Below are 72,089 nucleotides of genomic sequence, written 5' to 3'. Positions count from 1 at the left end.
ATTTATTGTATCATTTCCCTCATAGGGCTGTCGTATCATGACTTAAAATACATATGACTTTATTAATTTTGACTTTATGCATATCCCAATACTAAGTATATTTTTCAATATGGTTCATTTTCTCATATCCCTCATAGTGTTGTCATATCATCACTTAAAATATATACGAAGTTATTGATTTCGACTTTATTTATACCCCAGTACTAACCAATACTTTTCAAAAGGCTTTATTGTGTCATTTACCTCATTGGGTTGTCGTATCATCGCTTAAAATATACATGACTTATTAATTTCGACTCTATGCATACCCCAATACTAAGTAATATTTTCAAAAGGCTTTACTGTATCATTTCCATCATAGGGCTATCATATCATTGCTTAAAATGATACTATACCCTAATGCTAAGCATATCCTAATGCTAAGCAATCCTTTTGAAAAAGAATTTATTGTATCATTTTTCCTCATAGGGCTGTCGTATCATCGCTTAAAATGTATACGACTTTACTAATTTTGACTTTATGTATATCCCAATACTATGCAATACTTTTCAATTATGTATTATTTTTTAAATTTGTTTTATTTAACTTTTTTCATTTTTAAATTTATTTTTTATTTTTGTTAATTTTTTCTTCATTTTTCACTTTTTTTCTATTTTTTGGGGGGTGGGGCAAAAGTTGGGGGAGGAGTATTGAGATCCCTTGGAGGTGGGACATGAATGCCAAAGTTCCTTCTAAATAGAAAAAATTCCGTAGCAATTGATTCATTTGGGGACATAAGTTCAGCGGTTTATCATACCCGAGCGCACCATAAGACCAGTTTTATGAAATCCAAATAAAAAACTTATTAATATAATTAAATCGTCAAAACACATATTCTAACTTTCTTTGTTAATCATGTCCAGACAGGTATATGAAAATGAAATGCCGAATGGATTTTGCTAATGATGTACTTCTTGTAATATGGTCATGTAAATAGGTCAATGACCCAAATCTTGCGCTAATACAGTTATGCTAATAATTTACGTCTGGGATTATTGCCCCTACCTTAGGAACTTAGGCTGTATACTCTGGACGTTTTATTCCATCACTAATCCGATGCATCCAGTTTATATTGAAGGAGGAGTAAAATTAAAAAAAATAATTAATTAAAGAAAAGCGTAAGGATAATTGATACAATATTCTCAATGAAGAATAAGCTTATTTTTGGACAAATTATTTGGCAGTTTAAAAATTATGCAATTTTTTATTCTTTACACACGGGCCGTGCATGCGGGCTGTTAAAAATTTCTATCTGCTATCTGCTATAAATGGCAAAAGTTATAAAATTGAAACTCAAGGGGCTTGTTCAAAGGGATGTCGGAAAGTGGTTGAGGAAAAAAGGGCAACAGGACCTTTTTTAGACCCTCGGCCAATGGTGAACATTCATCGAAATTTTAAAAAAGACAGTTTTTCAAGATAGTCAACAAATTTGATAACTATATCTCCGTGATTCCATGACCCCCACAATCCTTAGGACAAAGATTGTAAATTATATAATTTTTTGATTGTTTTCCACAGATAATTTTTCACTGGGAAAGGGGTGAGGTGCTAGAACTTGGATGCGTCCGAAAAGGGTAAGGCAGTCAATCGGAAACTTTTGTGAATGTTGAAGAGATTCTTAAAGTTAATCAAATGATAGTATATGCCCCGGGTCATCCAAATGGCCTATGCAATTTCTTAAGAACAACTAATAGTTGATTTGGAACTTTCAGGGACCCTACTACTGCTACAACTACAAAGACTGCGACCACTTTCGATCGCGACCACTCGTAACTACGACCGTAATTGCCGGTGACTGCGACTCCTTCTAATTGCAACTATTTTCATGAAGTTTTGAAGGACAAATTTAACAATATTAAAACACTTTACCTTTATGTCTGTTGTTCCTTCTGTTGTCCAATCAAACACTCCGATGTTCTTTCAGAATGATTATATAATTCGGACCATTTTTCTTTTCTAAGATATTTTACCGTCCAAGGACGTCGCATACAGTCTGTCTATCTACCGAATCGAACGGTTTTTATAGTGATCGCAAATTCTGTCGGTCTGTCTGTCCCGGTTTTGCTACTTTAGGCACTTCCAGGTAAGCTAGGACGATGAAATTTGGCAGGCGTATGAGGACCCAAACCAATTTAAATGAGAAATTGTTATTACACCGATTCGACCATCTGGGTGGAGTGGGGGGACGGTTAATCGGAAAAATTAGAAAAAATTAGGTATTTTTAACTTACGAACGGGCGGATCTTAATAAAATTTGATTTTTGGAAGAATATCGTGTCTCGGAGCTCTTATTTTGAATCCTGACCGGATCCCATGACATTGTGGGGAGTTTGGGGGGGGTCTAAAATCTTGGAAAATGCTTAGAATGGAGGGGTCGGGATGAAACTTGGTGAGAAAAATAGTCACAAGTCCTAGATACGTTATTGACATAATTGGAACGGATCCTCTCTTTTTGGGGGAGTTCGAGGGGCGGGGGAAGGTTTTTCTGAAAAATTAGAAAAAAGAGGTATTTTTAACTTACGAAGGAGTGATCACGTCTTAATGAAATTTGATTTTTGGAAGGATATCGTGCCTCGGAGCTCTTATTTTAAGTCCTGACCGGATCCGATGACATTGGGGGGAATTGGGGGCGGGAAACTAAATCTTGGAAAACGCTTAGAGTGGATGTATCGGGATGAAACTTGGTGGGAAAAATAAGCTCAAATCATAGATATGTGATTGAAATAACTGGAATGGATCTGCTCTCTTTGAGGGAATTGGGGGCGGAAGGGTTAGTTCTAAAAAATTAGAAAAAATGAGGTATTTTTAACATACGAAAGAGTGATCGGATCTTAATGAAATTTCATATTTAGAAGGACCTTCTAACTCAGATATCTTATTTTAAATCCCGACCGGATCTAGTGCCATTGGGGGGGGACTGAGAATCTTGGAAAACGCTTAAAGCGGAGAGTTCAGGATGAAACTTGGTGGGAAGAATAAGCACAAGTCCAAGATATGTGACGGAAATAATCAGACCGGATCTGCTCTCCTTGGTGGAGTTGGGGGGGGGGGTAATTCGGAATAATTAGAAAAATGAGATATTTCTAATATACGAACGGGTGATATTTAGAAGGGTCCTGTGCTTTAGAACTCTCATTTTAAATCCCAACCAGATCTGATGACATTGGGGGGGAGCTGGAGGGGGTTACCGGAAGTATTGGAAACCGGAAATCTTGGAAAACCCTTAGAGTCGAGGGATCAGGATGAAACTTGATGGAAAAAATAAACACAAGTTATGATACGTGATTGACATAGTTGGAGCGGATCCGTTTTCTGGTGGTTGTTTTTTTGGAAAAATTAGAAAAATTGAGGTATCTTAACTTAAGAACGGGTGACCGGATCTTAATGAAATTTCATATTTAAGAGGAAGTCATGTCTAAGAGCTCTTATTTCAAATCCCGACCAGATCTGTTGATATTGGAGGGGGTTGGAGGGGGAAAACGGAAATCATGGAAAATGCTTATAAATGTTGTAGATACGTGATTGACGTAACTGGACTGGTCCGCTCTCTTTGGGCGAGTTAGGGGTTTGGGGTTCAGTGCTTTGATGAGTTTGGTGCTTCTGGACGTGCTTGGACGATGAAAATCGGTAGGTGTGTCAGGGAGCTGCACAAATTGCCTTGATAAAATCATTTTCCCCGGACTCGACCATCTGGGGGGCTGAAGGGAGAGGAAAAAAAAAAAAAATTGAAATTCACCTAAGAGTGGGTGATCGGATCTTGATGAACTTTGATATTTAGAAGGACCTCGTGACTCAGAGCTCTTATTTTAAATCCCGACCGGCATTAAGTCTCCGATTTTTCTTTTAAAGCAATCTATTGATTCTTAGAATTTTGTTAGAGCTCCTACCATATGAGCTCTTGGCGTTTGGCTCTTCCGACCTCGTCACAAGTGCCATATGAGCTCTTAGCTCTTGTTTAAAGTCCGGCAAGACAAGATATATCTTATTTTTCGAATCGCATGATTTTTTTTAGTAGTGCATGTTAGACAAACATGAGATGACATGAGATGGCCTGTTAGACAAAAAACCGTAATGATTTCCCTCTGAAGCTGGACCAGGATGGGGTTATTTTTGTCCATTAGGTCGATCGAAAGGAGTTCCCCAGGTGTCAATAGGAGACTACTAAATCCTCTCTAGTTTTCGCATTCGTCTTTATCTTAAAAATTTTAACGAGGATGCTCCTTGTTCATTCATTGAAAAGTCATTATGGCATTCATTAGGACTGTTCAAATGTCAAGAGGGGCCCTTACAGAGGTTTTCTTTAACACGGCAATTATTTCTTACCGTAGACGGTGGATTAACGCTGATATTAAAGATATAGGAGGGAGGCATCTATGATAGTATGTGGGTTAGCTGCAGAGCCACTCGTAGGGTTGGTGGTGCCTAGGTAAAAATTAATTAGAGCGCTCCCTTCCCGACTCAAATCAAACATTTCGTGGTAACAAACTGTAGTAAGGAGCGACCCGGCTTAATAGTAGCCGAAAATCAAAAAAGAATCACATCAAAAGAATCATATTTTAATGTTGATTTTAAATATATAAGTTTCGTCAAGTTTAGTCTAACCCATCAAAAGTTACGAGCCTCAGAAAATGTGCCCTATTTTAAAAAATAGGAGGAAACATCCCTTAAAAGTCACATCATCAGATTCAGCGTATCAGAGGACCCTACAGTAGAAGTTTCAAGCTCCTATCTACAAAAATGTGGATTTGTATTATTGCCACAAGACAGATCACGGATGCGTGTTTGTTTGTTTGTTTTCTGTTTTCTTTTTCCCAGGGGTGATCGTATCGACCCAGTGGTACTAGAATGTCGTGAGAGGGTGAGAGGGCTCATTCTAACTTAAATTAAAAGTTCTAGTGGCCTTTTAAGTGACAAAAAATTGGAGGGCACCTAGGTCCCCTCCTACGCTCATTTTTCCCCAAAGTCCCCGGATCAAAATTCTGAGATAGCGAAATATTTTCAGCCTAGTCAAAAGACCTAATAGCTATGTCTTTGGGTATGACTTACTCCCCCACAGTCCCCGTGGAAGGGGCTGACAGCTACAAACTTTGACCAGTGTTTACATATAGTAATTGTGATTGGGAAGTGTACAGATGCTGTCATGGGATTTTTTTGGTTGGAGGGGGAGGGCTTGAGGGGAGGGGTTTATGCTGGAGGAAATTTCCATGGAGGAATTTTTCATTTGGGAAGAAAATTCCCATTAGGGGTGCGCAGGATTTTTTAGCATTTTTCTATAAAAAAAAATGAGAAAATAAATATGAAAAAGTTTTTCAACTGAAAGTAAGGAGCAGCATTGAAACTTAAAACGAACAGAAATTATTACGTATATTAGGGGTTCACCTCTTACTAATATACTCGCTCTTTACGCTAATTTCATTTTATTTATTTCAACTGTTTATTCTACGGCCATTGTGATTCAAGTGTCATTCTTTAGGAATTGGGACAAAATTTAGGCTTTAGTGTAAAGAGCGAGGTATTGACGTGGGGGCGAACCCTCTCATATACGTAATAAAAACATGCGAATATAGAAGTTCGTTACGTAAGTTAATTCGTAAGTTACGTATATTTTAAGTAATAAAAACGTTCGTAAAAAAATAAAAGTTCTAGTTACCTTTTTGAAGTAACCAAAAAAGTGGAGGTTAACTAGGCCTACTCCCCTGCTCCTTATTTTCTCAAAATAGTCCGATCAAAACTATGAGAAAGCCATTTAGCTAAAAAAAATAAATTAATGTGCGAATTTCGTTTAAATTATTCATGTGCGGAGAGCCAAAATCAAAATGCATTAATTCAAAAACGTCTAGAAATTAAACAAAAAAACAAGTTTTTTTAACTGAAAGTAATTAGCGACATTAAAACTTGAAACGAACAGAAATTACTCCGTATATGAAAGGGGCTATTCCCTCCTCAACACCCCGCTCTATACGCTAGAGTTTTTTACTGTTTTAAAAAGTAGAGTTGAGAGAAAGAGTCAAACTTTAGTGTAAAGTTTGTGGCGTTGAGGAGGCAATTTTCTTTATTCGTTTTAGACGTCCTACCTGGTGAACACTGATCGAAATTTTGAAAAATCCATTTTGTTCTTAACAGTCAAAAATATATATCCTTAGTCCCTTGCTCTCAGCAAACGCTGGGGCGAGAATTATAAAATATGTAATTCTTCGATTGGTTCCATGTAGTATTTGTCATTAAGAAATGGGGGGGGAGGGCTAGATCCTTGGCGTTGGAAAAAAGAATTAGGGTATTAGGGCGAAACTTTATAACGTTCTTACTATTTTTAGGTAAATGACTAATTTTGATCGAATGATGTATTTAGGGAAAGGACAGCAAAAATTAGCCTGGGAGAGGAAGTGTTTGCCGTAACTTTGAATCTTAAAAAAAGCACTAAAACTTTCAATTTTCAGCTGAATGGGCACCCTCCAAAGTATTTGCGACAATTCCTTTCACGCTGAAAGAAATTAATAAATGGAGCTCTATCGCTCTTTATTTATATCGCCTTTCAGAAGCTTTATTGCAAACCGCCAACAACTTCATAATTTTAACACAAACTTTAAAGAGGAGTAATTGAATTGTGATACTTTGCAAACCGCCAACAACTTCATAATTTTAACACAAACTTTAAAGAGGAGTAATTGAATTGTGATACTTTGCAAACCGCCAACAACTTCATAATTTCAACACAAACTTTAAAGAGGGGTAATTGAATTGTGATATTGTGCAAACCGCCAACAACTTCTTATTTTTAACACAAACTTTAAAGAGGGGTAATTGAATTGTGATACTATGCAAACCGCCAACAACTTCATAATTTCAACACAAACTTTAAAGAGGGGTAATTGAATTGTGATACTGTGCAAACCGCCAACAACTTCATAATTTCAACACAAACTTTAAAGAGGGGTAATTGAATTATGATGCTGTGCAAACCGCCAACAACTTCATAATTTCAACACAAAGTTTAAATAGGGGTAATTGAATTGTGATACTAGGATTTATTCCGGCACACAAAACTGTGAGTGGAGAAAGAAAAATAGATAATTGTGTTCCCCATCCTCCTTTGCCTGTGTTCATCGTTTTTAAGAAGTATCTCCGTTCATACAAAACATGTTGCTTCTTATATCTCCGTTCTTATTACATCTCCGTTCATGAGCTAATTTTGCAAAAATCATCGGTAGTAAAAAATTGCAAATGGAAGTCTAACTTCTGTCAAATACTTGCCCCGTGAAAGGAATTGAGTTAAGAATTCTTACATTCAGGATTCGGAATTACCCCTTGTCCCGTAAAATACCTCTCTCTTAAAAAGTATTCCAACAGGAAATAATCCCCCTACGGAAAATGTCCCTCGTGGAAAATAACCCCTTCCCCCCCGTGGCTCCAATCACTTTCGATTTATGAAAAAAGGACTAGAACTTTCAACTTCTGACCGAATGAGCCACCTCCGAAATTTTTGCAATCAGGAGGTGGAGGTGGGAATGAGTGAGGGGCAGTCGTCCTCTTATTCAGAATTATGCTAATTTTGGGGTTTAATTTAATCTTTACTTTCATAATAACAGCTTAGACCAGACAAATTTCTAGAAATCTAGAGGGATTAAATATCAATTTCATATTTTTGATGCGTGTTTTTTTTGTACCCCCCGAAAAAATGAATCCCCCATACAAAAGTCCTAGATACCACTATGGGGATTATATATAATTTCTAACACCATCCCTCCATCGTCTCCCCCATAGAACTGATTCTGGATGTATTTGAAGGCTCAGCGTGATTTGGGATGTTTTGGCATTAAAATGCACCCTTTGCAGCATCTCCCCCCCCTCCTTGACTACAAAAAAAAAATCAGAAAAGTCCAGGTAGAAATTAATTTATGATCCCCAGACCGTATCTAGGACTTCAGCTTCTTGTTTTTTTTCTGGAGAGGGGGTACAATAAAGCTTTAAAAACATCAAAAAGGTGAAATTGATGTTTAATCGCTCTTAGTCTCTTTGAACAATTGGCCTACGCTGTTATTACGAAAGTACAAGAGTAACATTAAGCCCAAATATGAGCAGCATGTATTATGTGTAGGAAGGCGATTGCCCCCTCCTTATCCCACCTCCACCTCATGCTTGCAGAGATATCTGAGGGTTCTCATTCGATCAGAAATAGGGGGTTCTAACTCTCTTTGTAAGTCAAAAGTGATTGGAGATCAGCCAGCCGCGGAGGGTGGATTTTCTCGGAAGGGGTGTATTTCCCACGGGAATATTTTCTGAGAGGGTATTTTGAAGGGGAGGAGGTACATGTCTAGAAGTCTTACATTTACATAAGCTTCCCTCTTCTTGTAATGAAAAATTCTTACATATGAAAGATATATACTGTAAGTAGGGTCTTGTAATCTCTTCCCAACGTTCAATGAAATAAAATATGAATTATTTATATATAAAATATTTAATATTTATTTCATATAGATTGAATATATTTTGAAGCTTCCGTTTTACTATAAACCAAATGAAAAGTGAAAGGATCAACATTTGCAGTCCTCCTGATATGCAATGTAACATCTCTTAGTTTTTAATTCTATACAGTTTATTGATTTTTATGGCGAAAACATTTATTTTCCAATGCACATATCCAAGGTCATATACAAAAAAATAACTACAAGATGAAGTCTAATATTTGTAAAATATTTGCACTGTAAAAAAAAAAATTGAGCTAAAAATCCTTACAATCCCTTAAACGGCATCCATACAATCCATGAATTAAGGTGCTAAAATCTCACCTTTACCTACTTTCGATAAATATTTATTTATTTATCGTATATTTATATATATATATATATATATATATATATATATATATATATATATATATATATATATATATATATATATATATATATATATTGCAGGGAGTTAATGAAAAGCGAAAGGATTGTAATTTCCAGGCCTATTGATGGGTAATATGATTTGTGGGCCTTTTAAATTTTGTACATTATTTTGATTCTGACAAAAAGATGCTTTTTATTTACATTCTCCGTCTCTGTTCATTTTTAGCTGTAATTGTTGATAAGGGTATCAAGATAATGGAATTACAAATAGAGATTGTAAAAATAGAATGGAATGCAAACTATGTGTGCGTCCAATCCTACTGTGCTCGTTGTCACTTAGGTCTGGAAAAGTTCCCATGGAAAACCCTATTAAGCTTTACCTAAAGACCTACTTTACAGATTTTCGACCAGTCCTACAGTATTTCTTTCCAACTCTCCATTAAATTAACAATAAAAAACTATACATTAGAACATATACGGCAAAAATTGGTTGGTTCTGGTTGTTTTCTTTTTGATATTGTTTTTGTTTGTTTGTAACATTTCTATGAGTTGATCAATTTTGGTGGTGGGGTGGGGGGAGGGATTCAAACCCAGCAATTTCGTCACCCTGGATACGGTCATTCTTATTACGGATTGTATAAGACGGAATGGAAAAAGTACAATCTGGAGATGACACTAGACAATGTGTTTAGTGGATGCCCACCAGATTTTTTATTTGGGTTGCTAACCAGAAACCCACTTCCTGATAAAATTGCAATAAAGCGGATGAAATTGCGATAAAGTCGCTTTGAAATTGATTAAGCTATGGAAAAATTGAATTAGAATTAATACTTTTTTACTGAACTTGAATTAAAATCTTGGTGCTTCGTGTTATAGTTTCTATGGACTTTTTTTACGACCGGCTAAGCATATGGGGGGGGGGGGGGTCTTAATCCACCCGTAAGAGGAAGTATATAAATTGTTTTTAGGGCTTTTCCCTCCTGGAAACTTTATGGTGATGCCCATACCTTGTCTAATCCGTTTCTTTTCAAAAGCTAAGCATTAGAAATCATAATTATAAAGTAAATTCATTGTTTTTTTATAGTGATTATAGAAAATATTTGTACTATCATATATAAGCTCTCTGTGGGTCAGGATCAGGATCGCCGTCAAGAAATGCTAAGTATTCGGTCGAACCCAGAAAATGAATTAACTATTGATAAGTTTTAAAAAACGCAGAGAATATTTCGTTTATTTTTCTTAAACTGTATTTGTATTGAATAGGTTGATCCTATTCGATAAATTTTTATTTTTTCTTACCTCCATTTACCATTTTTATTAGTGCAATATGTTTAGTCTTTTCTCGCTTGCACAAAGTTTTTTTTAACGTGTATATGTAATTGGTTTTTTTGTGTTTTTCTTTGTGTTTATCTGTTTGTTTGTGGGCTTTTGCTGTTTCTTTCTATGCTCTTTTATCAGTATTTTAATGTTTTTAAAGAATAAAACGAAAATTCTTATTAAATTTAAGTATAGAATTTGAAGCAAAATGTGTCATTGCACATTGAAAAACTACCTTGTTCTTCAGACTCACCTAGCCCTGATTGTTTTATAATCAACCGAACCGCTTTTAAAGCAAAAGATTATGCCTACTCTAAGAAGAGTTCAGGTTAGATTCATAAAAAATTTAACCTTGAATAGAAATACGAATCTTAAAAAATTCCGTCAGCCTTTTTTTAATGTTTCTAGTTTTACTTCAAGTGGCACTGTTTACATTGCTGCTGATTTTAATCTCTGTAAAACCCATGATAAAGCAAAAAATTCCTTCTCTTATCAAAGTCTCATTAATGATTAGCTGAACTGTTAAATATCTGAATTAAAGTTAAAGAAGCTTAGTTTTGATAAATTTAATTTAAGATTGTTTTGAAAATTTCTAGTTTTCCTGTTCGCTGCACAGTTGCTGCACTTGGGGTTTTGATCTCGGTGAAACCCATGTTAAAACAGCGAAGTTTCTTCTCTCATCAGTGTTCAATAAGTAGTTTACTTAGCTGTTTATTGGTTTAATTTAGCTTAAACAAACTTAATGTTGCTAAATTCAACTTCAGCTTATTTTGAGGATTTCTAGCTTCGCTACTCGCTGCACAATTTGCTGCGCTTTGGGTTTTGATTTCTATGAAACCCACATTAAAACATTGAAATTTCTTCTCTCATCAGTTTTCCATAAATAATTTGCTTCATTGTTTGTTTGATCAATTTAACTTCAACAAGCTTAATCAAACATTGCACATCAAACCCTGCACAGCTTGCTGCGCTTGGGGGTTGGATTTCCATGGAACTTAAATTATAACACCGAAGTTCCTTCCCTCATCAATTTTCAAAAAATAATTTACTTTGTTGTTTGTGGATTTGATTTAGCTTAAACAAGCTTAATCAAACTTCAGCTTATTTTGAGGATTTCCAGCTTTACGACGCCCTACACAGCTTGCTGCGCTTGGGGGTTGGATTTCTATGGAACTTACATTATAGCACTGAAGTTCCTTCTCTCATCAGTTTAAAAAAATAATTTACTTTGTTATTTGTTGGTTTAATTTAGATTAAACAAGCTTAATGTTTCTAAATTAAACTTAAGCTTATTTTGAGGATTTCTAGCTTTGCGACTTCCCGCACAGATTGCTGCGCTTGGGGTTTTGATCTTTGTGAAACTCACATTATAACACCAAAGTTTCTTCTCTCATCAGTTTTCAATACATAATTTACTTAATTGTTTATTGGTTTAATTTATCTTAAAGAATCTTGATGTTACTAAATTAAACTTAAGCTTATTTTGAGTAATTCTGGCTTTACGGCTTACTGCACAGTTTGTTGCTGCGCTTCGGGTTTTGATTTCTATGAAACCCATGTTAAAACATCGAAACTTGTTGTCTCATCAGTTTTCCATAAATGATTAGCTAAATTGTTAATTAGTTTCATTAACAAGGTCAGTTTTAATAACATAAATCAAGTTTTTTTTTATAAAGTTTTATAGTTGTAATGCACGCTGCACTGTTTGCGGCACCTGTGGCTTTGATTTCTGTTGAACTTGAGCTAAAATACCGAAATTTCCCATCTTATAAGTTTTCCGTAAATAATTGCTCATATCTTATTAATTCGTTTAATTTGAGTAGGATTTCTTCAGCAAAGGTAATGAATACCAAATTTATATTTATTGTCCCCCCCCCCAAAAAAAAAGGAATGGTTGGAAGCTATGTTAGGTAATATCGTAACAGTCCGGAAATCTTGGGGCTGAATCACTAGTTTAAAATCAATAGGCATACTAAAAACAAAGATTGTAGATGTCACTTATTTCTAATGTCTCAATTTGGACACTATATCACTAATTTTATTTTCCCAGACCTGCTTTATGACACACCAATAGATACTGATATGACTAAGCTTCCATCACCAGAGGAGCTTAAGCACAAAATTATTATCAAAGCCAAGAAAACTGACACTGTAATCAGGACTTCAACTGTGGTAGTTCAACAATCGGAAGATTCTGATTCGGAATCAGAGGGGGAGCTGATTGGAACACTAAATGGAGCTGTCGTCAAAGAAAAGAAGAAAAAAGAAAAGGTACAAATATAGGCAGTTTGTTTAATAGTTCGAGACATTTCCGTTAAATGGATCTTTCTAAGGTTATTCCCTTTTTGACTTTGTTGTTGTCTAGTAAATCCAGGCGTCATTTTAGAACTGATTTTTGTAGCATAAGCTAGTGTGAACGAACATCTCTTAGAATTCCACAAAACTTTACTGGATGCATCTGTTGAGCCATTGCTAGAAGGGATTGACAGATTTCCTTGTTGGAATATTCTCCCCGGGGAAGGGAGCCGAAATCAGTGTCTAGTGGCGTGCAAAGTATCATTACAAGTAAGATCTACTAAGAATGCCTTACTTTAGGTACCTGGCAAGAGTATCGCGTATATCAGTCTTAGAGAAGTGGGAAACATTTTAAACGCCTATATTTAACGTGTCTTATAGAAGAAGTTGAATGTTATAGCAATATTTTACCTTTTCATGGTGCAATTGAGTTGATATTGAAAAAAAATTTTCGCAATGGAAACACGCGATTTTGGACCAATGACCCATTTAACCCTCCTCCCTTTCACTACCACGTGCAGCGACTTTGAATCTGTTTGGTTGGAGGACCGAAATGGTCCCGTGACGATCTTGCCTGAAATATATAGTAGTAATATTAGTTTAAAATGGCTTATACGTGCTACTCCTTTATTCCTTTAATGACGAAGAAGTTTAACGGCAACCCCTCAGGGTAAGATACAAGTGCATATTACGTAATAGGGAATGTTTACTTTTGCTTGCTATGTTTGCTTGTTACGTAATAGGCTTTGAGTGCTTAAAAAAATCTTCAGGTGTCTGCCAAATCAGAATTTCTTTGGTTGTTACGTAATGGGCTTTGGGTTTTACTTAATAGTTTCTATGGTTGTTTAAAAACCTACAAGGGCCAGGAAAAACCCTTTAGAAACAGGGACCCTAGCATCCAATTTCACTGGGGGGGTCTAAACATCCGATTCCAACGGGGGTCCCTTACAATTAATTATAATAGGGCCCTAGCAACCAATTCTATTGGGGGCCCTAGAATCCAACCCCTACGAGTCCCCTAATGTAACCACCGGGGCTTCACCATCCAATTTTACTAGGGTGCCTTAACATCCAATGCTATCGGGGGCTCCTAGTATGACATTTCATCGGGCCCCTAACCTAACCACCGGAGCCCTAGCATCCAATTTCACTGGCCCCCTATCCTAATCTAACCACTGGGGCACTAGTATTCAACTCAGCCGGGGGATTCCCTAGCAACCAATTTCACCGACAAGACCTTTTTCAAGACGTTTCAAGATTTCTTTGGTTGTTATATAATAGGGCAATGGTTACATATCTTAAGGATGACGCATTCACACATGAATTGTTTCTTCAGGGCCCGTGGGCAACCCCTGCTTATAACTGAGTTAACTGAGGAGGACACACACGTGGGTGTTACGAAATGACGATGTACACGTGGGATGTTACTTGATATTTAAAGAGATTTTATTTTGTTTTATAATGTTTTTTTCTCAAGGAACATTTATTAACTAAAGATTTGTTTGTTCATATTAGGACTCGAAAGGGATTCCCCCTCAAATGAGTGGAACGCAAACCAGTTGGACTATGATAGTATTTCTGATATTTTGATTGGGCTAATATATTCTACGAGATAGCTCATTGCATGCTCTAAAAATCCCCTTTTTGTCATGCTAGAATCATTAAATGAATTGCATGATCCCATATGGAAAAAACAAAAAGTGAAAAAAGCTTATAAATAAAGGATTAATATAAACAAAAGAACCATGAATTAAAGGAAGGCGGGGATCATACCAACCAATTCCAGAGGGGAGGCTTGTTACTAGAGGTAGTTTTAAACCACATTAAGATATTTTTTAGGGCTTTCAATAAAAATACCTTTTTTTTACTGAGCGCGTTAGGTCTCACTCCTCCTCAGCCGAAAAAATTATTTTTAACACCTCTCAGCTTAACTTGAAGCTCTAGAAAATGTTAGTCCAAATAATTCATGCCACCATGGCAATATGTGGCTGGCCCGTACCATCCCAATGATATGTGTTATCATTCCTAAGGCATTTTTCAAATATTTTCTTTGTAAAATTATATTTAAAGTCCATTGATTTGTATTTTCACTAACCACCACCCAACATGATGCCCTCCATGGCAATTTACGTCACATTGGCAATATGTAGCTGGCCCGTGGCATCTTTGCGATACGCATTATCATTCTTAATGCTTTTAAAAAAAAATAATCTTGAAAAAAATTATGATTTAAATGCAATGGTTCATGTTTTGCAAGCCAACACCCCTACGTGATATACTGTCGCAATTCTCACTACCATGCCAAACGATTATTGACTATTAGATACCCTCTAGCACCCCTTCTTAATTCTTAAAACACATCCGGATATGTTTTTGTTAAAAATCATGCATTAAATCCAATGGTTCACGTTTTTGTAAGCCATCCTAAACATGATGCAGCACCTCAGTTCACACCACCATGCCCCGCTATAATTGCCCCACTGGCACCCTCTAATACCCCTTAAGACATTTTCAGATATGTTCTTGTTAAACATCATGCTTTAAGTCAATTGATTCACCTTTTTTGCAAGCCATCCTTCCGTGATACACCGTGTCAATTCAATCCACCTTATCACGCTATTACCCTCTGGCACCTTCTAGCACCCCTCATCATTCCTAAGACATTTTCCAGATATTTTCTTGTTAAAAATGATGTTTTAACAATTGTTCCTTCCAATCATATTCCTTCTAATGTACAAAAGATACTGATCGAGAAGGTAGAATAAACTAGCTATCCACAATGGATAGCCATAGATTACCACGGAGCCTGCCGCATAAAAAAAGAAAAAATCCTGGAATTTCTGGAACTTGGAGTGGATTGTTTAATCGGAACCGTGGAATCAGGGGGGGTGGGAATGGAACTGACGCAATCGGAGCCAGATTTGGGGTCGGAGCGGCCATAGTGGGAACTGGAATCTCTGGAGAGAGAGAGAGAGAGAGAGAGAAAGAGAGAGAGAGAGATAATGCGAGAGCGAGAGAGAGAGAGAGGGAGAGAGAGAGAGTTTGTGTCTTTATCTTTTTAATTATGCCTTTCATTATGGTCAATATATCTTGGACTACACCATTTTCTTTTTTTTTGATGTTGGAATTGTAGCCACAGCCAAATTATTGGAAAAGTATATTCCTACTACTTATTTTCGAAAAACTTCTTCTGTTACTTCTTGTATATATCAGAAAAGCCCAAGCTTCAATACAGATGAAGCCGCATTCCAATAATGTCTCATTACGAGATCCAACATGAAAACAAAGTATCAAAACATCAGTTACTAAGGAATTTTTGTTTTCTTGAGAATGTTTTAGAAAAATTAAACGGCTCTTGGTAACGAACTTTAAGCAAGGAGCGATGAGGCTCAATAACAACTCAAACTCTAAGAAAGAGAGTCTTGATAACAATAGATGGATAAAAAAAATATAAATTGATGTTTATTCAAAATAATCCATCAAGTTTGATGTTACTAATTAAAGTTATGAGCCTGAGAAAACTTACCTAATTTTTGTAAAAGGGGAGAACCACCCCCAAAAAGTCAAGTTATCTTAACGAAACTCACATCCACCGATTCAGCACATCAGAGAACCCTACTGTAAAGGTTTCACTCACCTCTGTACAAAAATGTAGAATTTTGCAACTTTTTTTCAGGAGAAAGATCAAGGATGCGTGTTTATTTGTTTTTTTTTTCGATTGGTGGTCGTATCGAACTAGTCATCCAACGAGATCGGGAGAGGGCTCATTTGATCGGAAACTAAAAATTTTAATGCCCCTTTCGGGTAGCCAAAGTATTGGAGGGCAGCTAGTACCCTCCCATGCCCCTTTTCCCCCAAAATTGTCCGATCAAAATTTAAGATAGTTCCTTTTGTTCAGCATAGTCGAGAATTATAATAACAGTCCATGGGGAAAGGACTGCAAGCTATGAAGTTATTCCATTATTTACATATAGTATTGGCTATTAGGAAGTATACAAACATTTTTTGGGGGAGCAGGGTGGTTCTCGGGAGGGAGAGGGGGTGCTAATGAGAAAGTCTTTCCTTGGAGGAATTTTTCATGGTTGAAGGGAAAAAAATTCCACACAAATGGCAAATAAAGTAGCTGATTTCTTTTTTTTTCATGTTAGGCTGGCCAAGCAGTTAACTGACCTCATTCCTAGACATAAAGGGCATATCGAACGTTAAAAAAGGAAAAGTAAAGAAAGTAAACATAGCAGCCAACCTTTAAAACTGAATGTAATGTGAAATTTACGTAAGAAAAAGAAAGTATACACTAAAGAAAAGAAAGTATAGAACAAATACATAAAAGATGTTGACTAGTACAGACTGGTCAACATTTTGGCCGAAATACTTTGACGGAAAGGTCTGCTCAACCACTCTCAGAGTAAAAAGATAGAATAAACTAAATTACGCAAAGTGAAGTAAAAAGAAAGGTACTTGTATGATATACCCCCTACCCAATATTCTTCTAATATGTTCCTCTGACACTCAATCCTAAAGAAATATACCAAAGTAAGATAAAATATAATACCTCAGAAAAAATTAGGCTATATATTTACACATTAGGGGGAGTGGGGGTAAAGTATAGTGGGTCTGCATGCCTGATATGTTCGGCACAGTTATTCTGCACATTATGTAGTAAGAATGGTTTTTTAACTTAACACTGTATTAATTCTTAAAACAATGTACAGATTTATAGCCCAAATTATATATTTTACATCAATTCTGCCACTTCTCTTTGTCTTATCTCACGCTAAGCTGAGAAAAACTAACGAAAAAAAAACCGGTTCTATAATGCATCAATGAATGAACAAATTTAGTAGTAGGGGGTCTATCATACAAGTACCAAAAGGAAAATCTTGGTGTTTCAGTTTTTTTTAAGTCTTTGGCTTTTAAAAGGTTTAGGGGACGTTAGTCCTAGTCCTATTTGTGGTAATTTCTGTTAGTTTTAAATTTGACTCGATGATTGTTTTGTAGTTTCCACTCGTTTTAAGTATCATTTCGTCATTTTAATTATTTTAGTTCTTTTTATTTTTGAATCATTAAATTGATTTGGTTTTTGCACTTCAATGGTTGAATTTAGTTTTTTAATGTTCTTTAAGAAAACTGTTTTCTCGAAAAAAGTTGTGAAACTAATTTTTATTCGTTTTTAATTGACAAAATATTTTTCCCATTCTTAAATAAGGGGAATTTTTGTAAAGTTTGTTTTTCGTCTAAAAATTGATATTTTGGCTTTTTATTTGTGCTTAGAACTGAGTTTTGCAACGAATTTTAATAATAGTTTTGCTATATAACTTTAGACGGATTGAAAAGAGGAATATTATTCAATCAAATATAATGAAAATTGAAAAATTGTATATTTTTGAATATGTAAATATGCATTATATTTTATCTTTCAATAGCTGAAGACGTCCTGACCCTCATCCTGTTATAATCTTGTATACAGACGAATATCTGTAAATTATTTTATAATGACAATCTTAACGTGCTTTGGTTTCAACTGCTCATTTGCTAAAATAAATTTATGTTGAGCTGATTTATTAAAAAAGAGTTCTGATTCAGTTCTAAAGAATAAACTTATAACAATTACGTCAAAAATAAATGCAACCAGGTATGTTTAACTAAAATTGAGGTGTCTTTATGGCCTAAAATTTTAATAAGATTAACATAAAAAAGGGATGTTTCGCACTTAAAATCAATACAAAAACATTCTTAACCTAACGTATATTGTCCTTAATAAGCTCGTCATTGTCCCCCTATGTCAAAATAAAAATGTTTCCCTACCACCCATTCAATGCTCTCTCGAAGATTCAGCTGGATTTCTTACACCGTTAATTTTATCTCATGAAGATAAGATATTGCAGTTACCTGTTTTTGACAATCAGAATGCATACAATACTTTTGGATTTTGTTCAATACCCTCCTCAACATTTCTTGGGATTTTAGCCGTTCTTGAGACATTAAAGACACATTATTTTCAGAACATGGAAGAACATTGTGTCTTTTGATTAATTTCAACGTTCCCTAAAAGTTTTACCTTCATACCGCTAGCCAAAAATTTTGGTCAGATCTCTAAAAGGGTAGCAAAAAATGGTGCCTAAGGGGGGGGGCTGAGATGCACTAATCTTAATTCCTTAAAAAGGGTACTGACACTTTCTAGGCATTTAGAAAGTGTTAACACCTTCATACCATTAGTCTTTTAAAATAATCCCGCTCAAATCTGTCCCCTTTCCTAGTAATAAAGATTATGGTGTAAAGAAGGGACAAACATTCAAAAATTACTGTCCTTACCAGAAGGTGTCCTTTCATATCTGTAGGATTAGATATTCGACCTTATGACAATTGTGAAGAACATTGCAATCTCAAAGTTTGGATCAGGTATCTTCAAGGGTAGCATAAAATGGTGCCTAAGGGTGGAGGGGGGTATGGTTGAGATGCACTAACCTCGATTCCTTAAAAAGGGTACTGACACTTTCGATATCCAATCGAATGAGCCCCCTTTGTCGTTTCTAAGACCGCTCCATCCATACAAAACTGTCTGGTAAAAAAATAACGCATCGAAGCCATATTGTTTTTTACTTAGGCATTGCTATCGACCTGCGGATGGATTTTTTGATAGACTCTGTCCTTAAAGACATGATGACGGCTGTGGGAGAACATTGAAATGGGAGCGGGGTTAAATTCAACATTCCCTAAAAGTTTCACCTTCATACCATTAGTCTTTTCAAATAATCCTGCTCAAATCTGTCCCCTTTCCTAGTAATAAAGACTATGGCCGTAAAGAGGGGACCAACATTCAAAAATTACAGCCCTTACCAGAAGTTGTCCTTTCATATCTGTAGGGTTAGATAATGGACCTTATGACTTTTTTGAATAACATGGCAATATCAAAATTTTGATCAGGTTCAAGGATAGTTAAAATGGTGCCTAGGGGGTTGGTTGAGATGCACTAACCTTAATTCCTGAAAAAGGGCCCTAAAACTTTCGATATCCAATCGAATGAGCCCTCTTTGTCGTTTCTACGACCGTTCCATCCATACAGAACTGCCTGACAAAAAATAACTTATCGAAGCCATATTGCTCTTTACTTAGGCATTGCTATGGAGCTGTGGATGGTTATTTTGATAGACTCTGTCCTTTGATACACGGTGAGGGTTGTAGGAGAACATTGAAATAGGGGGGGGGGTTTAAACTCTCATAGATATACAGATGATCTGAATCTTCTAGATGAAAATATTAGCAAAATGAATGAATTTTTCAAAGTTTCGAGAATTCTGGGTGCAAGAATGGACTTGAGAATAACTATTAAGAAGACAAAATATATAGTTTAGACTAAAACAAAAGAGGGTAAAGAGGTAATGGTAAGTACCAAAAAAATCGATCAAATGGAAAGCTTTACTTACCCGGTAGTATTTTTAGTAAAGATAGTAGATGCAGTGACAATGCAAAAATAAGTAATTTAGTTCTCTGTCAAAGTTCAAAAGAGTGAAGAGCTAAACAAGTTTTCAGTTGAACTGGATATAGTCCTTGCTTAGAATTCGATGAACTTGCGTGAATAACCAAGTGCATATTACAAACGTGAGTACTTTTGGGGTGACAAATTGGAACATTTTGGAAAGATAGTAGGTCCAGTCAAAATGCAAAAATTAAAATAACCAAGGTCTACAATGTGTTTCTCTTTTTAAATAAGTTTGAGAGAATAGGAAGATGTTTTTCCGAATCTATTGTTTTCCAGAGGAATTATCGAAGGATAGATTTACACAATTGTTCGACTTATCATATATTCAACAATAGGCTCCCTTTTTTGCCCGATTATAAAAAAGATTGAGATGGATAGGGGCGTTTTATAGATGGAGATTTAACGAAAATCACGTCATCCTCAAGGAAAAAAACTGGAACTTTTTGGGAGGGGGTGAAAAGTTAAACTTTGAATAGGTTGGGGTGAAGGAGAAGAATGCGCAGCTGCGTTTGCCTCAGGCTGTTTGGTGTTGTTAGTAGTGGTTGGAGCAGTAGTAGCAGTAATAGTAGTGGTGGTAATAGTAGTATTAGTGGTAGTATATACAAAGTTGTATATACACAACACAATTATCACAAGCACATTAACACAAGCACATAACACATTAACACAAGAATTAACACAAGCATAAAATTATCATAATACCACCTAGAAATTAATATTATTAGTATTTTATGTTTATTACTAAAAAATGTTATTTCTTATTTTCATTTTCTTCTTTTGTATTTAGGAACATTTTTTCTTTGCAGGTTAAAGTCTCGGCAAAGTTGTCTTCACTTGTAAATCTCTGTCAAGCAGTACATTTCAAAGGAATAGATGAAATATTAAGTACAGGTAAGAGAACAAAATTGCCAATATGAATCGGAGGGGGTAGGATTGGGTAATATGAGTAAAGAAGCAACATTAAATTTAATGATAAAGTGCGTTTTTCAGTGACAAAACCTCAACTTACTAGAGTCTTTAAGGAAACAGCAATGGAATTACAATTTTGATATCATAAATTTCTGATTAGAAACCTTTATCCAGCACAACCGTCCAAGTTGTATATAATTACATTTTTGAGTTAGATACTCTATAGATAACTATCATTTTGGTCTATTCAACTTGTGGGGTCGCAAAGCATCCACATTTGTACATAAAAAATGACGCTACAATATAGACATCTAGGTTGTCATTTTTCAAACTGAACCTAGGAGGATGTTAATCCCATAGACAATGGGTTACAGTTGGTCATAAAAATAAGCAGATATTTATGAAGAACCTTATTTTATGGGTTATGTGTTCCATTTAGGGCACTTATCCACGTCAAGTGTACATACAATGCAAAAATTAAAATTTCAAAAAGTGAATTTGATGTGTCATTTAGAAAAATATTAGAAAAATAGGTCTTATTTATACACATTATAACATACACATTAAACACAATATAACAAATATTTAAGCTGAAATTAATATTTAATATAGGGGAGCTATGAAGAGTTTATTTCAAACTACTTTAGGGTGACTAAGACTCTTACAAAAGTGGGAAATGATTAATGATGTTACCACGACTTCGTAAAGTTTACAGCTCCAAAGTGTTGTAAAATGTCGATCACCCTAAAATATTGTGAAATGTTGTGTAATTGGAGTGCCGGTCCTTGAGTGATGAGATTGAATCCATAAAAAAAAATCAAAGAATAATATTTATTTCTTGTTTGTTTAAATACATCAAATCAAATTAAAAGCTTGAAAAAAAACTCGAGGTAAATTTTCCTAATAATTCAGAGGAAAGACAAAAGTTGAGCTTTTTTAAACAAAAACCTGAATGCTTTGGCTTTACATTCGGGAGCTTTTATCAATAGTAAAAACTGCTTAGTTTCACTTTAGTTATAATTGGAATGGCGCCATGGCCTAATATTTTTTCATATATACACATAAATATAAATCTAACACACAATAAATACACACATATTTATCGGCGTTGCTACTTACTTATTTGTGCTTGAGTCAGGACGCAAGTTAAGCTGTAGCTCTCCCTGATAGGAGGACGGACACAAAGAATTCTTTCAGACAAAAAATTCTGATTAATACTTTTGGGGGCTAGTGGAGGGACTATTTGTAGCCAGCCTAGGTACTAACGGGAAACAGACCGGTGAAAAACTTTAAAGACCCAGGGCAGGGGCTTTTGTGTGTTTCGGGGGGGGGCAAGTTGGATACCCACGAATAATTTAGAATAAAAATTATTATATAGTCCTTGCCCCTTGACTATCTGGATATGGACCCCTATAGCCCCCCTCCCCAATAAAAATACTGAAGCAATGCCTCGGGCTCGAGGTCAATGTCTTTAAGCCTCGAGTGGACTTGCCTTGCCGCAGAATTTCTTTTTCGCCGGACTTTTTATTGTTTACCCGGAGCTTATGTTCGAAACAGAGAGGGCAGTGACGTTGTATTATCATCGTAACATGTAGATTCAGCTCACAACCCTGTAACACCGTTTCATTAAGTCACTATTCGCTTCAGGTCTCCATGACCGAGACTGTGCAAAAATATTAAGCATTTAATGGCAAACGTTTAATAATTTTTCGCTGTTAATCTTTGTCCTTAGAGATTTTCCTAAAGAGTCTATAAAGTCGTGAGTTAATGAAATGCTCCAATGCTAGAAAACTGTTGTAATAATATTTAGTTATAGCTTTTAAACTTATATTTGAAATGCTGAACAATTTGATTAGTTTAAGTGGGCGGAGTGAAACTCATTGGAATAAAATTACGGCTACAAAACAACCGGCTAGGCATTTGAACTCTCTGAGCATTAACTCTCTGAGCATGGTGTCTCAATATTAAAACCACCGATCATCATTTGAGGCAATAAATTTAACAGAAGAGGTCAGAGCTGCCTATTCTGTTCTTACTTCCTGAAAACTGAAACCTCAAAGACATAAACAGTGAGCTTTGTATTATAAAAGGCTTATTAAAATTTGTTTCTTCGTTTTTTTCAGAAATTTTCAGTAGATTTCCGAGGATTTGCTCATGATTTTCACATATGCAATAAGAGCTCAAAAATTAACCGTCAAACAGTCTATGGTGACGAACTGTAGTAAGGAGCGACCCGGCTCATTAGTAACCGAAACTCTAAAAAATGTAATTTTGATAACAATAGTTAGTCTTACCCATCAAAACTTACAAGCCTGAGAATTTTTGCCTCATTTTTTAAAATAGGGGAAAACACCCCTTAAAGGTCATACAATCTTAACGAAAATCACACCATTAGATTCAGCATATTAGAGAATCCTATTGTAGAAGCTCCTATCTACAAAAATGTGGAATTTGGTATTTTTTGCCAGAAAATAGATCGCGGATGCATGTTTTTTTTTTTTTTTTTTTTTTTTTTTTTTTCCCAAGGGTGGTTGTGTCGACTCAGTGGTCCTAGAATGTCGCGAGAGGGCTCGTTCTAACTGAAATTAAAAGTTCTAGTGCTCTTTTTAAGTGACAAAAATTTTAGGGCACCTAGGCCCCCTCCCACGCTCGTTTTCCCCAAAGTCACAAGATCAAAATTCTGAGAGAGCCATTTTATTCACCATAGTCGAAAAACCTATAACGATGTCTTTGGGGACGACTTACTCCCCCCACAGTCCCCGTGGGTGGGGCTGCAAGTTACAAACTTCGAACTGTGTTTACATATAGTAATGGCTATTGGGAAGCGTACAGACGTTTTCAGGGGGATTTTTTTTGTGTTGGGGGAGGGAGAAGTTGACGGGGGGTTACGTGGGAGGATCTTTCCATGGAGGAATTTGTCATGGGGAAGAGAATTTCAATGAAGGGGGCGCAGTTTTTTCTAGCATTATTTAAAAAAATTGAAAAAATAAATATGAAAAGTTTTTTTTCAACTGAAAGTAAGGAGCATCATTAAAACTTAAAACGAACAGAAATTATTACGCATTTGGGGGGTTTACCTCTTCGTAATACCACGCCCTTTACGCTAAAGTATTTTTAGTAATTTCAACTATTTATTCTACGGCCTTTGTGATTTAGGGGTCATTCTTAAGGACTTGGGACAAAATTTAAGCTTTAGTGTAAAGAGAAAGGTATTGAAGAGGGGATAAACCCCCTCATATACGCAATACAAACATATGAATATGGAAGTTCGTTACGTAAGTTAATTCGTAAGTTACGTATATTTTTTACTAATGAAAACGTTCGTAAGAAATTAAAAATTTGTGTTGCCTTTTTAAGCAATCAAAAAATTGGAGGGCAACTAGGCCTACTCCCTCGCTCCTTTTTTCCTCAAAGTCTTCCAATTAACACTATGAGAAAACCATTTAGCCAAAAAAGAATTAATATGCAAATTTCGTTTCAATTATTTATGTGGGAGAGCCAAGATCAAAACATGTGGTAATTCAAAAAGTCCAGAAATTAAATAAAAAAACAAGTTTTTTTAACTAAAAGTAAGGAGTGACATCAAAACTTTAAACGAACAGAAATCACTTCGTATATAAAAAGGGCCTTTTCCTCTCAACGCCCCGCTCTTTACGCTAAAGTTTTTTACTATTTTAAAAAGTAGAGCTAAGAGAAAGATTCAAATATTAGCGTAAAGAGCGGGGCGTTGAGGAGGAAAAGCCCTTTTCATATACGGAGTAATTTCTGTTTGTTTTAAGTTTTCAATGTCGCTCCTTACTTTTGGTTAAAAAAAACTTGTTTTTTTAGTTCGATATTTCAAAAGAGCCACCGGTAAAGTTTTTTTTTATGTAATTTACTTTCTATTTGCTGTATTTCCGCTAAATGATTATAAATAGCAAGTCGAATTTATGCATCGAATTCATTTAGAATCTAATTTAGAATCGAATTTATTGAGAATCTAAAAATAGAATCTAGAATCTTAGAATCTAGAATAGAATCTAAGAATTCAATCAAGATTCTAGATTCTAATCTTATCTAGATTTTAATCTAATCTAGATTCTTAGGTTCTAGAATAGAATCTAAGAATTTAGAACTTAGAATTTAGAATCTAAGAATAGAATCTTAGAATCTTTATTAGAATCTCTCTAATCTTTATTTAAAATCGAATTTAGAATCGAATTTATTTAGAATCTAATTAGATCGAATTTATTATCGATCTTGCATCGAATTTATTTAGAGCTTTAATATAAAGAGTTCCACTAAGCTATGTTAAATCTCCTGTTTTTTTTTATGCAGTTAAGGAATCTTCTTACCTTTTCGGAATTACTGTTGATATTTTTTGAACTTTTGAGTATTATCTTTTGTTTAATTTTCTGAAGAATTTCGCTTGTAACGTTTACAAAATTATAAACGATACAAAGTATTTATAATAAGATGTTTAAATGCTTTCTGAATCTTACCCTGTTTATTAGACTTGATTTTATAGGTAAAAGTTACCATATGAGCTCATTATCAGAGAGGAAAGCTGAAGTACTCATTGATTCAAATCCATTTAAATTCCCGAAGTACACTCAGAAGCAGCTCGTTAGAATCTATCCTCATGGCACCAGAGTTAGGTCAACAAACTTTAACCCGGTAAAGTTCTGGAATTCGGGATGTCAAATTGGTAAGTTTCCCCAAAGTTCACAACAAGTATACTCATTTGATATTGAGGCAAAAAAAAAGAGACAGTAGAGTTCTGCGATCTTCGTTTTATTTTTTAGAAAAAAAGAAAAAAAGTTACTCCATCAAAAATTGCTATAGAAAAATGTGTTTTTAGTGTCCAAAACTAAGCAGCATTTAGATTTTTATGTATATCTTACCTTTGCATCAAGCTTCTTTCTAGTCGTAATTTCTATTGGGATTCCAACTTATTGCTGATTTTATGTTGCGGTATCTTAAGTCTTTAACTCTTTTAATGTGTTCCATTTCAGTTAATTTAATTATCAGATATCTATTTTGCAATGTTTAATTTTTTATTATTTTCAAACTGATTTATTGTGGTGGACGGTATTATTAGTATTGTGATTATAGTAGTGTGTAACAATAACAAATCGGTCTTGATCCAAAGACTCATAAAGCTTCATATGGGAAAACCATTCGTCCAAAAGATTTTACCCTTCCTAAAACATATTTTACTGTCCTCAGCTTATAGTTCGACTTTTTATGTCTTAAATTTTATTCTGTTATTCTGAATTTTACTGTTGTATATTGCTATTTATCAGCTGTTCAAGGGTTCAGAAGACAAATAATTTTTATATCATTCAGATATAATTAGACCGTCTTCTATTAGTTCTATATCGGATAAAAGCAGTGAAATATTTCTTATCATAGTCACTAAGAGGAAGAGGGGTGTGGTTAAGTTTCAAAACGCAAGAAAATGGCAAAATAAAAGTAATTCAAAAAGGAATGGGAGGACTAGTGACTTGTGTAAAAATGAGGGGTAATAAAAGACTTCTTCTGAACTCTCAAAAGTCAAACTTGTTTTAACTTCCTCTGTATATTCATTTTCTTTAACTAACAAGTTATATTTATGCTAAGTCTCCCTTTCTTTGTTACTTATCAAATTAACCACAACTTACTTTTTTGTTACTTACCAAATTATCTGCTGCTTGTTTTTGCTGGCCTCTTTTAGTCTTTTTGCTGGTATCTTTGTACCATTCCTTTGTCACTTGCCAGCTAAAAGCTTATTAATTTTTAGTGGCCTTGAACCTGCAAACACCCGATGAACCAACGAGCATAAATACAGCCATGTTCCGATTGAATGGACGAAGTGGGTATATGTTGAAGCCAGATTATTTGCTTTCGAAAAATGTTGAACCGTAAGTTACATTTCTCCGTTTTTCTGAAGTAAAACATAAAAAAAACTAACTGATGAGTTATTGTTTTTCAGCCTTTCTTTTTTCAGGTTATAACCGACATACAGTCTTAAATGGTAAAAATTGTAAAGACTCTCGAAGGTGTTCAAGCTTCTGAATTCAGACCCAGACCTTATTCAGGAGCTATGTTCTGGAGGGTGGATATTACTTTCGGGGAGGGGTATTAAAAAAATAAAAAAAAAACATTTTAAATGTGTTTATCTGTATTTTTACTTCGTTTTAGAAGTCGGAAAAAATTTCGGAGGGGGAAGGTCCAATCCCTTAGCTTTCTCCCCTCTTCCTGGATACGATCTTGGTTAAAACCCTTTTTATTTGCCCGTGTTTATAAAATGTAACATTAAGTATTAATGAATAATATGAAAAAAGCATGTTTAGGTACACTAGCCGTGGGAATTAATTTTATTGAGTTTCAGAAGTGGGGTGCAGATGCTTACAAAACGCTTACTTTTAATTATACTAGAAACAGGATAGAATCCAAAGTAAATGAAAATAATGATAAAATCCATTTCATGGAACGGTCCTATATCGTAATCAGGGTCGTATCCAGGTTTTTTTTTCAGAAGGGTTTTACAGAGGATTTTCGGGGAAAGGGGGGGGGGAATTTAAGAACGGATCAAAGCTTTTTTTGTATTCATATTTTTTTACATTTTAATGAGTTGGAAAAAAATTTGGTGGGGGGGGGTCAAACCCCCTAATACTCTGGATACTGCTTTGATCATAATATACCAGAAATTGCATACTAATGTAACTAAATACATTATTAACGGTCCACGTGGATTCAGAATCCCAATTCACCGTGTTTGTTTGATGAAAAAACGAAGGGCTATCCAAAACTGTTAGTGATGTACACTTTTCATTCAAACCTCCACACATAGGGCAAAAATAAGGACCAGCCTTTGATCTTTCCATCCCGATAAACTTTGTTTTTTAACCCATTGTTAAACTATAAGCCCTCATTTCAATTAGTAACTTTATTTCCTTTTTATTCAACCCCACCTACAAAAATTAAACTTGGATATACATCTAACATTAAACGATATTACATTCTCACAGCTAGAACACTTAAACATAAGAAATAGAAACTGTGAAAGCGAACAGCAGAAAAAAGACAAATGACTGAGAGTACTTCTTCAATTAGCTGCCTATCCTGGGCAATTTTTTTTCTATATTCAAGACGCCAGGTAAATAAAAGTATCTGATATACCGCTATTCTTTTACCTTGTTCCAGAAACCTCGAGGTTTTAAATTTATGTTGAACATTCTTTTGAAGGAGTCAACAGAGGGATTTACAGGCATAATGTCCCCAGGAAGATCGTTCTATATAGAAGGGCAAGGCTGGATGAAGCTTTTCCTCAAGTACTGGGTTCTTGGCGTGCCCCAATACCCCATTGTATTTTCTGGTTGAAGGGCCTTGAAACGGAGATTGGCACCGCTGGTTTGGACTTTCAGAGTCAAGTGTCGTGTCCTTTACCTTTTTTCTTCGCGAGTCCTTGAGTTAATTGCACCGAGCTGCGTGCCTTAGTGTTTGCCTTGATGGTTGGACAAAGGAGGGGGCACAATACGAAAGAGCTTGTCTTTGGGGGGCAAACTCATGCACTTTTAGAAAACATCCATCAACGCTGCATCGAACCTTTCATTTAGAGGATGGGTCGAGTCATGTCTAGAGACGCAGCCCGCCCTATTTGTTCTATTCCAGATCTTATGGTGTAGCGCGAACACCGTCTTAAGAGCGTCAGTATAAAGCCGGCATCGATATTCAGCTATGGGTCTGATGCAGGACTTGTAGGGTGGGATAATTGAGCTGGATAGAAGAAAATTTTTGCAGTGAAGAATAACTCCCAGCTTTCTTGCGCAGGAGGTTCTCACCCTATCAAGATGGAAAAATCTCTAGTCAGTGTGGCCCCTGAGAGTTTATTTTTGTCGTAATTATTTCATTAGGTATTGGGATTATAAATGATGGCTTTGATTAAAGAAAACTAAAGGCCACAATACCAGATATATGGGAATTTACTTTAATTTTTGACTGGGCTGCTTCACTTGCGACGTCTTCGAGAATTTCCATTGCACTGCTCTTAATATTTACTTATTATTAATATTTAATATTTGCTTTTTAAACGTATATACTACGCTTGAAAAGTAGATTTTATAATAATATTGCTACAAAATCTGAATGCCAACCGCACGAGTAATACCGTATACATAATAGGGAATTTTTTCTTCAAGACATTTCAAGATGTTTTATAAGACATTTTTCTTCAAGACGTTTCAAGCTATTTCAAGATGTTTTTTAAGACATTTTTCCGCAAGGCGTCTTTCAAGACGTTTCAAGACACTTCAAGACATTTTTCTTCAAGACATTTTTTAAGACCTGTTTAAGACATTTTTCTTCAAGCTGTCTTTTCAAGAAGTTACAAGACATTTCAAGACGTTTTTTAAGACATTTTTTCTCAAGACAATTTTCAAGATTTCTTTTGTTCTTACTTAATAGGGGAATATTTACTTATGTTAAGGATGACGTAATCTCGCGTGACTTGTTAGAGGTTAGAACCCATGGGGGAATCCTCGCTTGTAACTGAGTAGGTAAACACGTGGGGTGTCACATAATGACGATGCACAAGTGGGACGTAACGTAATACTTCAATTGTTTGTTTTTTAGTACGTTTTTCTTGTTTTTCTCCGGGAGGCTTTATAATCTTTAAGATTCTTGTCTGTACTAGGATTCGAAAGAGATTTACCCTCAATAGCATGGAGTAATAGACAGCTGGACTATTAGAGCCTTTCTAATATTATTATTTGGGTAATACTTCCTACGTTGTAAGCTGTTCCTTGCAAGGATAACTCCTATCCTGCTTACTAGAATGATTAAATGGATTGCGCGTTCCCATATGCCTGCAATAGTTGACATGCAGTGGAGAAAATCGACTATTAGATATTGGTTACATTTGATATATACTTGCATGTTAAGTAATGCTTTAGAAGGTACTATCAGATAATATTGGGGGTTGTTCTTAGCGTATTTTGTAGTAATAGTCTTTTACTCTATTCGAACTTAAATATGCTATTAAAGATTAAATAAAGGTGTCACGAACTTATAAAATCATGAGAGACGTTAAAACTCAACAAACGGGAAAACAAAACTGAATTGCTTAAAAAGAATAATATATAAGCAACAATAATCATGAATAAAAGAAAGGGGGGAACCCTAGAATGCAATTAGAGGAGAAGGGTTGTTATTAGAGGTAAATTTAAGCCATATTAAGAAATGGTTCTGATAGGCCTTAATAAAAAGGCATCATTTCTATTTCTTTCTTAGACGCACCTGCAAGAAAACAGAGACTCATTTTTGCATTCGTTTTTTTCTGAAAGGTTCTAATGAAAAAAAAACACGCTTCCTTGAGCTAAGACTATGCATATTCACGCCACTGCGACAATATTTGGCTTGCCTACCCTAGCAAGCAATTCTAGGTGGGAGGGTTGTTATTAGAGGAGTATTTAACCCATATTAAAATGTATTTCTGAGAGGTCTTAATGAAAATGCATTTTTTTCTTTTGCTCTATTAGACGCACCTGCTAGAAAAAAGAGACACATTTTTGTATTCACGTATTTCTCAGAGGTTTTAATGAAAGTGCTAGGTTTGTTTGAGCCAAGACTATGCATATTCACGCCACCTTGACCATATGTAGCTTGTCCACTCTAGCAAGCCATTCCAGGGGGGTTGTTATTGGAGATAAATTTAATCCATATTAAGATATATTTCTCAAAGGTCTTAACGAAAATACCTCGTTTCTTGGACCCGGTGTTAGATTTCAGTTTCCTTCCGCCGAAAAATCCTTTCAACACCTCCCACTTTAACTTTAAGCTAAGGACCATTTTAGTCTAAGCAATTCACGTCACCGTGGCAAACTATGGATGTCACACGGCACCCTCTGACACCCTTCATCATTCCAAAGGCATTTTTTTTTAGATATTTTAATGATAAAAATATGCTTTAAATCCATTGATATGTGGCTTAGCAATCCATTCCGATGGTGATAACCACATTAGCAATTCACACCATCGTGGCACACTTTGGCTGGCACGCGGCATTCTCTGGCACTCTTCATCATTCTTAAGACATTTTCTCTGGTGTTTTCTTGATAAAAATGCTTTAAATTTATTGGATCGTGCTTTCACAGCCCACTCTCAATGTGATACGAAAACACGATCCAATGGATTTAAAGCATATTTTTATCAAAAATACCCGAAAAAGTCTTAGGAATGACAAGGGGTGCCAGACGGCATTGTATGTCATCCATAGTTTGGTACGGTGGCGTGAATTCACCATGGGGAGTATCATGTTGGGGTAGATTTCTAAAACACAAATCAGTGAATTTAAAACGTATTTTTATCATTAGAATATTTGAAAAATTCCATTGGAATGACGAAGGGTGTCAGAGGGTGCCTGGTTCCCTCCATAGTTAGCCACGGTGACTTGAATTGCATGAACTAACCTGTTCTACAGTTTAAAATTGGGGTTCTAGGCGTTAAATGAATTTTGGGGCGGTGGGAAGCTGAAATCTAACGCCCTGTTAAAGAAATGAGGCTTTTTCAATTACGACCTCTCAGAAATATCTCTTAATATGGCTTAAAGTTTCCTCTAATAACAATTTCATTGGAATTGCTTGCTAGAGTGGACCAACCATATATCGTCACGGTGGCATGAATGTGCATAATCTTGACTCAAGGAAACCTGGCACTCCCATTAAAATCTCTTAGAAATAACCAAATGCAAAAATACGTGTCTTTTTTCTTGCATGTGCGTCTAATAGAGCAATAGATACAATGCATATTCATTAAGGCCTATAAAAAATTTCTCTTAATATGGTTTAAATTTACCTCTAATAACAACTCTCCCCCTGGAACTGCTTGCTAGGGTTGGCCAGCCACATATTGTCACAGTGGTGTGAATATGCATAGTATTGGCTTCAAGTAACGTGACATTTTCATTAAAACTCCTCAAAAATAACTGACTGTTAAAATCTATCCCATTTTTCTTGTAATGTGTAACAACACTTTCTACGTTATAACCTTTTCGATGCAATGAGAATCTCCTGTCCCTCTTATTACAATGATTAGATAGATGGCGTGTTCCCAATTGACTGCAATAGTTGAAATGCAGGGGATAAAATCGATTAGAAAAATGAAAATTCTCTATTACACAAAAATTTATTAAATCCTCTCAGAATTATCTCTTAATATGGCTTAAATTTACCTCTAATAACAACACCCCCCCTGGAATTGCTTGTTAGGGTTCCCACCTTTCTCTAATTTATGGTTCTATTTGCCTATATTTTATCCTTTATAAGCTTTTCACCTTTTATTTTCGCGTTTGTTGAGTTTCAACTGCTTTTTCTTTGATTTTAGATTTTACATCATTTGTGATGTTTTTTTTATCTCTGAGAGCACATTCAAGTTCCAATAGAGTTAAAGACTATTGCTAAAAAGTTTTGCTAAGAAAACTCCCCGATATTATCGGATTATACCCTCTAGACCATAACTTAACATGCAGGTGCACATCTAATGAATCCAATTTCTAGTAATCGATTTTCTCCCCTGCATTTCAACTATTGAAGTCACATGGGAACACGCCATCTATTTAATAATTGTAATAAGAGGGACAGGAGATTCTCCTTGTGTTGAAAAGGTTATAACATAGAAAGTGTTACCCAAATAATAATATTAGAAAGGCTTTCATAGTCCAGCTATCGAGCACTCCATTCCATTAAAGGGAGTCTCTTTCGACTCTTAAAGTGGACAAAAATCTCTAGATTATAAAGGTTCCCTGAGAATAAATGAAAAATGTATCGAAAGAAAAAATATTCTTAAAGAATTATGTAACATCTCGCGTGTGTATCGTCGTTACGTAACACACCACATGTGCGCCCTACTCAGTGACAAGGAGGGGCTCCCCCATGGATCTTGACCTCTAATAAGTCATGCGAGATTCCGTCATCCTTAACTTAGGTAAACATTCCCTTGTAACGTCAGAAGTAAAGAAATCCTGAAAAACGTCTTGAGAAAATTTCTTTAAAAGACATCTCTAAATGTCCTGATATGTCTTGAAAGAAGAAAAATGTCTTGAAAAAACGTCTTGAAGAAAAATATCTTTAAAATGTCTTGGAACTTCTTGAAGAACGCCTATTTGAAAAAGGTTTTCAAAATGTCTTGAAGTATCTTTAAACGTCATGAGAAAAGCCTTGAAGGAAAATATCTTTAAGAGCGTCTTGAACTGTTTTGAAACGTCTTGAAAAACGTCTTTAAAAATGTCTTTAAAAATGTCTTGAAATATCTTAAAACGTCTTGAAAACAGTCTTGAAGAAAAATGTCTTGAAATATCTTGAAACGTCTTGAAAAATGTCTTGAAAAAACTTCAAAACGTCTTGAAATGTTTTGAAACAAACACTCTATTACGTAACAAGAACCTACATTTTGAAGTAAACACTCTGTTATGTAACACACACCTGCATCTTTTAGAAGACATTCCCTGTTACGTAATAAGCACCATTTTCTTAAATAAAACTAATAGCACCGGTGTATAGAAGAAGTTTCTTCAAAAAAGTGTCTGGGTCGGGATTGGAAGGGACGGGGTAGCCATTAAACCTGAAAAGGCCTTACTACTCAGCACCACCAGTGTGGACTTTAAGAGTCTAGACTCACGCATCCTTTACTTTTTTCTTTCTTTCTCTTTTAAAAATCCAAATACTAAACGAAGACTTTGTTACAGGGCTTGAAGTCGGATTTGAGATCTAGCTCGTTTATAAAAAAAAAGATAGTTTGTATAGAATTATTTGCTTTTTTAAACTTTTTAGATTTATGTGTTCGTCGGTTTTTTATCCTTCTTAAAACGGTCAAAAATTAAGTAAAGCTTGGTATGTGCACATTTGTCTCATTCACACTGCAGCTAACACTGTAAGAAAAATAAGCTAATCAGGTTTTTGAAAATATCCTAGAAAGAAAAAATCCGTAAATTCCGCATCAAAATAATGTAATTTAGCAGCGATAAATATCCCGATTTATCGTTGGGGGCCGAAGGCTCTAGCTACTTATGATTTTTCCCGGGTAGGCACACAGCTTAGTAGCATGCAAAAACCAAAAGCTTTCCAGGGATAGAAAGATACTTTAATTTATGAATGAATTAAAACATTTAGAAATGTACACGACATTTTTCCATGTAGGCTATTATTCTTGTAGGTCAGAGAAACGGCTATTTGTTAAGATCATAAGTGGCCAAAGCCTGCCGTTTGTATCCGGGGAAAAGAATGATATTGTGGACCCTTACGTATCTATTGAAGTTCATGGTCACCCGGAAGATGAAGGCAAAAAGAAGACAAGATATGTTTCAAATAATGGTAAGAATTCTTAATACCGTTTGCAATCAAGGTTGTCACCTTTTCTCTTTTTTTTGTTTTCTTTGCTTTTGCATTAAATACAGATTTAGATGTACACAATTTCTAGCGGAGGGAATACCGTGCAACATTACGTTGAAGCTGAAGCTGGGAAGATCAATCTCTAGTTTTTGATAATTATGGATTGGTTAGCATTCTCCGGATTTTAATCCATAGCCTTTTAGCTTTCTTTGGGATCGATTTGCTTTTTCTGCCACAAAAAACAGAAACATCACGTAAGGAAGGGTACTATTTCCTTTGATACCACTGGCAATATAAATTTAGTCTTTGTTCGAATTAACCCTCGTCTTTTATTTTGGGACCATTGGTTTAATACCTTGACCCCTGAGAAGAAAAAAGACAACAAACACAAAAACTAACAAATGACCATTTTTCTGGGGAAAAATAATACGACACATATATAGCAGTCTGTTATTCTTTTTTTTTTTACGGCACTTGGTATTAACCAAGTGACATCTAGCAATCGCAAATTCTGTCTGTCTGTCGGTCAGTCTGTCAGTCTGTCTGTCCCGGTTTTGCTACTTTAGGCACTTCCAGGTAAGCTAGGACGATGAAAATTGGCAGGCGTATCAGGGACTGGACCAGATTAACATTAGAAATAGTTGTTTTCGCAATTTGACCATCTGGGGGGGGGGGATTCGGTTAATTCGGAAAAATAGAAAAAAATGAAGTATTTTTAACTTACGAACGGGTGATTGGATCTTAGTGAAATTTTTTGTTTGGAAGTATATCGTGTCTCAGAGCTCTTATTTCAAATCCCGACCAGATCCACTGAAATTGGGGGAGTTGGGGGAGGGGACCTATAATCTTGGAAAACGCTTAGAATGGAGGGATCGGGATGAAACTTGGTGGGAAAAATAAGCAGTAGTCCTAGATGCTTGATTGACATAATCGGAATGGATCTGCTCTTTTTGAGGATTTGGGGGAGGTTAATTCTGAAAATTAGAAAAAATGAGGTATTTTTAACTTATGAAGGAGTGATCGGATCTTTTTGAAATTTGAAGTTTGAAAGAATATCGGGTCTCAGTGCTTTTATTTTAAACCCTGACTGGATCCGGTGACATTGGGGGAATTGAGGAGGGACCTAAAATCTCGGGAAACGCTTAGAGTTGAGGGATCGGGATGAAACTTGGTGGGAAAAATAAGCACAAGTCCTAGATACGTGATTAACATAATTGGTATGGATCCATTTTCTTTGAGGGAGCTGGGGGTTGTTAATTTGGAAAAATCATAAAAATTGAGGTATTTTTAACTTAAGAACGGGTGACCGGATCTTAATGAAATTTGATATTTAGAAGGAACTCATGTCTCAGAGCACTTATTTCAAATCCTAACCAGATCTTTTGAAATTGGGGGGAGCTTGAGGGAGAAACTGGAAATCATGGAAAACGCTTATAAATGTCGTAGATACGTGATTGACGTAACTGGAGTCGATCCGCTCTCTTTGGTGGAGTTAGGTGGTGGGGTTCAGTGCTTTGGCGAGTTTGGTGCTTCTGGACGTGCTAGGACGATGAAAATTGTTAGGCGTGTGAGGAAGCTGCACAAATTGACTTGATAAAGTCGTTTTCCCCGATTCGACCATCTTGGGGGCTGAAGCGAGAGGAAAAATTAGAAAAATTAAGGTATTTTTAACTTACGAGTGGGTGATCGGATATTAATGAATTTTGATATTTAGAAGGACTTCGTGACGCAGAGTTCTTATTCTAAATTCCGACCGGCATTAAGCCTCTGATTTTCCTTTTAAAGCAATCTATTGATTCTTAAAATTTTGCTAGAGCTCATACCATATGATCTCTTGGCTCTTGGCTCTTTCGACCTTGTCACAAGTGCCATATGAGCTCTTAGCTCTTGTTCGTTTCACTTGTTATTAGTAAGAGTCGCTTTTTAATTACATTTTATTACCACTAACTGTTTCCTACAGTATGCTATATGTAAGTCAAGGCAATCCTCCCCCTGTAAAATTTTCCCTGGATATTTCCACTCCAGAAATCCCCCCTATTATAAATTCCCTCCCGTGGAAATCACATCCCGCTAAAAAATTTACCATGTACGAAAATCCCCCCATGGAAAATTCCTTCACATGGAAGATTCTCCCCGAAAAATCCCCCCCCCGGAAATTCCCCTCAGGTAATTTCCTCCATAATCCCCAGGATAATTTCAGATTAGAAGGAAAACTAAAAGTCCTGTTTTAAGCTAAAAGTTCTCTGTTTTAAGCCACAGGCAATGCTAAAGTGGTGCCTATAGTAAAGAGCCATAAGATTTCAATGTATTTTTATTTATTTATTTTTTCCTAGACAATCGTCATATGGAAGAGGGGTTCGTATAACTTCAGAGGGGGCTCATTTGCTTACAAATTGACATTTTTAGTGCTCTTTTTAAGAGTCAAAAGTGACCGGAGGGTAACAAGCCACCAAACAATTCGTTTTTCCCAAAGTCGTCCGATCAAAACTTTGAAAAGTTATTTTGTTCAAAATAGTCCGAAGATGAAGAGAACATGCTTCCAGGTTTTACAACACCCCTCCTAGGATTTGAGGCAAGGGTTATAGGTTATACAAATTGCCTATTGCTAAGATATAAGGTTTTTATTGGAAGGTTGGTCGTATAAATATTGGAGGGGGCTCAATCAATTGGAAATTGAAAGTTCTTTTGCCCTTTTGAGATTCCGAAATGATCAGAGGGTAACCAAACCGCTCCCACATTCTTTTTTCGCTGTTGTTAGGGAGTGGGCGGATGCCTCAAAAAGTGCCTTGTAATGCCAAAACATCCTAACTCTCATTGATCCTTCAGGTAAATAAAAAATTAATTCTAAAGGGGGGATGGCGCTGGAGGTAGAAATTGATATTCGATTCTTCTTGATTTCTAGGAGTATTTATGGTGTACGATGCTATTATGAAAGTAAAGAATACCATTAAATAAAAAAATTAGTAGAACTTAGTACAGAGGATGGCTGCCCCTTCTTCATCTCCAACCTCTCCTTCGTGGTTGTAGAAACTTCGGAATTTTCAGGGTGGGGGAGGAATTTTCCTCGGGGGGGAATTTCGAAGGGGAAAAGTATACTCCTGGCTACTTAGTTGAATTCTTGCACGTAGGCTCTATTATAAGTACCTCCCGCTTTTGTTCTCCGCAGGGAGGAATTTTCAGGGGGGGTTAACGCCGGTTCCATTATAGGTACCTAACACTTTTATTCAGTCTTGAATAATTTTAGTTTTCCTGTGCAAAAAGATTTTTTTTTAATCTTTTATATAGTTGAAGATGAATTCCTTTTTTGACTGTTTTATTTTTTTAATCTTTGCCTATGTCTCTTAAGCCTAAAAGTAACCTTTTGACATTTCATCCATGTGACACCGTTTTATTGTTTATATTAATAAACCTTAATTGTAAAGCCTCCTTCAAAGACCATGCCTTGCTCTTGATCAAGCAACCGATAGTGAGGGCAACTTGTATAATAAGAATGTCATACCTGTAAAAGAGTGAGCTATCTCGCGGAGAAAGCTGGGAAAGAGGTAAGTGCCTGTCATTAAAAGACCATTTAGTGCCAGAAAAACTGTATATTAGTATTCGTCAGATTACTTATTCTGTCACAGCTTGCTTCACCGTGGGACACAAATATTAAATGATTTCTACCAAAGTTGAGACGATGAAAGTAAGTCCTGCAACCTCACCAAGTTACCTGTTATCTTGTATGTTGGTAACATTTCACAGGCATGTTAATTGTGTGATGGCAGGGAATAGGTCATTACACCTCCTAGACTTCTATTCCCCCTCCCCCCTCCCTTGATTCATAAAAATTTCTTTTTGTGAATTGTCATTGAAAGCAACTGAGAAAACAATAAAAGCGCCCCTCCCCCTAGATTTTGAAATAAGGTTTATTTTGCCCCCTCTCATCGCCTTCGTAAATTGAGGTGAATTGTGAAAAAATAAATGCAAAAACGTTACATATTTTGAAGAATGGTAATAAAAAAAAATTTTGTTTTATTTAAGGATTAGGACTATGCCTATTTATTCTTGATTTTATTATAGACAAATTGCCAAACCTGTCGTCGAAATCAGTTTATCTATGGAAAAGCTGTATTTTAATTATATGTTAAACCTGATACTCTGCTGAAAAATATAAAGAACATGAAGAGGAAAGTAAAAAAGAGTGTGTTTATTTACGGAAAAATGTCAAAATTCCACACTATTATTGGTTCCAATTTGAGACTTATGGTACAGTTTGAATTTTACGGCTACTTTTGGTCCAGGATAGCGTTACGTGGATGCTGCGTTTCTAAAATGACTGTGATGCTTGTTCACCACGTTCGCCATGTGGTTTTCTAATAACAAAATTAAACCTTTTCCAGATCCAAATCCCAATTTAAATCGTTTGGATTCTTCCAAAGCCGCATCCTAGCTACGCTTCTGTTTTGATGAATTAAGAACTATTTTCTAATGAACAAATATATAAGCTAAATTTTAAACTGATTTTGCATAACGCCTTTTTTATCCTAGGATTTAACCCTTCCTGGAACGAAGACTTTACATTCCATTTAAAGAGGTCTGAACTAGACGTCATTGCCTTTGAAGTGAAAGATCATGACAAAAGAGGATTCAATGACCTGATTGGGGCTTATTATATCTGGGCTACAGCCGTCTCTCCTGGTAAGGTGTTAGTTCTTATCATTGTCATGAAGAAAAAAATCGTGTAATTTTGCCAGCATTTAAAATGAATCATCGCTTTTTTAATGGTAATTTTTTTTATACTTTTGAATTTTGAAAATTCTCTACATCTCAAATTAAAGCAATAATTGTTCAATAGCAATGGAAATTTCAAACCAAATTATTAGAAGACAACATTCTCCTGGTTGCAGAGTCTCTAACGTCTCAAACTTTTATCGATATTCGAAGAATTTTTTACACATAACTTTAAACAAAAACCATTATTTCGTTAATAGCTGTCATAAGAACCAATTATTTTCCTTAATTATTGTTAATTATTTCGTATAAGCTTTTAATTGTTTTAAAAAGCAGAATTGTGGTAAAGAATCAAACTTTAGCGTAAAGAGCGAAGGATTGCGGAGGGGACAACCCATTTCATATACGGAGTAATTTCTGTTCGTTTTAAGTTTTAATGTCGCTTCTTACTTTCAGTTAGAAAAACTAGTTTTTTTTATGTAATTTCTGAACGTTTTTGAATTAATGCATGTTTGATTTTTGCTCTCCACACATAAATTATTAAAATGAAATTTACATTTTAATTCCTTTTTTTGGCTAAATGGCTTTCTCTTAGTTCTGATCAGACGATTTTGAGAAATATGGGATGGGGAAGGAGGCCTAGTTGCCATGCAATTTCGGTTACACAAAAAGGCAACTATAAATTTTAATTTTTAACGAATTTTTTTATTTGTAAAAAATATACGTAACTTAGAATTAACTTACGTAACAAACTTTTAAATTTTTAAATTTTTATTATGTATATGAGGGGGTTTGTACCCTCGCTAATACCTCGCTCTTTACACTAATGTAAAATAGTTGAATAAATAGTTGAATAAATAGTAGAATAAATAGTTGAAACTACTAAAAATACTATAGCATAAAGAGCAAGGTATTTATCTCCTCCTAAATACCTCGCTCTTTATGCTAAAGTATTTTTAGAACCCCTCATATGCGTAATAATCTCTGTTCGTTTTAAGTTTCAATGGTACTCCTTACTTTCAATTGAAAGAATTTTTCCATGTTTATTTTTTCATTACTACTACTACTACTACTAATAAATCACTGCAGCACCAAGCCGCCTGAGGCCAACACAGCTACGCACGCTCCTCCTCCAACCTAATCTATTTAAAGCCTCCCTCTTTACACCCTCCCAGGAAGTTCCCATTTCCTTTAAATCCTTATTTATGACATCCTCCCAACCCAGACAAGGACGACCTGCTTTCCGTGTAGCCCCAGACGGTTGGCCAAAAAGGACAATCTTCGGTAACCTGTCATCCTTCATCCGTAGAACGTGGCCTAGCCATCTCAACCTTTCTTTCATTATAGCCCCAGAAAGCGGGATTGAACCACACTTTTCGTACAACCCACTGTTTGAAATACGGTCAGTCAGCCGGGTACCCAGAACAATCCGTAGGCAATTTCTCTGGAAAACATCTAGTAAATTTTCATCTGCTTTTCGGAGTGTCCATGCTTCAGAGCCATATTTGACCACTGTCATCACTGTAGCTTCCAATATTCTAATCTTGGTTTGTAGGCTTATCTTTCTATTCTTCCAAACTTTTTTTAACTGTGAAAAAACACCCTGAGCTTTAGCTTTTCTACTTTTAACATCTTCACTGCTCCCACCATCTTTACTAATAATACTACCAAGGTAACTGAAGCTCCCAACCTGATCAATCTTTTCGTTACCTAAGGTCACCTGTTCATCTTCACTTATTCCTAGCCTTAGTGACTTAGTCTTCTTAACATTAATTTTCAAGCCTATTTTAGCACCCTGAACTCGTAAAACCTCTAAAAATTCATTCATTTTGCTCACACTTTCATCTAATATGCTTAAATCATCAGCATAATCTAAGTCCAGGAGCGTTCTTCCTCCCCATTTGATTCCATGGTCTCCAATTGCCTTTCCTGTGCTCCTTAAGACGAAGTCCATCAAAATGATCCATATAAAGGGGGATAGAACACAACCCTGCTTAACTCCTGATTTAATACAAAACCAGTTGCTAACCTCATTTCCTACCTTAACCGCAGCAGTATTATTCTCGTACATAGCGCAAATCACTTTAATGTATTTTTCTGGTATACCATATAACGATAAGACCTTTGTTAACGCTGTTCTATCAACAGAATCGAAAGCTTGCTCATAATCGATAAAACTAAGGACCAAAGGTGTTTGACAACGAAGGGACTTCTCAATTATTAACCTAAGAGTGAAAACATCCTCTACACATCCTCTACCTTTTCACACATCCTCTACCTTTTCACACATCCTCTACCTTTTCTAAAACCGCATTGTTCTTCCCTTAAAACTTTGTCTACAGCATGTCTCAGTCTAAAAAGTATCATATTACTCAGTAATTTGCTACCTACAGAGACCAGACTAATGCCTCGATAATTACGACATTCACTCTTGTCACCTTTCTTATACAGTGGTTTAATTAAGGTTTTCCTAAAATCATTGGGTACTTCCCCTTTTTCAAAAATCATGTTCATAATCTTCAGTAGCTTATTCCTAACCTCAGAGCCACCATATTTAAGGAACTCATTAATCATACTATCAGCACCTGGGGCCTTATTATTTTTTAATCCTTCTAGTACTTTCGCTAATTCTTCCTCACTAAACAAATCTTCCTTCACATCCAAGGTATCACAAACTTTTTCATTTTCATCTATATCTTTTCCTGCAACTGTATCTCGGTTTAGCACATTCTCAAAATGTTCCACCCATCTTTCTTTAACTTTTTTCTTATCACTAATTGTGGCCTCATTTCTATCTTTAACTGGGACTAGTCCGGATCGGCTACTCCCTTTCAATTTATTAACATGCCAGTATAATATTTTACTATTATGCCGTCTAGCCGCATCTTCCAGATCCTCAGCAATTTTATCCATCGCCTCCATTTCACATCTCCTTAGTTCATATTTTAATGCTTTCTCCACTTTCTTTACATTCCTTTTGTTTTCATACGACGTATCGCTCAGATAATTCTTATACAAACCCCTTCTACTCTCTATTAAACCTAAAGCTTTTTCACTAATATTCCTAGTTGCTGTCTTAGCACTCTTCCCTAGGACACCATCAGCAACTTCACAAATTGTTTTTCTGAAATTATTCCATCCATCTTCCACATTGTCAAATTTTAAACCCTCAAGTTTAGTACTCAACTATTCCTGGAATTTTTTTCTCAAATTTTCATCCTGAAGTCTACCAACATCATAACTTTCCGGGAGGGAGTTACTCTTCCGAAATTTCAGCTTTAAATTAACCTTAGACACTACTAGATGGTGATCTTTTTTTATAGTAATTTTAGAAAATCCTGCGCCCTTTTCATTGAATTTCTGTTCCCCCATGACATATTTCTCCAAGTAAAGATCCTCCCACATAGCCCCATCCCCTCAACCCCACCCCCAAAACCAAAAAAAAAATCCCCTGAAAACGACTGTACACTTCCCAATAACCATTATTATATGTAAACACTGGTCGAAGTTTGTAACTTGCAGCCCCTCCCCCAGGGACTGTGGGGGAGTAAGTCATTCCCAAAGACATAGTTATTATGGTTTTTGACTATGCGGAACAAAATGGCTATCTCAAAATTTTGATCTGTTGACTTTGGAGAAAACATGAGCGTGGGAGGGGGCCTAGGTGCCCTCCAAATTTTTTGGTCACTTAAAAAGGGCACTAGAACTTTTCATTTCCGTTAGAATGAGCCCTCTTGCAACATTCTAGGACCACTTGGTCGATACGATGACCCCTGGGAAAAAAAAACAAAAAAACAAACAAATAAACACGCACCCGTGATTTGTCTTCTGGCAAAAAATACGAAATTCCACATTTTTGTAGATAGGAGCTTGAAAATTTTGCTATAGGGTTCTCTGATACGCTGAATGCGATGGTGTGATTTTCGTTAAGATTCTGTGAGGGGGTGGGAGTGTTTTCCCCTATTTTCTAAAATAAGACAAATTTTCTCAGGCTCGTAACTTTTGATGACAAAGACCAAATTTGATGAAACTTATATGTTTAAAATCAGCATGAAAATCCGGTTCTTCTGATGTATATTTTAGCATCAAAATTCCGTTATTTAGAGTTTCGTTTACTATTGAGCCGGGTCGCTCCTTACTCAGTTCGTTACCACGAACTGTTTGATTCCTGTCGTTAAATATTTTTGATGTTTTTCCCCCTTTGTTATGTAACTGTGATTTTTCTTTCAACCTCAGAGAAACAAGTTGACTGTTTTATCCACTCTGTCTGTAGAATAACACCATCAGCCTGTTTTTAAGTGCATTATTGTCTTTAAATATTTTTGACGTTTTTTCCCCTTTTTTATGTAACTGTTATTTTTCTTTCAACTGTAGAGAAATATATTGACTATTATATCCAATCTGTCTGGATAATTATGTCGTGAGCTAGTTTTTAAACTGGCTGACCAGTAGTGTTGTCTTTAATATTTGTATTAAAGTCTTTAAATATTTCTTAAATTTGTCTTGTTGTCTTTAAGTATTGTTGTCTTTAAATATTTTGATGTGTTTTTCCCTTTTTTATTTTATTCTGAAATACAAATTTAATCCTTTTGGGCTTATTTTGAATCAAATATCTTAATTTATCCTCCACAAATCTTTCTATGAATAAATGTTGTGCTTCAACTCTTTGCTGTGCTGAAATTTCGAAGTTGCTGCCAGATTTTAAAATATCAACAGCCAGTTTTTTAAACTGGCTGACCAGTATTGTTGTCTTTAATATTCTTATTAAAATCTTTAAGTATTTTTTAAATTTGTCTTATTGTCTTTAACTATTGTTGTCTTTAAATATTTTTGACGTTTTTTCCCTTTTTTATTTCATTCTGAAATACGAATTTAACCCCTCTAGGCTTAATTTTGAAATAAATATCTTAATTTATCCTCAAACAAATATTTCTATGAATAAATGATGTGTCTCAACTCTATGCTGTACTAAGATTTCGAACTTGCTTCCTCTTAGAGTTTGCATGATCAGTTTCTCGTTCAACATTTGCATTTTGTACCTTTGCAAATTTCACAACATATTATATACAGGGTCCATGTCCAGAGGAAATCGGAAACAGAATAGATTTAAAATTCAGTACTCCAGCTGAAACGTAACAGAAATTAAAATTATTAGTCCCGCTGATAGTACAGTTTACCCAGTGGAATTAGATTACTTCAATATAACCCTAAATTGTGGCCGGTTTACATTTTTAAAACTTTGAGGAATCACTACACTTTTTGTAAAAAAATTAAATAGGAACGAGAGCGATAAAGTTTAGCGCTTACATTAAAAGCTTTAAATGCAACAACTAATCGCATCGCTTACAGCTCAGTTCTAGAAAGGACTTATTACGAGTCAGATAAGTAAGACTCAAATATGATAAAATTACATCAAATCAAAATGGTTGTGTCAATAAGATTGTCTAAAAATTTAAAAATAGAACAACAATATTAAGATTATGCGGTAGATAATACTTAACTTTCTGAGTTAGACAATAGCGGCTGGTCCATTTTAAAATTCATTTTATTCAAACTTTACCATCCAGTGCACTTTGTGGTAGGGCAAGTCGTAGCGTGAGATTCCTACTAGGTGCAAGAGGGTGGGTAACCCCTTTTAAAATGCAAACTTCAGTCGCAAAAGGTGTAAGAGAGTGAGTAACCCCTTTTAAAGTGCAAACGTCAGTTACAAAAGGTGCAAGAGAGTGGGTAACCCACTTCAAAGTGTAAACCTCAGTTACAATAGGTGCAAGAGAGCAAGAGAGTGGATCACCCAATTTAAAATGCAAACGTCAGTTACAAAAGTTATGCTGAATCCGCACAGTAGCTCTGTGTTAAAAATAAGAAAAACATCTAAACCTTACACATTTCTATCGTATAGAGAAGAAGAAACAATCTAGGAATTGAAAATTTTAAAGACAGCAGGGTAGTTAAAACAAAGTAAAATATGAAAACTTTATGTTTTAACCAATGGCAAAAAAACAAAGCATTGATTTTTTGGACAATTCTCCTAATAGTTTTTACCTTGAACCAGTGGTGACACTGTTTGAACTCCTGAACAATACTAGTTGTCAATTTTCATTGCTTTGATGTGTTTTGCATGAATATGTATACATTATTTATACTTGTCTTTTATTTCAGGGTACAGACACATACCGTTATTTGATAAGAGTGGACGAGAGATCTTGGCAGCGTCTATATTTGTTCACATCAAATTTGACTAAAATATTTTTGACTATAATTTGACTAAAATATTTCTGTGATAAATCCATAATTTTGTATTCGCCCTGATTTTTTTCAATTGCTGTTGATTTGTCAAGGTCACTTGATTAGTGACAGTCTAGTGACATTGTCGTGAATTTTATACTGACTGCTAACAAAAACTTCAACTCCTACTTATATTCAACAAATGCTAATTTTTTTTTTCAGCTTGTCTATATTTAGAGGAGATACAAAAAGAGATATATTTACTAATGACAAATTCTGAAAAATCAAAATATTTGATTTTCTTAGAAGAAGAAAACATGCCTAATTTAATGCAATGCTTAAAATAAACCGTTAATAATTTTAAATTTAGTTATATTTTATCAAGTCTTTTTCGCCGCTAAGGGCCTGCTAGAACAATCTGACAACCCAGCTTAAATGGCTATTCCCCATAACCAGTGTTGTCACTGTCATGAAAAATGAGAAGGAGTGATCCGAGAGATTATTGGATTTTTTGATAGGAAAAAATCCAACATCAAGATAGTCCGAGAGGTTACCAGGTGCCGAACGTAACTTATTTTTTAAAAAGGACATGTCCGTGTGCAATTAAAATAAGCTCCTTATTGTGTTTCGATATTGTGAGGGTACTGCTGTTTCATTTGGCTTTACATGTTTTATATCAGCTTTAAATATTAATAAACTAACTCTTCGTATGATTTTAAGATGCTAGGTTTTGCTTCAAAAAGCCCCTACAGGAGGTTTTCGGGACATGCGCACTAGAAGTCGCTTTTGCAAGGTTTTCATTAAAGTCAAGCCAGGGGTGGATCCAAGGGGCGATCCCCCTCTCCCCCCTAGACGGGCTGAAATTTTTTTACTGCACTTACGGAAGTTCACGCTCATTCCACAGCTTTTCCACTATCAAGCTAGCCACGAGTATTTTTTGTCACCTCATAGCATAGCAACAGTTCACCCGGTAAATTTTAGCTAGTTCTCGCCTCCCTGTTCAATGTAAACATTGGAAGTGGGTGGGGTTGCGCAACGCAACCGGACCTGAAGTGTCAAAACAAACGTTTCGTTCCAGTGTATAATTAAATAAAAAAAACAAGTTTTTTTAACTGAAAGTAAGGAGCGACATTAAAACTTAAAACGAACAGAAATTACTTCGTATATGAAAGAGGCTGCTTCCTCATCAACGCCCCGCTCTTTACGCTAAAGTTTGACTCTGTCTCTCAATTCTTCTTTTTAAAACAGTAAAACACTTTAGCGTAAAGAGCGGGGCGTTGATGAGGAAGCAGCCTATTTCATATACGAAGTAATTTCTGTTCGTTTTAAGTTTTAATGTCGCTCCTTACTTTCAGTTAAAAAAACTTGTTTTTTTTTATTTAATTTCTGAACGTTTTTGAATCAATGCATGTTTTGATTTTGCCTCTCCGCAGAGGAATAATTAAAACGAAATTTGCATTTTTTTTTTGCTAAATGGCTTTCTCATAATTTTGATCGAATGATTTTGAGAAAAAAAGAGCGGGGGAGGAAGCCTAGTTGCCCTCCGATTTTTTGGTTAATTAAAAAGGCATCTAGAACTTTTAATTTTTTACGAATATTTTTATTAGTAAAAGATTTACGTAACTTATAAATTAGCTTACGTAAAGAACTTTTGTATTCTCATATTTTTATTACATATATGAGGGGGTTCGCCCCCTTGTCAGATCCTCGCTCTTTACACTAAAGCTTAAATTTTGTCCCAATTCATTAAGAATGACCCCAGAATCACAAAAGCCGTAGAATAAATAGTTGAAATTACTAAAAATACTTTAACGTAAAGAGCGAGGTATTAGGAGGAGGTGAGCCCCTCAAATGGGTAATAATTTCTGTTTGTTTTAAGTTTTAATGCTGTTCCTTACTTCCAGCTAAAAGATTTTTTCATATTTATTTTTTCATTGTGTTTTTAAATAATGCTAGTAAATCCTGCGCTCCCTTCATGGAGATTTTCTTCCCCCATGACAAATTATCGATGGAAAGTTCCCCCAGCATATCCCCCTCTTCTCAACCCCTCCCCCAACCAAAAAAATCCTCCTGAAAACGCCTGTATACTTCCCAATAACCATTACTATATGTAAGCATTGGTCAAAGTTTGTAACTTGTTGCCCCTCCCATGGGGACTGTGGGGGAGTAAGTCGTCCCCAAAGACATAGTTATAAGGTTTTTCGACTACGCTGAATAAAATGGCTATCTCAGAATTTTGATCCGTTGACTTTGGTAAAATAATTAGCGTGGGGGGGGCCTAGGTGCCCTCCAATTTTTTGGTCACTTAAAAAGGGCACTAGAACTTTTCATTTCCGTTACAATGAGCCCTCTTGCAACATTCTAGGACAACTGGGTCGATACGATCACCCCTGGGAAAAAGAAAAAAAAAAACAAATAAACACGCATCCGTGATCTGCCTTCTGGCAAAAAATACAAAATTCCACATTTTTGTAGATAGGAGCTTGAAACTTCTACAGTAGGGTTCTCTGATACGCTGAATCTGATGGTGTGATTTTTGTTAAGATTCTATGACTTCTAGGGGGCGTTTCCCCCTATTTTCTAAAATAACGCAAATTTTCTCAGGCTCGTAACTTTTGATGGGTAAGACTAAACTTGATGAAACTTATATATTTAAAATCAGCATTAAAATGCGATTCTTTTGATGTAGGTATTGGTATCAAAATTCCATTTTTTAGAGTTTTGGTTACTATTGAGCCGGGTCGCTCCTTCCTACAGTTCGTTACCACGAACTGTTTGATGAAATTTGAATGTGCATGCGTCACGAGGATTTTCGTCGTTTAAGCGATATTGATGTCGGGAAAACGCGGACAAAAGACGCTTGACAGCTTTGTCATTTCAAAGTCTCGCTCAATGGATAGTGTAACTGTAACTGCAAGTAGCTCTTCAATTAGTTCTATTGGAAGTGGGGAACACGGGCAAATTCCTAACACTTAGCAATCTTCTGTTAACCCCGTTCGCGTTCAGAGTGATCATCCATCAACAACCCCGCCCCCTACCCTGTTTCCGGAAAACGATATTGGGATCCACATCGGTACAATACATGCCATTGACAATCGAACAAAGTGCGAGCTTCAGGAGAGGCCATGGAAACTCCCGATTGGATGAAAAATGCCGTATTCCTGTTCATTTAAAGCGGGGGAAAGACGAAAAAAGGTACTTGAACGATTCTCATTTGCAGAGTTTCCACTGGCTTGTATATTCTGCTGCCCAGAAAGGACTTTTTTGCAAATACTGCCCTCTTTTTGTAACTGGGGCTAGCGGGGGTTTAAAAAGACAGGTTCCCCTTAAAAGCTGGTCACAAAGCCTGTCACAAAATTTGCTAAGTTACTGGGAAAATATGGAGACCTGACAGTATATGATGCTTCCCGGTACCGTCATGACGCATTAGAGGCTGGAAAGTCGTTTCTAAGGGCCTACCATTCTCCGCACGAATCTGTAAATAATCGCGTCAACGAACAGAGAATGAAGCAAGTAACAGAAAACCAAGAGAGGCCTAAGCCGATTCTGGAATCAATCATGTCTCTAGGAAGGCAGAATATTCCACTGAGGGGCCGTTGGGATGATGGCAGCTTAAACTTGGATGACGTGCCGCTTTCCAATGAAGGAAACTTCCGAGAACTACTACGTTATCGTGCTGAAAGCGGCGACAGTAAATTAAAGGAATAACTGAAAACATCACGAAAAAATGCTACCTTCATCAGCAAAACAACTCAAAACCAGTTATGCGAAAGAAGTTATAGGTGTCATTCTAGAAAGAGTAAAGTCAGCAAGGTATTACAGCATGATTTTCGATCAGACAAAAGTTGTGTCACATTCATTTCAACTTAGTTTAGCTCTCTGCTATGCCTTCGATAACCATAGACGCGAGAACTTCATAGGTTTTGTTGACGTTCATCATGCCACCTTTGAACCTTCCACTGCAGACAAAGAGCCGACCGTCAACGGAAAAGTGATTGGCCAGCTAGTTCTAAACCTTTTAGAAGAAATGGGTTTGAATTTACTTGACTGTGTTGGAATCGGTACGGATGGGTGTGCAATGATGGTATCAAATAACTGTGGTGCTGTGGTTGGAATTCAGAAAAAAGCTGAAAATACGTCACGTTGTCCCTGATTTTACCACGTCCTAAACCTTTCTTTGTTAAGAAGAGCATCAGAAATGCCATAGTCATTATAAAAGAAGTTGTTGCATATCATAATGCATCTGCGAAGAAGTCTTGAATAAGGTTCTAAAAGCTCAGCTCACGGGAATCGCCGAAACGAGGTGGATCGACTGACACGACTCACTTATGCAGTTTGTGTCTGAACTTCCGAAAATCATCCAGTCTTTGGAAAACATCAGTCACTGGAGTGAATCAGTGACCGCTCCGAAGGCAAAGACACTTGTCACAGCGTTACATAGTGCGGAATTCGTGGTTTCCCTTCAGTGTCTACACAGTATTTGCGCTCTGACCTTGCCTCTTAGTCGGCTATTCCATAAAAAGACTTTGGACTTGGGCGCTGCAGATGGCCATGTTTCCGATCTTTTGGATGTTCTAGCAAAGCGACGGGAAATGTGTGACGAAGAGTTCGCATTAGTATTCGAGCAAGTAAAAGAATTGTCAGATAAAATCCAATTGGCTGTTGAAGTTCCAAGGATTACACAAAGACAGGTTCATCGAAATAACCCTCCTCATACTACGCCTGAAGAATATTATCGACGTGTTGTTTTTATACCTATGCTCGACTCAGTCAATAGTGACTTAAAGAGCCGATTCTCAAGAGACACGCTGAACTCTTTCTGGTTAACCGTACTGCTGCCATCAAATATTGTGAATTGTACTGATGATTTGCTGCAATCTTCTGTCAAAGATATCTCTAGTATGTACGGTCAACTTCTTGGCTTAACCGTGCCGTCTACCAGGGCAACCCTTATTTTGGCAGAGGTGTATGTGTGGAGAAGTAGATGGCTTCGGGTTAAGAGAGAAGGAGGTATTTTTCCTAGTTCAGTGGTGGAAACTGCCAAGGAATGTGACAGACACCTATATCCTTAAGTCAGATCACTTCTTGATATTTTTATATCTCTTCCAGTGAGCGTGGCATTTGCCGAGCGTAGCTTTTCAACTTTACGCAAACTGAAAACCTGGCTCGGAGTACAGATGGGGCAAACTAGACTCAGTGGTTTGGCCCTCCTTAATGTGGACCGCAACATCAATATTAGCATTGACAGAGTAATCGACAGGTTTGCGAACAGTGGAGCCAGGAAGCTTGAATTTTGCTTGTAAACAGTTATCAGTTGGTCAAGTACAATTTTTATAATCATTACTGTAATATATGAAAACCCCATTTTCGTTAAACAAGATACCGCCAGGGAAGCTTAAAATTTGAAAAATAAAGTCAGCCTCGTGGCCGACAAAAAGTACACTACCCCTACTCTTTTGGGTAAGAATCGCCCCCCCCCCTAGAACGAAAGGCTGGATCCACCCCTGAGTCAAGCCTCCACTAACCGTGCTCGTACTCTTTTTAAAAATACTCATGACAATTAGAAAAAGATATACTGCTGGTATTTATATGAAACATTAAGGAGAACCTTTAATACTTCAACCGTTTGCTACTGAAACTAATAAAAGAGAGTTTTCACGTTTTTGGGGAAAAACTTATTCCTCAAACTATACTCCACGAACCGCCAACGTATTCCCAGTAAAATCGACAAAGATTTAAATTCAGTCCGACTTTTTTTTTTTTATCCATTTACTTTCGCTTTACGTTGGGATGAAGATCAAATAGGCAACTTTGCCATAAGAACATAAACCATAGTAATACTCTTGTAACTGACATTTTGAAATTATAGAAAAGTATAACTTAGGGCGAGGAATTGGAACCTCATGGAGGATGAAAAGAACTCAATTGCAGATGGGAACAATGGGTACTCGACATAAGAGTGGTAGATTTATCTGAGTTTTGCCCAGAGGGATGGACTTAAATACTGAAGAGGGGGTATTTTTAAGCATCCTGAGGGGGATACTAAATATTTTGTAGGTACATTAGGCAGAAGATTAAAAAGGCAACTTTGCCATAAGAACATAAACCATAGTAATACTCTTGTAAATGGAATTTTAGAACGATAGAAAAGTATAACTTAGGGCGAGGAATTAGAACCTCCTGGAGGATGAAAAGAACTCAATTGCAGATGGGAACTATGGGTATTCGACATAACAGTGGTAGACTTATCTGAGTTTTGCCCAGAGTGATGGATCTAAATACTGAAGAGGGGGTATTTTTAAGCATCCCGAGGGGGATACTAAATATTCTGGAGGTATATTGGGCAGAAGATTAAAAAGGCAACTTTGCCATAAGAACATAAACCATAGTAATACTCTTGTAAATGGGGTTTTAGAACGATAGAACAGTTTAACTTAGGGCGAGGAATTAGAACCTTATGGAGGAGGAAAAGAACTCAAATGCAGATGGGAACTATGGGCATTCGACATAACAGCGGTAGATTTATCTGAGTTTTGCCCAGAGTGATGAATCTAAATACTGAAGAGGGGGTATTTTTAAGCATCCTGAGGGGGCTACTAAATAGTCTGGAGGACAATAATCCAGGTTTATAAGCAGCTAAGAAAGAGGCTGACTGCCAAAAAATTTCTGAAAAATAAGCTCCTATTTCTCTGAGGAGCTTTCTTGCCTTTTCCTTACCCGTTAAAGTTGTTTATTTTTTCTACAATTTTCGTATCTTCCACCTGGTCTCTTCCACAGGTAAAAATAGCATATTAAATTTTAACTTAACCCCCTCCCACCCCCAAACTGTTTCTGAGATTTTCCTGATGGGGTATTTTTATAACTTGGATCTGTAGAATGGCTTTTGATATACTTCTCACCTCTCCCTCAAGTCGAAACAGGGGTCTATCTGACCCCTTAGCAATCCCAGAAGGTTTTAAATTGAATCCTAGGAAAGTAATTTCCACGTCCCAAAGGGACTCAAACTCAAGAATGTAAACCATACTAGATAGATAAAAGAAAAAAAATACTTTAAGACTGTTTTAGCCCCATCCCCTCCCTCTTATCCCCTCAATAGTCAATTTGACTACTTAATCCCCCCTCTCCAGCACTAATTTAAAGTTATATCATAGCTATGATTTCATAGGGGCTTATAGTGCAAAAATATTCAGGTGGATCGCAGATAAATCATTTTTTTCCACCCCCCCCCTCCCCCGCAGAAAAAATTTGAAGTGATCTTGGTGCTCTGGTGATAAAATGAATGCATATTCTCTTTCGATTTTTATATACGCCCCTCCCCGAGGTTAAAATTTGAGGTCCACTTTGCTTTCTATCTAGTTCTCCCTGAGAGTTTTAATTTGGCCCACCAGGTCATTCTCGAGGTGTCGTAGATAACGCAATTTGAAAATTTGGCTGCACTTAGGATAAGATAAGATAATATTAATTTTCAAAAGACTATCACAAGCTCTATAGAGCCGAATTCGCTTTATATGTCAGTAAAAGCTAAGAAAAATAATTCAAATCAGTACATTAAGTCTAACACTTAAAATTAAAAAGAAATTAAAAAAGCAAAATCATCAAAGATAAAGGGCAAATCAGTAAACTTAACAATTAAATTACAAAAACATTGCAGTAAATAAAAAATAAAAACGGCAATAGAGGAAAAGGGGAATTTGGCAAGTACATAATCACGGATTATTATTAAGGTGTTCCAGAACAAAGGGGATAAAACTTTTACGAAACCTAACTGTAACAGCATGGATCAGAGAGTAAGTTCGGATTGCCAAGGAGGCTGACCGGGGGAGTCGGAGTCTAATGCGACTGTGAAAATCAGGGAGTAAGTCCTCCGTACGGAGATCGGAAATGACTGATTTAGCGAAAAGCAGGCAAATTTTTTTCCTCCTTTCTTTTAAGGTGGTAATGCGTGCAGCTTTAAGGAGGAAGGAGTATGGAATTTTGCCTTCTTTGTAAATCATCCTGAGCGAACGCTTTTGGACCGAATCGATTTTGTCACTAAGTTCATTTGAAAGTTGCGAATGCCAGACAGAACATGCATATTCCAATAACGGCCTGATAAAGGCTAAGTAAACACGGAGGGAATGTATCTTAGGACAATTAAATTTGTTTAGCAGCTTAAAAATGGATAGTGAAACATTTGCTTGTTTAACAATGTTGGAAACATGTGTGCCCCACTTAAGATCATTGGAAATTGTGACACCAAGAAGCTTAACATGTTTCACTAGCATTTTGCGTGGAATCGGGTTGCAAAAAACAGGAGTAGATTTCAAGAAGCTGATCGTCATTATCTGTGACTTAATGGATTTACTGTCATGTTTAGATTCTTAGATTCATCCGAACATTGGGTTAGGATTTCAACGGGGTCACTTTTAATATTCCTATCACATACTTCAAGGATCGACAAGTCATCCACATATTTCCATCTTTGGGGGAATTCCTTGCCAATATCGTTAATCATGACAAGAAATAAGAGAGGTTCCAATAAGGTTCCTTGAGGTATTCCACAGTACCTAGGGAGGGGGTTAGAGTAGGTATTTTTGTATTTTGCAACTTGTGATCTGTTTGAAAGGAACGATATAACAATATTTACTAAAAGTGGGTCAATTTCAAAGTTATCATGTAGTAAACGAATTAGGATATTGTGGTCAACTAAGTCAAACGCTTTTTGGAAATCGACTAAAACCAGGTTTAGCCAAACATTTGGTTCCTCTAGTTCACTTAGGATGGCGTGAATCAAGTGTACAAGGTAATGGGTGGTGGAGGTTTTTCTTAAATTACCAAACTGTCGAATGTCAATGCGTGGTATAATTTTAATTTTAAGCCAGTCACAAAGGAACCCTTCGTAAAGCTGAGAAAAAACTGGAGTGAGTGTAATAGGACGCATGTTGGTTATAGTCAGACTGGAAGATTTCTTTGGGATGGGTGTTATAAAACCTAGTTTCCAGCAACTTGGGAATTTACCAGATTTCGTAATTTGGTTAAAAATATCAGATAACGGTCCAGCAATTGTGTCTGAAAAGGCTTTAATCAAGTCAATCGGGATGTCTAATGGGCAAGTACTTGATTTTTTGAGCTTTCGAATTTTATTTATAACATCAGAGGGAGAAATTTGGGGGAAAGAAGTGGAGGGAGGAATAGTTTGACCTGAGCCAGTGAAAGGGGGGAGACTTTGTACTATGGACGCAAGATGCAGGTTCAAATCGTCGGCTATCTTGTAAGGGGGCTCAGGGAGATGAAAATTAACTTCAACAGGGTTTTTTCCGCAAATCTCTTTAATTTTCCTGTACTATTGTTTGGGCTTGTTAGAATACAGATCCTTAACCTTATTATTGTAATACTCAGAAGCTGCCTTTCTCAATTTTCTCTTCAGGAACTTTCTTAGATCATTAGCCTGTGTGATATGTCCTTGCTTGAACAAATTGATTTTTTTCCTTATGAGTTTTTCAAAAGTCGCAGTAATGTAAGGTTTATCGGTAGAGCATATTTTAATTTTTTTCACCGGAATATGGGCTTCATAATTACTCCTCAATAAATTTTGGAGGGACAAAGCCTTGAAGTCGACATCATTTGTTTGGTACACAGGGGACCAATTTTCACTAGTGATCCAAGAGCCATAATTGTAGAGTCCTGAGTCAATTAGAGGTCTAAAGACGGTTTCAGTAGTAGTAAAGGAATGTTTAACTGTAGCTAGTGGAGATAGGAGTAAGCTAAAGTGGTAACTACCTCCGAGAGGGGGAAGAATGGTGACGGGTCTGTAGAAATTTGACATATTGGTGCATATTAAATCAAGAGTAGAATTGCCTTTGGTAGTAGGGACTTTTACAATTTGTTTTAGACTAAAAGTATTACATTTAGACTCAGGTTTTAATTCATTTGCATCACCTAAGAGGAAAATTCTAGCATTTAGATAGTACATAGTCAGCACTGCCATGCAATTTTTCAATAAAATTAATTTTTTCAGCCGCTCTCTGCCCAGGAGAGTAGTAAAAACAACGTATGACAATCAAATTGAAACTACGTGGTAAGACCTTAGGTCGAACACAAACCCACAAAATTTCATCAAAGGGAGTAAGAAAAGGAACTAATATTTCTGAAGGATAAAAATCATTACGGAAAAAGAAAAGAATTCCGCCCCCTTTCTTACCCAAAGGGTGGGTTTCGGGTCTGAGTTTAATAAACTGGGAGAAAATATTAATTTTTAACATGTGTGTATATTGAGCGTGTACTTCAGTAATAGCGATTATGTCTGACCTATATATTTTAGAAAAGTAGTCTAATTCATTAAGTTGTTCAAAATTAAAACTTTCAGCGTTGCTTAACAAAAGTGTGGGAAAATTAAAACGACCTGCAAAGGTACCATTTTTACACTTGACTTTATTTAAATTACAAATGGGTACAGGGGGTGCGGTGGGATTCGTAGTGGGGGCCAGATTAATGTAGTCAGAACAAGGGACGTAGGGAGCACATTTGACTTTTATGGGATGACTATTAGAGTCAAGATCGATAGATGAATTATTGGAGTAAGAGAAGGATTTGTCTTGCGGATTTGGAGGCGGGGGGACGGGCAATGATATGGATGAAGCACGAGGAGAACAATTAGGATTTATTACAAGACAATTATTGAATGCAAAAAGTCTCAGACCTGAATAACGTTGACAGGGTGGGCACGAGGGATAAAACGAGTGGGCTGGGGGTGGGGTTTCGTAAGGTGCTGGGAAAGGGGGGCTGGTTGGGAATTATAATTCATGTCCGTCAAGAAATTGCTGGTTTGCGGCAGAGTAGGGAGGGTATAGGGCAGCATACTGTGAAGGGGAGGAAATATGACCTCTGTATGCAGGGAGGGGGAGGAGGTAACAAAGGATAAGGGGGAGAGTTTGGGATCGGCAAGGGTTTGTCAATTTTTGAGCTGTGCCTGATGAACTTTGATGAGAGATTTTTGCTTGAGTGTGGTGCACTAAAAAAGGACGGCGAAAGGGAGATGAGTGGCTCTTACAATTTTTAGCTTTGGACAGGGACACTGGAACAGGGCCCCAGGGAGGAGAATTATCATCAGCTACTGGTGGTGCATGGGAAAAACTACAATATTTGTTGTTACAAGCTAAAATTGGACAAAGATTCACATGGTCAAAACTGCACTTAACGGAACCACAACTGCCTGAAATAAAATTACGTCATATATGTAAAAATTTGCACTGCTTACTAAATTTACAACAATTATGATTAAAATGTTTGCATATCACATTTTTTTTGTTGGAGATTTTTACTGGAACTTGGTTGATGCACTTGGTTGAAAATCACTGAGCTCATTTTTTTAGTGTAATTTGCCTTAACTCTATTTTCGAAAACACTTTTTTGCTGGAGTTCGGTTGATGACTTGACGTCATTGGATTTTTTCTTAGGCATATGTATTACTTATGGAGTATACCCTAGGAAATCTCTGGAACATAATGGCCTTGCAAACTATTTCTGAGAGGTCTAGGTTCATTTGATAACCAGCTCCAGATATCCCAAACTTAATCCCTAAAATTTATGTGTCAAAAGGGCGTAGGTTACACAACTTAGGGTGAATGCCACAGGTGATGTGAAATAATGTTCTCCCTAGAGGTATACTTAATAGACCTTCTGACTATTTTAAACAAAATGGGTATTTTGATGTGATACCATGATTAAATGCAGAGGTGCATAGTGGCAAAAAGAGGTTGTTTACCCTACAATCACACTTGGTTGTTAGAAAGGCTGCTTGAAAATTCAGTTGATTGATTGAGCCCGTCCACAGTTTTTTATGACTTTAATGCAGAGGGGTTTTTGAAGATAATGATTTATCGGAGGCATATGACTCTTAACTAAGTCAACAATATTAGGTTGCCCTTGATGCCTATGTGCTTTAAACATTGAATCTACCTTCGCTAAAAAAATGTCACCAATATTTTATTCTTTATGAATAAACTCTTGACTTACTTGTCAATTGAATTATTGTTTTACTAAACTAAACAGAGAGCTTAACAAACTGTCGATTCCTGCTTTACCAATCCAGCTTTAGAAGTTTTATTACCATTTGAAGCCTTAGAAAAATTAAATAAAAAAAAACAAGTTTTTTTTAATGAAAGTAAGGAGCGACATTAAAACTTAAAACGAACAGAAATTACTCCGTATATGAAAGGGGCTTTTCCTCCTCGACACCCCGCTCCTTGCGCTAAAGTTTTTTATTGTTTTAAAAAGTAGAGTTGCGAGAAAGAATCAAACTTTAGCGCAAGGAGCGGGGTGTCGAGGAGGAAAAGCCCCTTTCATATACGGAGTAATTTCTGTTCGTTTTAAGTTTTAATGTCGCTCCTTACTTTCATTAAAAAAAACTTGTTTTTTTTTATTTAATTTCTGAAAGTTTTTGAATTAATGCATGTCTGATTTTGGCTCTCCGTACATAAATTACTAAAATGAAATTTGCATATTAATTCTTTTTTTGGCTAAATGGCTTTCTCTTAGATTTGATCAGACGATTTTGAGAAATAAGGGGTGGGGAAGGAGGTCTAGTTGCCCTCCAATTTTTCGGTTACTCAAAAAGGCAACTAGATCTTTTAATTTTTAACGAACGTTTTTATTAGTAAAAAAAAACGTAACTTAAGAATTAACTTACGTAACAAACGTACATAACTTACGTAACTTACGTTACGTTTTATCCCAATTCTTTAAGAATGACCCCTGAATCAGAAAGGCCGTAGAATAAATAGTTGAAATTATTTAAAAATTTTTTAGCATAAAGAGCGAAGTATTTATCTCCTCCTAAATACCTCGCTCTTTATGCTAAAGTATTTTTAGAACCCTTCATATGCGTAATAATCTCTGTTCGTTTTAAGTTTTAATGCTTCTCCTTACCTTCAATTGAAAAAACTTTTTCATGTCTATATTTTCATTGTTTTTTTTTATAGTAATGCTAGAAAGTCCTGCGTCCTTTTCATTGAATTTCTCTTCCCCCATGAAATACTCCTCCAAGGAAAGATCCTCCCATATAGCCCTCTCCCCTGAACCCCACACCCAAACCAAAAAAATCTCCCTGATAACGTCGGTACACTTCCCAGTAACCATTACTGTATGTAAACATTGGTCAAAGTTTGTAACTTGCAGCCCCTCCCCCAGGGACTGTGGGGGGTAAGTCATCCCGAAAGACATAGTTATTATGGTTTTCGACTTTTCAGAACAAAATGGCTATCTCAAAATTTTGATACGTTGACTTTGGGAAAAAAATGAGCGTGGGAGGGGGCCTAGGTGCCCTCCAATTTTTTGGTCACTTAAAAAGGGCACTAGAACTTTTCATTTCCGTTAGAATGAGCCCTCTTGCAACACTCTAGGACCACTTGGTCGATACGATGCCCCTGGAAAAAAAAAACAAAAAAAACAAATAAACACGCACCCGTGATTTGTCTTCTGGCAAAAAATACGAAATTCCACATTTTTGTAGATTGGACCTTGGAATTTTTTCTATAGGGTTCTCTGATACGCTGAATGCGATGGTGTAATTTTCGTTAAGATCCTATGACTTTTAGGGGGTGTTACCCCCTATTTTCCAAAATAAGGCAAATTTTCTCAGGCTCGTAACTTTTGATGACAAAGACTAAATTTGATGAAACTTATATATTTAAAATCAGCATAAAAATTCGATTTTTGATATATCTTTTAGTATCGAAATTCCGTTTTTTAGAGTTTCGTTTACTATTGAGCCGGGTCGCTCCTTACTACAGTTCGTTACCACGAACTGTTTGATTACTAATCCTGCTTTTGAAGTTTTATTTAGGAGCTGTATCAACTTCCTAAATTTTTGAATAAAAAGCAAAAATATTATAACGAGAAACTTTTAAAAACATGTAAAGCTAAATTACATGCCACACAAACGTCTGTGTTGTGAGAGCAACACTTTGGTTTTGTCTATGTTTTTTTCTAGCACCCCGATTTTAGCTTATCCCTAGAAAGTGGTAAGGGTCTAACCTCTGCAGTTTTTACTGAAAGTGTGGACATTAGGCCGTATTGATAAATAAAACTTTGTATTTTAGAAAGCTTCGTAGAACTCTTGCCTGGGGCAAAAAAAGATAGTTTTTGCTTGTGTTTCTACTCATTTCTGCTCGTGATTTCAGCTGACTTTATCATTCGGTTTTTCGCACTTGGGATTGCAGCAGAGAAATGGTATCAGATGTGCCTCTGAAACTTTAAAAGTTCTCTCATTGCTAAAGAAATTAGAGTTTATCCTTTGCTCCTTTCTAAGTAATGACGTTAGAAACTTGGCCTATGGCAAAAAAGTCAACTTTTGAACTGAGAAGCATAGATTTTTTTCGACGGCAGTTGATAGCTCTTGATGAGCTGATCAAAGTATATGTCATCCATTTTTTGGTATATACCAGTTTGAAAGTTTAAAGGGGTTGACAACTTAAGCAGTAAGGTGCACACCGAAACGAAAAATGGGCCGATACAGAAATGATATCAGACGTGCCTCTTAAATTTAAAAGTTCTCTCATTGCTAAAGAAATTAGACTTTATCCTTTGCATCTTTCTAAATGATGACGTTAGAAACTTGGCCTACGGCAAAAAAGTCATCTTTTGAACTAAGACAGATAGATTTTTTTTTCGACGGCAGTCGATAGCTCTTGATGAGCTGATCAAAGTATACGTGATCCATTTTTTGACAGAAAAATTCCTTGATGAAATATAACAGTTTGAAAGTTTAGAGGGGCTGACAACTTTAACAGTAAGGTACACACTAAAACCAAAAATAGGCCGATACCAATTGTAAGACCTAGAGGGGAGTTTTAAGCAGCAGTCGGCTGTTAGCTCATAATCATCTTCGGCAATGATGGGTTCGCAAATTTTACTAGTTGGTACATATATTATTTGTTTCCGTTGTATTTGATGGTAAGACCAATTTGGCTCCAGTGGTAAGATATGTAGGGTCTTGTAAGGAATAATTGGATTTTAGGCTACAAAAATCTTCAGCAATGAAGGGTTTGCAACTTTTGCGAGTTGGTGTACCTAGTATTCATTTTAAGATCCTTACAGATTAACAACTTATATTTTTAATGAATAAGGATTTAGATCCTTATTCATTAACACCTTAAAGATCAACATCAGATTCACAGATTTTCAATTTAACGGCGTTTAATTAAAGCGAGGATACAAAACCAAAGTTTTGCTTTCACAAAATTTTACTCGGTGAAGCCGAACAAAGGTTGCCGCAACACCTCACATTGCCACCGCAACGTAGATCTAGTTACTCTCAGGACTGTTTTGTTGCCTCTTAGCTTTTGCGTATTCTACTTTTGCATATAAAAGTATAATCAGTAATGTTTGTCAACTGAAATTGAGTTCTCTTTTCTTATTATATGCCGCAAAATATATGATTTATCAATAATGGATTAATGAAATGGAAAACAACCATGAACGGATAAAAAAGGACTGAAATTACTTGGGAGAAATAATCTTAACTGTGTTTGACATGACTAGCACACCTAATTATTCAGTCAAAGTTATTCGATTGCAGTTTCTGAAGCAAATAAGACTGGAATTTTAAACCTATATTAAAAGGTTTTTGTCTTCAATACCTTTCGTCTCCAACGGTTTTCGTCTCCATCTCCTATAAGAAATGAACAGGGCTCCTGGTAAGTAAAGAGACTTTTGAACCTTGCTTAGGACGAGAAGGCATTAATACTAGAATTTTAGTCGCTCACTTAATGACCAAAAGGCACCGCTGTCACTGGTATATAGTCGTATATGCCCTTGTAGAACCGACTAAGAGAGACAGCAGTGATTGGATGAATTTTACGCACAGTTGCAAGAACAAAAAGACAAGATGCCTTGTAAAACTATGGTAATTTTTTGTAGACTTGATTGCCCACGTTCGTACAACATAGTACAGAAGGTATCCTAGCTTAAGTAAATTTGATTTAGGAAACGAGGATAGCAATGATAATAACTACTCCAATTTTGTAAGTACGACAATTTAGTTACAATCACTGTAGGATTTGTGCTCAAAATGTCCCATAGATTGACATGACACTTCAGCCTCACAGATTGAATTATCGTAATTTTAAGACTGGCAGTATCGATCCAAGACAGTATATGGGAGTAGCAGGTATACAGAAGTGCTGTTAAGGTTAAACATAAAGATCACAATTTAGTAACGACAAGAATTTGTGAGACTCAATAATGAATATTTGAAATAAACTTTCCTAGGACAGTAGGATGTGAACTGGAAAGCTTAGAATTTGATATTGTAGAAGATGGTTGGAATAATCTTAGGAAAATAATTTGCTAAGTAGTAGAAGACGTCTTGGGGAGTAAAATTAAGAAAAAGGAAAATATTTATTAAAATATTCTTTTAACACATGGCTTCTCAAGACCAGAACATAATTTCCACTTTACTGAAAAAAATAAAAACAAATGACCGTGGATTGTCAGTTTAAGGGGAAAGTTGCTCCCACGAAAATACAACCCTTCTTAAGATTCATTTCAGACAACTCATTTCTATCTGAACATTCCCCCTCCCCCACTTCGTAAAATTTCTTGGAGAGACCTTAGCCTGAAAGATCATCCTTAGCATTCTTTCATTTGAAAAAGAGGCTTTAAGCTCCGATCGCTTTTCCGATCACTCCGGAAATCCCCCTGTCCATGGAAATTTTTCCTTGAAATTAAAATACGCTGGGAGTTTCCTCTGATCAATTCACCCGGAACATCTCAACATGCAACATTAGGTTGGCAAAGAGAAAGTCAGGCAAATCAAATGAACTTTGTTTAGCAATTCTGTCAAATTCCCCCAGTGTGAATTTCCCCTGGAAAGTTCACCCCTTGAAATTTCCTCCCACAGAAAATTATCCCCGTGGAAATCTGCCAAGGCATAAAATCCTTCCCCCAAATAGCCGTATACTTCCCAATAGCAAATAACGTATGTAAACAATGAGTAAATTTTATAACTTGATGATCTATCCCCAGGGTCTACAGGGGGTTGTGTTATCTTCAATGGAATATTTTTAGTACCTTTTAACTATATTGAACAAAATCTCTAAATTTGATCAACGATTTGGAGGAAAAGGGATTAGGGGTGGAGGGGCTATTTGCCCTCCATTCCTTTTGGTCGCCTAAAAAGCACTAGAACTTTTATCCGTTTGAATGAGCTCTCTCTCGATTTTTTGTGACGACTTGGTTCGACATGATCACCCCTGAGGAAAAAAACATATATTTCACAAATAAATATTTCATTGCATTTAAATATTTCCGTGGAGACCTTCCATCAAGTTTTTCCGGGTTTTTTGAGATTGTTAGAAATGTCAGTCCTTATGAAACTAGGAACCAGGATGATGTACTAGTGCCATCACCCCTGCATTGCGCTCGGACTTAGGTCTGATAGTTGCTGTCGGACGTGCCTGGAATTCCATTCCTGTTGGGATTAATTAAATTATAATATTGATCAGTTATTTACATTGTTTAATTATTTAGATTTAATTTATTTAATAAACTAGTTAGATTGAATTCAATTATTTATATTTGGGTTGTGTGAGTGTTGGATCCTCGATGTATATATTTTTTTTTTTAGTTGGTGGTGCAAAGACCAGTTGTGCCCAGGTGAGGACTGGTGAGGAGAATCTAAATATATTTTAAGTGTGAATGTATTTAATAGTTATTTATATTTTGTTTTGTTATTGTTTTTTTCCAGATAACGGGCCATTGAGCCCTTTGGGATATTTTTGTTTATAAATTGATGTATATTGACAATAAAAGGAACTTGATAAATACGCATCCGTGATATTTCTTCTGGGTAAAACTACAAAATTTCACATATTTTCAGATAGGAGCTTGAAACCTCTATAGTAGGGTTCTCTGATACGCTGGATTTAATGGTTATATTTTCATGATTTTCTTTGACTTTTAGTGGGTGTTTTCTTCCTTTTTCGATAATCAGACAAATCTTCTCACTCTTGTGGCCTTTCTGCGTAACATTAAGCTTAATGAACTTATATATATTTGGAATCAACATAATAAGGCGATTCTTATGATTTAACTATTGATATATAGTTCATTACCACGAATTGTTTGATTTTATTATTATGACGTCGTGACATCATGCAAAACTACTGAAGGATTCAAAACCATAACAAATTTTTGGTAAGTTGAGGCTCAATAATGGTGCCTCGGTTTTTGGGGTCCACCAAGTTGGGGTCCTTAGTAAAGAACGATATGACCTCTTTTTGTAATTTTTTCCCTTTTCATGTTCTGTTGAAGGTGTAGTCGCAGATTATTAGAAAAGGGCTCATTCAAGCCGAAATTCAGAATTCTAGTGCCCTTTTATAGAGTCAAAACTAATGGGATTAAATTAACATACACTTTCTAATATAAATTTCAATTTTTTCTTTTACGTACTTTAATCTTTATATAACGTCATAAGACCATGCTAAATCTCTTATCAAAATAATGGTTCGCTTTTTTGAGGGTTCCGAGTTATATCAGAATAACGTGCTTGTCTGTTAAGCAGAACATCCTCGAAAAGTGAAGTTAGATAATAATATTGAAATACTTTATTGTATACAATGCTTTAGTTTATATAATAATATAAGTTAACCCCAACCTAAACCCCAACCCCTCCTGATGTGTAAATATATAGCCCAAACTATATAAGTACAATGCATTCTGTGACGCGTCATTTGTCTTCATAGGTATGAAACCGGTTTTCTTTGATGTTACATTCAGTAAAATATACATGATACTTGATAATGTTCTGTTTAACAGACAAGTACCCAGCAAAATACTACTAAACAATTGAACCACTTACTACATTTTTCATGACAAAACAGCGAACAGTTAGCACAAAATTCCTCAAAGCAACGAACACAGGATCAAAATGGAGAAAGATCTGTGTCTTTTCCTTTTCTTCCAGGGAATAAGGAGGAAAGGAACTATATAGCAAGGACACAGAACAGAACACTGGAGTAAACATAGGAATAAAGACAGGAACAAATTTTTGACAGAAACTGTCGGTAAATTTTGGTCATTTTATATTAACGACCTACGAACAAGATGAACGTACCACTTGATACCGTTTTTATGTTCTTTCCGAATATAATAGCTGTTTTGCTTGGAAATTCATTTTTAAATCCTTTATGGACCCTCAAAGATGATACCCTTTTCTCTTATTTTTGCTGTAGGAAAAGGTTAAAATAAAGGTAAAGAACTATTTGATCATAGTTCCATTTTGGTAAAATTCTGAAATCCACAGGCAAATGATTCATCATGATCCAATTGAATAAACAATTTATAAATCTTTATAGAATTGCTCTGATTATTGTAAGCTGTTAGCAGTACTCTTGTTTAAACCGGTTTACCCGTAAATAGAATCGACCCTGACGAGAACGAGAACCAGAAAACCCAAGGGAAATGTAGTTCGGGCTATATATTTGCACATGCTGGGTAAAGTATAGTGGAGCTCCAGTCAAAATATGTCAACTACATTCATTCTACATATAATTAAATAAAACAAACAAGTTTTTTTTAACTGAAAGTAAGGAGCGACATTAAAACTTAAAACGGACAGAAATTACTTCGTATATGAAAGGGGCTGCTTCCTCATCAACGCCCCGCTCTTTAAGCTAAAGTTTGACTCTTTCTCTCAACTCTTCTTTTTAAAACAGTAAAAACTTTTCTGTTGGTTTTAATTTTAATGTCTCTCCTTACTTTCAGTTAAAAAATTTTTTTTTATTTAATTTCTAAACGTTTTTGAAACGTCTTGAACGTTTTGGCTTTCCGCAGAGGAATAATTAAAACAAAATTTGCGTATGTATTCTTTTTCTTTGGCTAAATGGCTGTCTCATAGTTTTGATCGAATGATTTTGAGAAAAAAAAGAGCGGGCGAGGAAGCCTAGTTGCCCTCCGATTTTTTTGTTACTTAAAAAGGCAACTAGAACTTTCAATTTTTTACGAATGTTTTTATTAGTAAAAGATATACGTAACTTATAAATTAGCTTACGTAACGAACTTTTGTATTCTCATGTTTTTATTACATATATGAGGGGGTTCACCCCCTCGTCAGTACCTCGCTCTTTACACTAAAGATTAAATTTTGTCCCAATTCATTAGGAATGACCCCTGAATCACAAAAGCCGGAGAATAAATAGTTAAAATTACTAAAAATACTTTAGCGTAAAGAGCGAGGTATTAGGAGGAGGTGAGCCCCTCATAGGCCTAATAATTTCTGTTCGTTTTAAGTTTTAATGCTGCTCCTTAATTCCAGCTGAAAAAATTTTTTCATACCTATTTTTCAATTGTTTTTTTTTAATGCTAGAAAATCCTGCGCTCCCTTCATGGAAATTTCCTTCCCCCATGATAAATTAATCTTGAGTTCTACTCTTGATTACTCTTGAGTCTTACTCTTGAAAGTTCCCCTAACATATCCCACTCTTCTTAGCCCCTCCCCCGACCAAAAAATAACCTGAAAACGTCTGTACACTTCCCAATAACCATTACTATATGTAAACACTGGTCAAAGTTTGTAACTTGTAGCCCTCCCACGGGGACTGTGGGGAGTAAGTCGTCCCCAAAGACATAGTTATAAGGTTTTTCGACTACGCTGAATAAAATGGCTTTCTCAGAATTTTGATCCGCTGACTTTGGGAACATAATTAGCGTGGGAGGGGGCCTAGGTGCCCTCCAATCTTTTTGGTCACTTAAAAAGGGCACTAGAACTTTTTATTTCCGGTAGAATGAGCCCTCTCGAAACATTTTAGGACCACTGGGTCGATACAGACGTGGGTTCGAATCCCAGTGTACCCAATTCTTCAGTTTGGGACGGGGGTCAGTGGCGTGACTCTGTAAGCTTAGCCAGAGTCGACCCAGCTCTAAATGGGTACCTGGAGAAATCTGGGGAAGGTAAACAGGAAGGGTGTGCGAAAGCACAGGATGGCTGGCCCCCAACCCCCTATTGCACTTCCTGGCTGAAGGGCCAAGAAACGGAGATCAGCACCGCCGGTACGGACTGTAAAGTCTAGTGCCGTACCCTTTACCTTTTTTTTTACCACTGGGTTGATACGATCATCCCTGGAAAAAAAAACAAAAAAAAACAAACAAATAAACACGCATCCGTGATCTGCCTTCTGGCAAAAAATACAAAATTCCACATTTTTGTAGATAGGAGCTTGAAACTTCTAAAGTAGGCTTCTCTGATACGCTGAATCTGATGGTGTGATTTTCTTTAAGATTGTATGACTTTTAGGGGGTGTTTCCCCTATTTTCTAAAATAGGGCAAATTTTCTCAGGCTCGTAACTTTTGATGGGTAAGACTAATCTCGATGAAACTTATATATTTAAAATCAGCATTAAAATGCGATTCTTTTAATGTAACTATTGGTATCCAAATTCCATCTTTTAGAGTTTCGGCTACTATTGAGCCGGGTCGTTACCACGAACTGTTTGATAGAGTAAGAAATGTTGTTTTTAAGCTATATAACCAAAAATGAGAGGAAACAGATCATTTTTAAGGTTCACAAAAGACTTCAAATTGTATTTGCACATTAAAATTACTATTTTATTCAGAAAGACCACAAAAAGGCATTGTCTGGCATGTTCAATGTAAAGTACTCCAAATTGTCAACTTAGCAATTGAAAAATATTTGTTATTGTTTACATTAGATTTTAAATCAAAAATTTATAAAGACGAAAAAAATTGGACAGGATCCATCAAAAGTGGGTAAAGAAAGAAAAAGCTGATCCCTTTTACAAACATTATGAGAATAAACCCAAAAAAACAAAGTAATATAATGGATGTAACATGTAAATAATGTACTAACTCCAATAAAACGAGATGTCTGGTGAAAACAATAACAGATTGTTGGCCGAGCTACAAGTTATTTCAGTGCGTTTTGACAATAACATAGACACTGGAAAAGGAGAATTTTGGGTAGAGATTGAGAGTGAAGGCAAACAATTCAAAACTAGGCGAGTAACAACAAATAGTTACCAAAGACTATGCTGGTCAGATGATACCCACACGCTGGATCTGGACTATCCAGATGAATCAACGGATTCTGCAAATGTTTCAATTGGTCGCTCGAGTATATTATTTGCGGTCAAATCTAGTAGAGGCTTCTGTCAAAACATAAAGCCATGTGGCCACGGGAGATTTTACTTTACCCACAAATTATTTGAAAAACAACCCCTTCAGATTGTAAACTTATATGAGAAGGAATCTAAAAGATTTGAAGAAGAATGGGTAATTGGCCAGTTGTTGATAAGGTTTCGCCTACTTATGATTGACGCCATAAGTAAAAATAACGAAGATATAAGAAGATGTTACGAAAAACATCGTTACTGTCCAATACCTAATCGGATAAGGGACACTCGGGAAGGCACAGAAGTGTACTATGATGAACAACAGTATAATGCACGAAAGGATGAGTACGAAACAGAGGAAAAACATTTGTCGAAACTTAGGGTCTGAAAGCGGTTTCAGCGTCTCAAAAATCGTATTAGGCTGTGATTAATTGTGTGCTTATTCCTCTTAGTTTCTGTTCTGTTAGGACTTTGTTTCATACCCTATTTCAGACCCCTCTGAATACCACAAACTCTGTTGAAGACCCAGCTTCAGCCTCACTCCAACAAAACACGCCACCAGCTTCAAATTTAAGTAAAAGAAAATCAATACGATGAATGAGTGAATAAATGAAATCAATTGTGAAGAAACCAATTTCCATTCCAACGATTCTTTATTTTGAAAACTCTGCTAGTGCTTATAGATCTGATAGCAATGTTTAAATTAGTTTTCAGACTTGATCAAAGTTGATTCAGTCCAGATTTTGGACTGAATCAACGGTGGGATCCAGTGTCTGAAAGCCGATTTACATTATTAGAATATCACATAGAGGAAAAACCTTTGGCTTATTCTTATCTAAAACCAAGTAAAGAACGAGCCATATTGTCAATAATGGTAGTACTGCCAATGAACTCAGTCTCTGTAAAAAAAAAAATTATATCACTTTTTTAATTAATTAAATTAATTAGTAAAAACAATACTTAAATAATCTTTCATCAATCACTAGCGAAACCTGTTTAATACATATGATGGTTGTTTTCGTCCTTATAACCTACTGTCACTATATATGTTTCAAATAAAAATCCAAATTTACGAGGTTGAAAACAAGTAACAACATAGATAAAAATAAATAAACAAAATAGATTAATAGATCTTAATTTAAATCATAAATAGCTTCCCAGAAAGTAACGTTTTAACCTACTCTTCAACTAACTAACGCTATCTGCTAGCTTCATACCCCCTTAGGGTAGAATTCCACCCCTCTTATCCCACAAAATGTGAACATAAAGATCCTTTTTGAGAATTCCAAGCTTAAGACACTATACTGGAAGGATTCTTAGGTTTGTAGCCGTTGTAAAAGAGTTGAACCTAAAAAAAATTGAATGTACTACTGTAAATAACGATTCAAACACTGATGAACAAAAAGAGCTCTAAATGATCTTTTAACTTGTAAACATTAAAATTCTAGTTTCATAAAGCAATTATAGCACTATTTTCGTATTTCACATAACCTCCTAAAACACGAAAAATTTTATTTAACAAAAACAAAAATAACTAGTCCACAGAAAACATCTGTAAGACAAATGTGGCTGGTAAGAGTTTTGGTACAGGACCATTAGAAGTTTTTGAATTAGAACCTCATTAGAACCTCATTCTTTATTAGAACCTCATTTTTTATTAGAACCTCATTCTTTGGACCTAAAGATTCTATTAGATTCTCATTCTAGGTTCTCATTCATATCTGAGGTTCTCATTCTATTAAACCTCATTAGAATCTCATTCTTTAATAGAACCTCATTCTTTATCAGAACCATTCGAACCTCATTCTTTATCAGAACCATTAGAACCTCATTCTTTATTAGAACCTCATTTTTTTATTAGAACCTCATTCTTTGGACCTAAAGATTCTATTAGATTCTCATTCTAGGTTCTCATTCATATCTGTGGTTCTCATTCTATTAGAACCTCATGAGAACCTCATTCTTTAATCGAACCTCATTCTTTATCAGAACCATTAGAACCTCATTATTTATCAGAACCATTAGAACCTCATTCTTTATTAGAACCTCATTCTTTATCAGAACCATTAGAACCTCATTCTTTATCAGAACTATTAGAACCTCATTCTTTATCAGAACCATTAGAACCTCATTCTTTAATAGAACCTCATTCTTTATCAGAACCATTAGAACCTCATTCTTTATCAGAACCATTAGAACCTCATTCTTTATCAGAACTATTAGAACCTCATTCTTTATTAGAACCTCATTCTTTATCAGAACCATTAGAACCTCATTCTTTATCAGAACCATTAGAACCTCATTCTTTAATAGAACCTCATTCTTTATCAGAACCATTAGAACCTCATTCTTTATCAGAACCATTAGAACCTCATTCTTTATTAGAACCTCATTCTTTATCAGAACCATTAGGACCTCATTCTTTATCAGAACCATTAGAACCTCATTCTTTATCAGAACCATTAGAACCTCATTCTTTAATAGAACCTCATTCTTTATCAGAACCATTAGAACCTCATTCTTTATCAGAACCATTAGAACATCATTCTTTAGCTGTCTGCAAGACGCAAACATCTTGTGACATTTGCTTTTACCATATCACAATGCAGTTTCCAGCTCAAACTAATATCAAGATAAAACCAAATATTTAACTCTAAGTGCTTGATTTTTTCCAAACAAACTTTCTTTTCTAAAACCCAGGGAGTATTACCTTTACTGAATAGCGAAATTCGTAAGATAATTTATGAAATAACAAAAACATTTCCGAATGAGTTTCAAATGGTAATTCTTCCTCACGTGACAGGTTTTTATTTCAAAATGGATGTTTTTTGTCTGTTACTATGGATTAGAACTCGTTCTTTACTAGATTGCAGCTACTGTTTGAACCACCATAAGATTTGATACACAGGAGAAAGTTTTCGGGCTTTTCTTAGCTAGAGCCAATAAAGAACGAACCATGTTGTCAACAATGGCGCTGTTTATAATTTGTTCTGATGCCATTTTCGGAGGGCCTCAGACTATTTTTCAAAATTTGCATAAACTTGTTTCAATGAGCTATTAATATTAAGATTAATCGAAATAATACTTACCATTCCTGAATCAGCTTCAAATGAAGATTCTACATGAATAAACACGTTTTTCATAACGTATTTTTAAATTTTACTTACACTCACCTAGAGTTCACTATATATCGCGCATATACTCAAGATATATTACACACATGACTAAGTCTTCAATTTTTCTTAGCTGAAATCTAGTAAAGAATGAACCGCACTGTTAATAATGGCTGGGTGCCAAAAAAATTTAGTTTTTGTCTTGAATTTCAGAAAAATACCCTTTAGTTTGTTAATCTTTGTTATTTGTGATTAGTACTTGTTTTAATGATAGTAGACATGTATGGCATAGTGAGGAAATGGGTAGGATGTGAACAAATTTAATTTTAAGGTGGAAGATATGTTAAAAAACAAAAAATGAAAACAACAACCATGCAGAAATGGAAGAACAATAATGAGTTTTGCAGATAGTGCTCAGGCAATATGGGTGATGTAGAGAGTTGGTTGTTATTCATACAGAAAATAATTATTGCAGAGCGAGTTGCACCTCGACCCTCCTTCTATAGAGGAGAGACCTAGATCCGTTGTACTTAGATAGGACCGTCGTGGGTTGTTTCTCATTGTATCTTAGGGGTGGAGAGGTTCTGAGGCTGGATTTTTTATTTGAAGAATTTTTGACTGGATAAAATTTTCTGATGGTGAACTTCATAGGGGAAATTTTATACGGGGGGAATTTGTCAGAATTTATATACGAAATTTGTTTTATTTGTCCCACTTTCTCGTTGGAGACCCCACTTTACATGCGGATATACTCTATGGTATTTGTCAAGGGGACATTTTCAGTACAGTCACAACAGAAATTTTCATGTACGATTTTATTGGAAAAAATCTACTCAGGAGGAATTCCACGATGACCTAAAAAATATCAGAAACTAAATATAAAAACAAAGACAAAGACCACACTGTTTTTCCATCATGTAATGCAAAAACTTTAGAAACAGCAGGGAATTGTTCTTAAATCAGTAAAAACTTATCACTAAATGAATATTTAAACATGTATCCAAGGATCATCCTCAAAAAAATTAGTGAAATTAGCAATACTCGAGGATAGGCTTAATGTAGGTTGTATAAGCCAGTAGGAGATGGTGAACCGAGGAGCCGAACCTGTGCATACTTGTTAATCTCTGGATGGAGTTGTAGCCCTTGTGTTCATAAATTGCAGCCCTTCCCCCGGGGACTGTTGGGGATTAACTCGTCCTCAAAGACATAATTATTATATTTTTTTACTATGCTGAACAAAATGGATATCTCAAAATTTTGATCCGATGACTTTGGGAAAAAAGAGCGTGGGAGAGCGCCTAGTTGCTTCCAATTTTTTTGTTCGCTTAAAAAGGGCACTAGAACTTTCGATGAGTAATACTAAACTTGATGAAACCTATATATTTATAATAAGCATGGTATAGAAATTCCGTTTGTTAGTTTTGGTTACTATTGAGCCGGGCTACTCCTTAATACAGTTTGTTACCACGAACTGTTTGATACAACATTGAAAAATAAAAATACGGAAATAAAATCGATTATAATGTCTCGGGAAATTCAGTTATTGTTTCAGAGACACATTTATTCAATTGGTTTATTTTTTGGCAGAACTTCTCGTGTTTTCCAATTGAAAGAATTCTAAATTTTTCAAACTTCTTATCAAAATAAAAAATTTTCGGTGAAAGTGACCTTTTGTATATATGCATTAAATGTTACCGATGTAAGCACTTTCGCT

General features: G+C 35.8%; 1 protein-coding gene across 1 annotated transcript; it reads left to right on the top strand.

Annotated features, from left to right (window-relative positions):
• Positions 1 to 12,217: 12,217 nt before the first annotated feature.
• Positions 12,218 to 45,868, top strand: LOC136035550 (1-phosphatidylinositol 4,5-bisphosphate phosphodiesterase delta-3-like). The gene is made up of 7 exons (XM_065717409.1): positions 12,218 to 12,461; positions 20,772 to 20,856; positions 25,382 to 25,561; positions 26,636 to 26,756; positions 34,045 to 34,202; positions 38,748 to 38,897; positions 45,090 to 45,868. Exons 1-7 carry the CDS (start codon positions 12,273 to 12,275, stop codon positions 45,170 to 45,172), a joined length of 966 nt encoding a protein of 321 aa, XP_065573481.1. The 5' UTR covers positions 12,218 to 12,272; the 3' UTR covers positions 45,173 to 45,868.
• Positions 45,869 to 72,089: the final 26,221 nt, after the last annotated feature.

The sequence above is a fragment of the Artemia franciscana genome, chromosome 14 (assembly GCF_032884065.1).
Source record: "Artemia franciscana chromosome 14, ASM3288406v1, whole genome shotgun sequence".
NCBI classification, from domain to species: Eukaryota; Metazoa; Arthropoda; class Branchiopoda; order Anostraca; family Artemiidae; genus Artemia; species Artemia franciscana.
This window is presented reverse-complemented; position numbering and strand designations above follow the sequence as displayed.

What these genes read in the sequence shown, in the direction of transcription:
- LOC136035550 (XM_065717409.1), top strand. Translation starts at nt 12,273, where the DNA reads ATGACTAAGCTTCCATCACCAGAGGAGCTTAAGCACAAAATTATTATC. An exon ending in GAATTCGGGATGTCAAATTG is followed by an intron (nt 25,562 to 26,635) that starts GTAAGTTTCCCC and finishes ATTAATTTTTAG; the next exon opens with TGGCCTTGAACCTGCAAACA. An exon ending in GGCTACAGCCGTCTCTCCTG is followed by an intron (nt 38,898 to 45,089) that starts GTAAGGTGTTAG and finishes CTTTTATTTCAG; the next exon opens with GGTACAGACACATACCGTTA.